The sequence below is a fragment of the Panthera tigris genome, chromosome B1 (genome assembly GCF_018350195.1).
Source record: "Panthera tigris isolate Pti1 chromosome B1, P.tigris_Pti1_mat1.1, whole genome shotgun sequence".
NCBI classification, from domain to species: Eukaryota; Metazoa; Chordata; class Mammalia; order Carnivora; family Felidae; genus Panthera; species Panthera tigris.
The window spans coordinates 98,856,001-98,928,089 of record NC_056663.1 but is presented as its reverse complement, the minus strand read 5'-3'; the positions used below and the strand labels follow the sequence as shown (position 1 = coordinate 98,928,089).

At 35.9% G+C, this 72,089-nt stretch overlaps 3 long non-coding RNA genes across 5 annotated transcripts; all 3 read left to right on the top strand.

The window, feature by feature from the left end:
- Positions 1-22,053: 22,053 nt before the first annotated feature.
- Positions 22,054-60,349, top strand: LOC122237682. 2 transcript variants are annotated; one of them, XR_006216281.1, is made up of 4 exons: positions 22,054-22,095; positions 46,410-46,479; positions 56,717-56,865; positions 59,617-60,349. It is a non-coding gene; the product is annotated as an uncharacterized LOC122237682 (long non-coding RNA). The 2 variants fall into 2 exon arrangements; XR_006216282.1 differs by lacking the exon at positions 22,054-22,095 and adding an exon at positions 32,560-32,612.
- On the top strand, positions 22,096-26,803 carry LOC122237683. 2 transcript variants are annotated; one of them, XR_006216284.1, is made up of 3 exons: positions 22,096-22,179; positions 24,726-24,761; positions 26,398-26,803. It is a non-coding gene; the product is annotated as an uncharacterized LOC122237683 (long non-coding RNA). The 2 variants fall into 2 exon arrangements; XR_006216283.1 differs by lacking the exon at positions 22,096-22,179 and adding an exon at positions 23,876-23,987.
- Positions 60,350-64,761: 4,412 nt separating the features above from the next.
- Positions 64,762-67,142, top strand: LOC122237684. The gene is made up of 2 exons (XR_006216286.1): positions 64,762-64,846; positions 66,331-67,142. It is a non-coding gene; the product is annotated as an uncharacterized LOC122237684 (long non-coding RNA).
- Positions 67,143-72,089: the final 4,947 nt, after the last annotated feature.

Genomic DNA, 72,089 nt, shown 5'->3' with positions numbered 1-72,089 from the left:
GAAATTTATCAAAGGATGTTTGGAATCTATTAAGATGTTGGTGTGCATTTTTCTTCTTTATTCCATCGATGTGGTGATTGATAGGGATTTTGAATCACAACAAATTTTCTTCTGTTTAGAAAAACTCACTTTCCCCTGAAATCATATTCTGTTAATGCATTGTTAGACATTTGCTAATATTTTGCTTAAAATTATTTCATCTATGTTTATGATAAAACATCATTCTGTAATTCTTTTCTTCAGTGCCCATATTAGCATGGTATCAAAAATGTGCTGATCTCAAAATAAAGAGTGAAATATTCCTCTTTTCCATTTCTCTCTAGTTGGTGTAAAATTACTCAATGTAGGAATAACTCATCAGGTAAGACATCTGGGTCTAAGCTTTCTTTTAGGGACAATTAGTATGGACGCAATTTTTTTTTTTTCATACATATTTTAGGTTTTTATTTGTCGGCAGGCAGTTATTCTTGGGTGTCTCATGTTTCTGCACATCTTGCAAGTAGGGACTCCAGTGCTTTTGTTCTCTACTAGCTTCACAAATGTTTACATAGCGAACAGCCTTATGAGAAAGAGATACTAAAGGGCAGATGTTTTACTGTCTAGTATAATAAAAAATAACGTCTCCTTTCAGTCAAAGTTTCAACAGGCTTGCTTTCAGCTCATTATAAAATATTTGATTCCCTAAACTTGTGGTTCTTTGCAACGCTGCTTTCTGGGGATCTGGTCACACTTCTTAAACTTTTTACTCTGTGACCCACATGTCTCTTTCATTATTCTCTTACTTTCTAAATTCGTATTTGTTTCAGTCTGAATATTTCTGATCCCGCTTTAAACTCACGATTATTCTTATTTCCTGGGTTTAATCTGCTTTAATCCAGCTACTGGATTTTTTTTATTTTTTCACATTTTAAACTTTTTATTTGCATATTTAAAAATTGCCCATTGCAATAATTAAAATCGTTTCAATTTTTAAAAAATGGCATTCTGGTTCAACTGCATTTTACAGCCTGTAGAACACCTTGGACCAACTTACTTTTTACTGGTTGTCCCTACTCAGCTTCTTCCTTCACCGAGTCGCAAATTCTTCTCCTTCCCTGCCAGCCAGCCAGGCAGATGGGAGAGAAGTCCCCGCATTCATGGACGGTAGTTCATATATTCTTTGATGAGAAAAGGGGCAGCAGTCATTTAAATTTGATCTAGCCTCTTTGCATCTTACACAGTTAACTAAAAGAAGTAAAATAAGGGACACCTGTGTGACTCAGTCAGTGAAGCATCCGACTCTTGATTTCAGCTCAGGTCATGATCTCACGGTCCATGAGTTTGAGCCCCACATTGGGCTCTGCACTGAAACTGCAGAGCCTGCATGGGATTCTTTCTCCCCCTCTCTCTCTTCCCCTTCCCTGCTTGTTCTCTCTCTCTCTCCTCTCTCTCTGTCTCTCTCTCTATATCAAAATAAATAAACTTAAAAAATAGTAAAATAAGAAGGCAATGTTCGTGGAATGTACAGTGCATATTGGCAGCACAGCCCTCATTACACTCCGCCTATTTGCTCCTCCTGGTCTATTTCTTCTTTTAAAGGCAGTGGAGTTTTCTCTTGTGTTCTGTCTTCTACAATTTCATTTTATTGATATTCTGAATCTCAGTCATATCGGGTTTGTCGGACCTGGTTGCAGAGGAAGTGGATGGAGCAAAGTGCAGTCTGGACAGTGGCCATGTGGAGTCCATCTGCTGAATTCCTTTTTTTTTTTTTTTTTTTTTTTTTGAGAGAGAGAGAGCAAGCGCGAGTGGGGGAGGTGCAGAGAAGGAGGGGAGAGAGAAAATCTGAGGCAGACTCCATGCCCAATGCAGAGGCCAATAAGGGGCTTGGTCTTACAACTGTGAGATCATGACCTGAGAGGAAATCCAGAGTCAGATGCTTAGCTGGCTGAGCCATCCAGATGCCCCCTGAATTCTTAATTAGTTGTTAATCTTGTTCTATTTATGTGTATTTCTTTTCCAGATTATGTTTTGTCATACATTTTCCTAAAAATATTATTCATAGCTATTTCAGTGTCTGATAATGGTACTATCCAGGTGAACTATGGGTCTCTTTTAATGTTCTGGTTTTTCTCTTGGTTATTTTTTTGAATAGGCTTTTACTGAATGCTGAATATTATATATGAAATAACTTGTCCACATCCTTTTAATCTATAATCTTTCATTCTGATTAAATTTTAAGCTCTATTTCAATTATTAATTTATAGCTGTCTAACATTATACTACTATGATTCCAGCTTTCTTTAAGGATTCTTCAAACCAAATAATATATTTTCAAAGGATAAAATGAAATTAGAATTTTATGTCCAGAAAACATATCCTTTAAGAATGAAGATGAAATTAGGAATTTTCACAAAGAAAAATTGAGAGAATTTTTTGGCAATTAGATTTTTTTTACACTTATTTATTTTTGAGAAACAGAGTGAGACAAACTGTGAGCAGGGGAGGGGAAGAGAGAGAAGGAGACACAGAATCTGAAGCAGGCTCCAGGCTCTGAGCAAGCAGTCAGCACAGAGCCTGATGCGTGGCTCGAACCCACGAACTGTGAGATCATGACCTGAGCTGAAGTTGGACTCTCAACCGACTGAGCCACCCAGGCGCCCCACGGCAATTAGATTTTCTAGAAAAACTACTAAAGTAAAATTTTCAGACTGAGGGAAATGATAGCAGAAGCAAACTTGGAATATCAGGAATGGAGTTGGCTAAGATTTACAGCTAAGATACAGCCAGAGATGGCTAAGATTTACAGCAGCTGGAACTCTCATACATTGCTGATGGGAGTGCAAAATGGTGTAACCATTCTGGAAGAAGGTTTGGCAATTCTTACAAAGTTAAACATATACTTACCATATGACCCAGCAATCCCACTTCTGGGTTATGTTCCAAAAAAGACCTGTTCATTAATATTTATTGCAGCTATATTTGTAAGTACCAAAAACTGAAATCACCTCCAAATATTCTTTTATGGGTGAATGGATAAACAAATTCTGGGATATAGGCACAATAAAATACTAGTTAGAAAGGAACAAAGTTTTCCTTTTAACTTTAATTGTGGTAGAAGTGAAACAAATCTATAAATATATTAAAATTTATCTGTACACCATTTCTTTTGTACTACACCCAGAAACAGTCACTTTTTAGTTATTTTTTATTTTTTAAATATTTATTTATTTATTTATTTATTTATTTATTTATTTATTTATTTTGAGAGAGAGAGAGGGTGAGCATGAGTGGGAGAGGGGCAGGCAGAGAGGCAGAGAGAGAATTCCAAGCAGGCACTGCCCTGTCAGAGCAGAGACCACTGCAGGGCTCGATCCCATGAACCCTGAGATCATGACTGGAGCCAAAACTAAGAGTTGGATGCCCAACCAACTGAGACACCCAGGCAACCCAAAGTCAATTTTAAATGATAATTTTAAAATAGAATTTTTAAAAGTGAAGTAAATTTTACTTAATTATCTTAATTTTAGCCAGAGACATTGTCCTTAACTTCTTTATTGATTACAATTTAAAATTATTAGAAATTATCATTTTACTCTGGATACTGAAAGCAATTTAGTTTTTGTTTTCAATGTTTATTCACTTTTCAGAGAGACAGAAAGACAGAGACAGAGCATGAGCAAGGGAGGGGCAGAGAGAGAGGGAGAAATCAAAGCAAACAGGCTCTAGGGTCTGAGCTATCAGCACAGAACCCAATGTGAGGTTCCAACTCACAAACTGTGAAATCATGACCCGAAGTCAGAGGGTTAAGTGACTGAGCCACGCAGATGCCTCAAAAGCAATTTAGTTCCTAATTAAACTTATACCTATGCCTAGAAATAGTAAAAAAAAAAATTGTAATATTTATTTATTCTTGAGAAAGACAGAGAGACCGAACATAAGTGGGGGAGAGGCAGAGCGAGCGAGTGAATCAGAATGTGAAGCAGGCTCCAGGCTCTGAGCTGTCAGCACAGAGCCCAATGCAGAGCTCGAACTCACAAGCCATGAGATCATGACCCCAGCCAAAGGTGGACGCTAAACCAACTGGGCCACCCAGGCGCCCCAAGAAATATTTTAATAGTCTTGGCACTTAGTGAAAACAGTGACTTAGGAAGCAAAAATTAAGAATTATTTTAATAGAGTAAATGACTGTTTAACTTGTCTAGAGTTTGTATTTCACTACATTTTGAAATTTGTAATTATAAAGGATCCCATTTATCTACTAGACTGCAGAGGCAGAGATAAGGAACAGAGGGAAGTTAAGACATTCAAAGATCTTTGGAGGCATGTAACAAGAGTTGTTCTTATTTGGGGAATTCAGAAAGCAGGAGAGTGAGATTTCAGAACTAATGAATCGGATGAGAGGTGGTGCCACTTCTTGAGATAGAAGATGTCGGAGAAGACACAGTCTTAGATACGCCAGCAGAGACAGTTCACTTTGGTACAGACTCATGGGGAGAGATCCCATTATAATGTAAAGTTGAATAAATAGGCTTAAAACTAACCATACAGATAAAAAATAAGTTATTTTTCTCTCTGTGTTAGATTGTTCTAGGATAAGTGATATGAGATGCTTAGTCACACAACCCTTTATTTTTGTAATTTTTTGAAAGTTTATTATTTGTGAGAGAAAGAAAGAGAGCATGAGCAGGGGAGGGGCAGGGAGAGAGGGGAACAGAGGATCCAAAGTGGGCCTTGTGCTGACATTATAGACCCCAACACGGGGCTCAGACCCACAGAACCATGGGATCGTGATCTGAGCCAAACTTGGAAACTTACCAGACTAAGCCACCCAGGTGTCCCATCTTAGTCATATAGCCCTGTAAATCTCAGCTCTGTTACTTAGTAGCTGTGTAAACTAAAGCAATTTACTTACTCTCATGGAATACTATTTATTCAGTCATAAAATATGGTAATATCACTGATGTTGCATAGTTACTGAGAAATTGTAATGAAATAAAAAAATATAAGCACATGATACAGTAGATGCTACATCAATTGTATGTAGATATACATATACTATTTTCCTTTCTTTGTGGAATATGAATTCAGTGGGTTACAAACAAACAAATCTCTTTTGCTTTGAGTTAAACTCATTATCAGTGTCCAGGCATGATAAATTTTGTATAAAATACTTTTCATTGTATCTGTCACCACAGATAGCATGCAATATTCAGACTATAATTTTACTTTTTGTCATTGAAATTATTGGATACTTGATGAACACTTTTTCTTTTTTTTGCCCTTTGACTAATAAGAGAAAAAACAAGATAAATTATTCTTAAAATATTCAGTTGAGGGAATGAAAACATATAGTTTTCAAAAGTTTTAAATTCGCATTCTTTGCGTGAAATTATAGAGGAAACTCAACAAAAGCTGAGATGCTGGAGCTTTAGAATAAAAACCTATCAAGACCAAACAGCATGACTTCTGCTACTGGACCTCATTTGTTGATGTCTAATTAAAAGAATAATTTGCATTTGCTAATGAATGTGTTTAGCTTCTACTCAAATAACTATTGAACAAGCATGTGATTTATTTTAATCTCAATTCCCCAGCGGCTCACTTTTCATGCTTACTTAAATATTACCTTTCAAAATAAGTGTTATTAATGTGCACGGCACTGTGCATTATCTTTTCATCATAATTTATTTTATTGATTTTTTTCTCCCCACTTTCTCTCTTTCCCTGTTTGCAGCATTTATTTAGCACACTAACTCTGGATGAGCTTATATTCTGGAGATGAATGCATCGAATTCCAGAGAATCAAGCTTATTTTTCCAAAATTGGGTGAGCTCCCAGAAGATATTTAATGCTTCATAGTTTTATAGTTTAAGCAATAAAGGAGAGGAAACTAATTCCCTTCCCATTCTCGTGCCCTCCCTCTAAATATAATTGAAACAGAGCCTTCTGTATTCTTGGTGATTTGTTTTGACATCCATGAACAATCTTGCTGGGATGCATTTTTTTCTTCTTTCCTCTGCTGTATCCATTATCGATTTTATTAATCTTCCATTCCATATTATACAGCATAAATAGGAAGTTATGTAACTATTAGGCCAAATTAATAACTATTCAAATGAGAATCAAGGTAATTGATAATAAAGGGTATAAAGAATTCCTGTGAATAATGAAGATTTTATAAGGATAATGTTTCTTATTTATAAATTATTTCATCTCCATGAGTATGTTGAAAGTTTTTCTGAACAACCTGTAATTTTTCATAGAAGAGAAATCCCTTTTACACATCAAAAATTACCAGTAATATGGCAATATATTTTATTAGGTTATTTCTAAAATTTACATTTCTCAAATTGCTATTAAGCATGGAAAATGACTCACTTTGAGATATTTATTATCTTTGAGGGCTCAATTCATATTTCTATGAAACTAATGATTCATTATATAGAACAATGTTAATAAAATTATACGTTTGGCCAAGTAATGTGGCATGTGTCAATAATTAGAACACCAATAATGATTTTCACAGACTGTATCTTGGATTTTGCTACTATAATTTTTTCCTATTAATTTTATTTCACTTCATAAATGTTGGAAAATATGCAGTTTAAAGCAAGATGCTCAATTCCCAGATCCAAGAAAAGAAGGAAGGGGAAAATGTTTAAATTTCATTTTCATAATACTTTTTGTGCTGTTATCAGTATTCTATTTTCCCTACAGAAACAATTTGTGATCCCTTGAAGCAAAAATGGAAATCCTCAAATGATTATTTAAATGTTTTCCCTTAATTTATGTGAACAAGAGAGAAATCACAGTAACTATATTTTTGGTAATTTATAAAAGTTAAATCCAGATTATATGATCTGTACAGATTAATTTTATCTCTTTCGCCTACTAGACTAATCACCTACTATGGAATCCGATCACAATATCTGGAAAATGTTTTAAAAGTCATTAAGCACATCAAATTACTATTCTCTTTTTTTGAGACACTCATAGTGCTAAATAAATAAAAGAGATTAAATTAAATTCGTTACATGGGATTTTAAAATAAGAGAATAAATCATGGCATTTTAAAGGTTTTAAATTGCATAATTTTTATAATGTGTTTCATACAGGGGAGCGTGGGTGGCTCTGTTGGTTAAGCTTTTGACTTTGGCTCAGGTTATGATCTCACTGTCTGTGAGTTCAAACCCTGCGTTAAGCTCTGTGCCGGCAGCTCAGAGCCTAAAGCCTGCTTCAGATTCTGTGTCCCCCTCTCTCTCTTTGCCAATCTACTGCTTGTGCTCTCTCTCTCAAAAATAAAATTAAAAAATATAAAAAATTATAATGTATTTTATACAAATATGTTGTGCATTGATTGGGGGAAATCCTGAGGATTCAGGACTGGATAAAGAAGGAAATATTATTCTTTTACTACCTATACATAAATTACTCTACTTACACATAAATATAACATATAGATGTTCAATACTTCTGCTTCTTACATATTTATTCAACAACAAGTATTAACTGAACATCTATTATGTGCAAACACTATTCTAGAAGTCAACCTTCTGCTTCTGGAGTCTACATTTTGGTAGGAAGGAAAATGAAAATAAAATAATGTAAGAACAGCAAAATGTCTGATAGTTATAATAGGAAGAAAAAACCAGGATACCATAAAGCATCACAGGAGAAGGGCCAAGGGCATGTAATTCACATGCATGGTCAAGAAAGGAGGAGGATGTGATGTTTGAACGACAACCAGAATAATAAGATGTAGCCATTCATGAGAGAAAGTTTCCTGGCAGCATAAAAAAAAAAAAAAAAAAAAAAAAAAAAAAAAAAAAAAAAAAAAGCAAATCCCTGAAGTGGGAATAGTCTTCAATCTAATGAAACAGCAAAAAACACATCAGAAATTATGGAAAATATTGAGCAAGGGAGAGACTGATGATGAGGTGAAAATGCAAAAGTAATTTTACCAGACTGTGTAGGCGATGGTGAGAAGTCTGGATTTTATTTTGTTAAAAAAAAATTTATTGTGGTAAGAGTGCTTACCAAAAGATCTTTCTTTTTAACAAAATTTAATGTGCAAAATACAATATTGTTGGGGACAATGTTGTACAGTAGGTCTCTAGAACTTACTCATCTTGCATAATAAACTTTATACCCATTGAACAGAACTCTCCATTTCCCGTCTTCCCCAACACTTGGCAACCACTATTCTACTCTCAGCTTCTATAAGTTTGAATATTCTATATTACTTACACAAATGGAATTATGCAGTATTTTTTTTCTATGAGTGACCTATTTTACTTAGCATAGTATCAGCCAGATTAACCATGTTTTCAAATATGGCAGGATTTCCTTTTTTATGGTTGAATAATATCCCAGTGTATGTATATACCACATTTTCTTTATTCGTTTGCCAATGGACATTTAGGTGTTTTCATGTCTTGGATTTGTGATAGTGCTACAATAAACACGACAGCACAGATATCTCTTTTAATTCTTTTAGATTGCTGATTTACTTACTTTATATGGTTTACTTTTCATTTAAGGAAAAGTAAAAGAATTAATTAAGGAAAAGTAAAGAATTATTAGCAGAAGACTGCTATGTTAGATTTTCTTTACAAAAAAAATGTAACTTCTGGGTGGAGACAGGAACATGGTGGGCTGGGAGAGAAGCAGCGGCAGAGAGATGAATTATGGGGTATTCTTTAGTCCAGAGGAAAGAAGAAAAGTATCTTGAATTGGAGGAATATCAATGAAAGTAAAGAAAAGGAGGTAAGAATATCTTTTTAGAGGTAGAATCACAGGATTTAAGGATGGAATGGATGACAGGAGGACATTAAAAAAGAAGATGGATCTAGAACGCCACCTGGGTTGAGTGGATGGTGGTGTCACCTACAGAGAAGAGGTAAGATTGAAAAAAAAAAATTAGGAGGGGTAAAATTCCATCCAAAGATATTGTTGTTGTTGTTTAAAATACTACATTCAAAAGATGTTTGTTAGATGTTCAAATTGAAGTATCAAATAGTTCTCTCTATATAGACACACACACACACACACACACACACACTATATATGTGTATATATGTATACATGCATATATTTATATATATGGATATATGTATACACATACCATGGTCTTATGTTGGTGCATGAGCATAATTATATAATTTAATTCCAAAATATAATATTAATGACTACATAGATATACATTACATAAATGCAGTAAACTTTATATGCAATCATTCATGTATTGCTGCGCATGTCATTGTTCCTATGTTCCTGGATTTTGTTTTTATTACTTATAACTCTATGTTGGTCATCCTTGAAGATAAATAATTATGCATATCTATTTTATTTCCTTGAGTAAAATTTTCAAAGATGAAGTTGCCAGATCACAGAGTTTTTATGCTTTTGAAAATTATGCCACTTTGTACCAATACTGCTCCCCAAAGTGTGCACCATCACAACTTTTATCAGTAGTTTACAAGAGTGTCATTTCTCAGGATGATGACTTGACCTAATTTTTTTTTTGTATATCTGTGCCATTTTCCAGAAGAAAAATATTATATCTAATTTTTAGTCTTTTAAAAAAACATTTCTTTGATGCAATAGAGGGTGTCCTGTGTGTGTGTGTGTGTGTGTGTGTGTGTGTGTGTATGTGTGTGTTTAGCCATTTGCCTTTCTTCTTTTGTGAATTAGCTATATATGGTTTTTGGCTATTTTTCCTTAGTAATCTTCATCTGTTCCATATCCATTTGCGGTGAATCTTTGTTATGAACATTTTAATAAACATTGAAAATATACTACAGTTTTTAATACCATTCATTTTAATTATGGAGAGTTTTCATGTTTGTTGAATGTTACAAAACTATATATCGGTGATTTCTTTTTTATGATATCTATGTTTGAATGAGTCCTTAATACAATAAGGGTTCTGATTCTGCCTTGTGGTGTTTGACTTATGACAAGTTTCAAGCTTCAGATCTCACTCCTTTCCCTCTGCGCTACATCTGGGTGCTTCTACCATTGGTTCTTCCTTTAGCACCAAGCCTTTGCACTTCTCCTTTGGTGTGTGGCACAGGGTGTTTGCACATGGGAATCCTCATCCAAGTCCCACTCCCTAACCATAATAAAAACCCCAAGCCAATCTCCTTTTCTTGCTCTTTCAAGCTGTTTTCAGATCAGCTTGGGAAGACTGTCCTACCCTTCCCCAAAAGCCTCATTAAAGACTAACTCATATCCTAGAGACTCATATCCTTTTGGAATGTGTGTGGCACCATCTGGCTTGACATCTGAACTAAATTATGGTTGAGGGTCTATTTTGTTTCTTCAGATTAACCATAACACTTAGAAAGTACATTTACAACTGTTAAGTCTCATAACTAATTGCCAATATTTCCTTTTATTCCTTAAAGTTTTTGTTTACAAATTTAATTCCTTTGAAAATTAAATTATTTTGAATTATGGCATGAAGTAGGGTTGTTTATTTTTCCAAACATTAACTCAGTGGTTTCAACACTTCTTGGAAGCTATTAGGAGGGAGACAAAAGATGCAGAAGGAAAAATAATATTTCCTTTAATGCCTTTTCAGATATTCATAGTCATGAACATTATTTTATTGTTAGAACTTTATGACATTTTAGAAAAGTCCTATATACAATTTTGATAGTCACCTCAATGTTTAGAACTTACAGTAATAATAACAATGTAATTAGATTATATTTTGCTATCATATATGCTTAAAATAAAAACTGTGTGGATTAAAAGAATCTTCTGTTAATGAGAGATGATTGGCAACATTAAAAGTGGTGCGAATACCCTTCTAGTTTCTGGCATTGCCAATAGACTGAATAAATAGTAAAGAATTTCTGAGAATAAAAATGTGAAAGACAAATAACAATTTTCAAAGGCAACTGAGAAGGCAAACATCTATTTTTCCACTCCTGAGACAATATAAATGGGTAGAAGTTTTTGATTACTATGGGTCTGAAACCACACTACATACTTCATTTATCTCATTAATACATAACTCTTGATAGGAACCAGTATATATATCGTATGTATGTATTAACTGCATGTATGTAAAGTGTGTATTCTCCCTCTTTACATGCAAGGAAACCAAAGCTTAGAAAAATTGTATAAATTGACTAAAGTCAAGTTTGTAAGCCATAGGATAAAGATCAAAACTCAGGTTCTATTAAGTATAGACATTCCAGAAATATGTTTCCTTGGAATTATGTCATGCATTCTCTTTGTAAAATCTGTTGTTAACTTCAGAAATGACAGCTATAGGAAATGACAATGTTATCCTCATTGCAAGTCCTGAGCAATCTCCAAGTTCAAAGTAATTTTAATCAATAGATTTTTATGGAAATAAAGATTATACAGCATTATCTCTCTCTCTCTCTCTCTCTCTCTCTCTCTCTCTCTTTTGGTAGAAACTCATTAAAGGTATTTGCTGCAGGCACATATTGACTTCTCTTATGGCATCAAAAGAAGGAACCAATACAAAGAAAACTGAAAGACATTATGAAATATCAACTTTACACCTATTAATTGAAGGACTTGAGTAAACCTTGGCAGACCTGAAATGGCAAGTCTCTATGAAGTTCACATAAACCATCAAACAGGTCAGTCAAAAATAAATAAATGAGATACTAAAGATAAACCCATATTTCAAGTACCATATTTGTCGTTACACATCATGACACTATTACCACATATCATAGTGACTACTTTAGACATGTTTCTAAGCTTTGGTTTTCTAGTTCATAATTTAACTTTATGAATGATTAAACTCTCTAGACTTCAGTGTTACCTAATGATAAGTATGTCATTTGCAAATGTATTATTTGGCATTTGATTGCTTGAAAAATGTCTCATGTATACATCTAATAAACTTTCAGGAGGGATTATAATGAGTCCTTCGTTTTATCATAGAAATGCAGTTACATAAAGGAAATCATGTGTGTGACCAAAACCTTATTTCAAGTATCACTTATAAGGACACTATAGATAAGAATTATTTTTCAGATAAGTGTTCATAGTAATTAAGTTTTCTAAAGAAACTTAGAGTCATTAAGTTTTCTACAGAAACAAAGAAATCTATGTGACCTCATTCAGAGGTTCTATTTAGTTTTGTTCTTAAATGTATAGGACTGTATTCTTTCCTGATATCTTTCTTTTTATATCACTATACTCCATGTGCTTAATATAGTATAGATAACTGAATAGTTATGGTTTTATTACTTTTTCCTGGAAATTAAAAAAAAATTAACTTTTTAAACATATATTCATTTTTGAGAGAGAGACAGAGCGTGAGTGGGGGAGGGGTAGAGAGAAAGGGAGACACAGAATCTGAAGCAGGCTCCAGGCTCTGAGCTGTCAGCACAGAGCCCACCTGGACCGCGAGATAATGGCCTGAGTTGAAGCTGGGACTTAACCAACTGAGGCACCCAGGCACCTCTTTCTAAGAAATTTAAAAAAAAAAAATTAAATATTTATTTTTGAGACAGAGACAGACAGAGCACAAGGAGGAGAGGACAGACAAAGAGGGAGACACAGAATTTGAAACAGGCTCCAGGCTCTGAGCTGTCAGCACAGAGCTGACTTGAGTCTCGAACTCGCAGACTGTGAGATCATGACTTGAGCCTAAGTCAGACGCTTAACCCACTGAGCCACCCAAATGCCCCTTCCACATTTCTTAATATTGCTAAAGATTTATTTTAAATTTTATGTTTCTTCTCTTGTTCAATGAGATTTTGAAAGAGAAGAGAGATTTTTAAAAACTTGTATTTATTCAGCCATTGTGAAGCAAAATTGGATATTTAACTTACATTGTGTATTTGCTCTTTTAACATATTTATATATTAGTGTGTATGTTAATAAATTATTTTGAAAAGCAATAGTCATGCCATAATACAGTTTTATAAAAGGATTTATGCAGTTATTAAATATCCATCAAATGGCTAGAATTATTAAGTACACATCTAATAGTCAAAATGATTTTACAAAGTCTTCATTAGCCTTGTGGAAAGCAGTTTGTACATGTGTTCCTGTTGTAGTTATTGTCGTTGCTATTTGTCCAACAGCCATCTCCAAATACTTACTTCTCTATAAATAGAATTGTAATTTTCTTTGCTCTTGTTAAGTGAAATGATTTAAAACTCTTACCGGATTCAGCGAGTAAATCTTTATGTTTTTGAGCTTTTTATTCCCTCTGTCTCATGAATTGTGCAGGTCTGAGTGTTTCCCTGACTTCCTAGCTAACAAGTTAGCTCACCACAGTTCCATACTTTCTGGCAGAAGACATGTTATTTCTATGTCAGATGAAGCACAGTTTAATACTCACTGCATTATCAGTAGCCAGAATACTAGTAGCTTTCACATCACCCTGATCACCACAGGGTGATACAAAGAAGGCCAGCTGGTGCCTGTGATCACAGTAGGATAGACTACAGAAGAAGAAACCCAAACTTAAGGAATCTCAGCCATTTATGATATTCAATAAGCAGACTGCCTTTAATCCCAAAGAGGACACAATCCTTATTTGCCAAAAATGTAAGTAAACTTATTCTCTGCTCTAGAAAGACACATTGTTTTTATCTTTCAAGGATTTTCATTATGCAAACATCCTTCAAAAGAATAGTCCAGAGCAGAGGACAGTCAGTACCTCTGCTCTTAATATGTGCAGAAACATGAGACCACCATGGAGAATTGTCTCCCAGCTGCCATGTGGTTAGTTAGACATGGTGTATATACAATCCTGGCAATGGAAAGTGAGGAAACGTTTGCTACAGGACATTTGAGATTTTCTTTAGAGGAAAAAAATGTAGATACAAAACAGATATATTCTTTGTTTGGATATTATCCTTCACATGTGAGCCCCTTGAACTGTGAGAGGAGCCAAACATACGTGCTATGATACAAAGATACATCCAGGCTGAGAATGGCTGAGCAAAAGACAGAAGAAATGTGGTCCATTAACTCTAAGTTGTTGCCTTTATCAACTCTTGAGGCTCTCCTGCCTCCAGACTTCATGTTATGGGAGACAGTAAATTTGCTGTTTATTGTTTGACTCTGTCAATTGTAGCCAAAACATGAGCTGCAATAAACTCTTGTTTTGAAATAAGTTTCCTGATATTCAAAGAGTTTTATTAATTTGTCAAGCCTGATACAGATAAAATTAGTATTAGAGATAATAAATCATGCAAATTCTCATATGTACAATGACTTTGACTCCATGTGTCAAAACCCATGCTATCATTCTGGAAGCTACATTTTTGTATTATATTTTGCCTGTATTCAACAGTAAACTTTTTGTACTTTCATAAAGCTCACATTTATTTATTTATTTATTTATTTAAATTTTTAATGTTTATTTATTATTGAGAGACAGAGAGACACAGAGCGTGAGAAGGGGAGGGGCCGAGAGAGAGGGGGAGATGTAGAATCCGAAGCAGGCTCCAGGCTCTGAGCTGTCAGCACAGAGCCCGACTCGGGGCTCGAACTCACAGACCGTGAGATCATGACCTGAGCCGAAGTCAGACGCTCAACCAACTGAACCACCCAGACGCCCCTAAAGCTCACATTTAAATACAGTGTCTTTTGAAAGTGTAATGGCCCAAAACACCATGGCAAGGATATTGAGTAGTGATTTCCCTCTCTATTCCCTGAAAGAACTCTTAGTCACTTACTAGGGTATCTATACAATGGGAAAATGGGTATACTAAAATGTTTCGGATATTTGAATAAAGAATCTAAAATGACAACAGTACTTGAAGACTCAAATGCCATCATGGGCCTACCGTTAGAGATAAAGGGGATCCTAAGCAAAGCCTGTCTCACAATGTGTCCAATTGTTTTCCATGCCTACTAGGTATTTCTCCTGGAGATCCTTTGCAGTTGTACATGAGTCATAGTGGTAAGAAAGACTTTTTCCCTGACTGATGTAGTAAATCAGAACTAATGCTCTACTCTGGGTAAAATGACAAAGATTAGGGCCATTCTCAATAACTTAAAGGATCCAAGGGTTATGGTACCACTTATATCCTTATTTGCCAGCCTGGTCCCTAAAAAAACCCACATGGATTATAGCAATGACAGACTACCATTAATTATTTAAGTGGTAGTCCTGATCATACTATTGTGTTGTAGGTGGTATCTTTGTTACAAAATTACACATGAAGGGACGCCTGTGTGGTTCAGTCAGTGAAGCAATCACTTCTTGACTTCAGCTCAGATCATGATCTCACAGTTCTTGAGTTTGAGCCCCATATCAGACTCTGCGCTGACAGTGCAAAGCCTGTTTGCGATTCTGTCTCCCTCTCTCTCTGCCCCTCCTCTGCTTGCTCTCTGTCTCTCTCTCTCAAAATAAAAAATATATATACATAAAAATCCTTAAAAAGAGGGTCTATACATAAATTCTGGGACTTGGCATATGGCTATTGATCTAGCAAATATATTCCTTTAATCCCTGCTATGGAGAATCAGAATCATTTACATTCATCTGGAATAAATAGCAATATAGATTCAGTTTTGTCCTCAGATAAGGCTGACTTTGTCACAAGAAAGTTAAAAGGGACCTTGATCATCAGGACATTTTACATTACACCATACGGATCTACTATATTGAAAACAACATGTTAACCTAACCTAGTGAAAAGTAAGTGGCAAGTGTACCGAATGCCCTCGTAACACCCATGTGTATCACAGAGTAGAAGACCGATCGTTAAAAGCTTCTAGAATATGCACACAAATATAGTTTTTAAGCGTCCTGAGTTTGGAGGTATGTCAAGATACCTCCTCCAAGGTAAAAGACGAGCTATTGCATGTTGCACCTGCTACCACCAAGAAAAATGCACAGAGCTTAGTAGGCTTCTTCACATTTTGAAGACAGCATATAACACATCTGAAAATACAGCCCCGCTCCACTTAACAGATGACTTGGAAAGCTGTCAATTGAAAGTTATCTGCCATATTAAAATGCTTTCCTAAAATCTCTGGCAGGCCCCTGTAGAAGCGTCACAGCACAGACCTGGGGCCTTTAGGGCAAGGACCCGCCAACCGCAGCAAAAAGGCAGTCACCATTTCAAAGTAGTTCCTGACATGTCATTTAGCTGTAGCACGTGCTGGACAACTGAGCGTGAGAAATTAAGTGGCTGTGAAACCCGAGCCCATCACGAGCTGAATATTATAGAAACCACCACGTAATAGAAGTGATTATATGCAGAATAATCCATCACCCAATTGAAATTAAACATTTTGAAGCAGGCCCAGTCAGATTTTACTGATGTGTGTATTTATGTATGTGTTTATTTATTTATTTAAAGAATCCCAAGCAGGCTCCGCACTGTCAGTGCAGAGCCGGACGCTGGGCTCAAACTCATGAACCGGGACATTACTTCCTGAGCCAAGGTTGGACCCTTAACTGACTGAGCCACCCAGGCGTCCCAGGCCCAGTCAGGTTTAGAGGATAGAAATAACTTACTGTGCCGATGACCATGACATGTATTCCTGTCTCTCACAGGATGCCTCTCCCACAGTTTATACCTATGGTCTCATAGGAAGCTCCTATGACCAGCTATTGGAAAAAGAAAAACTAAGACCCTGTTCCTAATGGCTGAGTAGATATATTGGCAGAAGCTTACAATGCACTGCTGCTTCGTGAGAGTCCCACTAAAGCATATCTCTGAATGACTGGGAGGAGAGAACTATATCTCAGTGAGTAGAGTTTCAAATAATCAAATTTGTGTAGACGGAGACCTGACCTGAGATAAAGATGCTCACAAAATTCTGAGCAGCCGCAAATGGCTTGGCTGGCTGGTCATGGACCTGAGATGGCATTGGAACATGAGATACACTGTTCTTTGGGGGTAAAACTGGATGTACCTATAGGATTAAACGCAGAGATAACGGATTCCTGTGTCTCAAGCTGGTAGTCACCACAGAGCATCCGCAGCAGGGGTGGGGTTTGCAGAACAAAAGGGAGAAGATGAATTGTCTAGGAAGGATTGGCAGCACCACTAAATTCAGCCGGAATGAAAGTCATGGCTATACCCGATTGGCCAGTTGACTAGCAGAAGGCAAACGAGTTCTTAGACCAGAATAGAAAATTGATCCTGGTTATTATGAGGTGCTAAGATTGCTGCTGTATAATTTGGGAAAGAAGATTCACTTGAACAGCTCTTTGTGCTTCTATGTCCAGTAGTAATTGTGACCGGGCACCTGTAGCAACTTGAGCCTGGCAAGGACATGATAACAACGGGTCCCAACTCATCAGGAATGAGGTCTGCATCATGCCACCAGCCAAACATTCCAAAACAGAAGTGCCGGTTTAGAGTGAGGGGCATCTGAGATGGGTAGAAGAGGAGAAAGATGACGGGTGTCGGTTGCAGTTGTGGAAACTGTAATTTGTTCCACGAACCCTCCTTTATTATATCTCTCCCCTCCCTAGAAATTGTAACTGGCAATCATACTAAAGAAACAGGAATGGGAGAGAGGAAATTTAACACAGGGCATGAGTAAATCAGAGCGGTACAAAATGCAGACTTTAACATCCACTACATATTTCACATCCCTTGCTACTCTGTGTGTTCAGGTAGACTTCCAAGTATCAGTGTCTGTAGACATGTGCCTGAGGGGCTTTTCCTTTAAACTCCAAAAAGCTGTGAGGCTCATGATTGCGAGGCAGCAGTCTGGAATTGCCAAGGAATTAGTAGTCCTCAGTCAATTACTCTCAGTTGTTGATGTTCAGTTACCCAACTCCCTCCCTCCCCAGGAAGGATAATTCTGAGGACTAAGTTTTGGGCCATTTTCTCAAGTTTCCCCTAACATTTAACATAGGTAAGAGTTCACCACTTAATAATTTTCTCTGTCCTGTACCACTTGCCCCGTTTTCATGCCAGCATCTCTGCCCTTCCCAAAGAAATTACTTGCATTGGAATCCTTGACTCAGAGTTCACTTTTGGGAAAACCCCAAATAATATACTATACTAGATACGGGGGGTAAATGAATAGAAGATTGTATCCATGCCTGGAAAATTTATATTTTGGAATTCAATACTGAGACAGAAGAAAATAAACATAGGATTATGTTAAGAACTATATTAGAATTAAGAACAAGATGCTGAGAGAGATCAAAGAGGAAAATATCTAACATGAGATGAGAAGCTGAATGCATCAGGACCAACGCGGTGGAGACATTGACATCCCTCTAAAGGTCTGAAGAAGTGAAGATTAGATAAGACAAGGTGTAGAGCTCAATGGGAAACTCACTTTAGGATAGAATCAAATAAATCCAGGTACTTATTATTCATAATAACTATTCAAAAACCTTTTAGGCAACCCAGACCAAACGCTCAGAGTTTCTAATGTGAGCCATTTCCTGTAGAAAGTCTGCCCTTGTGGAAAATTTTCTAAGAAACATACCTGCTCCTTTAGGTAGCTGATCAGGCAAAGGACCCTTTGCAGATGTACTTCTTGAGATTATGCAACTGCTACTCAGACAGAAGTCAGTTTCCTTCTGTTACTTCTGCAGAGAGGTTAATGGATTCCTTTTGCATGTTTTTTATGAGCAGGTTTCTGGAAAATGAAATTTTCCCAATTCTATAGTTCATCACCCTCATACCTGATTGCAGAAATTAGTGATTAGAAATGGAAATGTAAGGTGAACAAAATGTAGAGACTTTGAAAGTCAGAGACTTTGAAACTGCTTTGAGATCGGAAACTTTTGCTGTTCCATGTTCTAATGTCTTCTCATATAATATGCTGTCAGTAGTAAGGAGTTGAGTGAAGGGAATTTCTTTTCTCTCCTATAAAGAACTGATGTGCAATATTCACAGGATAAAACTGATCCTCAAAACAAAATATATATTTCAACACTTTCTTGATTGATTAATGTACCAGACACCTACAATTCTGTTTTTCTCTCCTTTCTAGACGTATACAACATAGTGTAGTTTTCTCTACAGACTTGTTACTCATCATTCGTCATTTTTTCCTAACGTGTACTAGACTACATGACACTGCTTATAGAAGGATTTGTTCTTTCGCAAATGACTTGCTTGGTCTGGTACAAAATGATTGTGTATAATGTTTCAATAGCTATTTTTAGGTGAATAAAAGGATGATCCAATTAAGATCGTTAAGTGTTGTGCTAGCCAAATGCAAATCAAGACTCTGTAAAGAAAGATAATGAAGGGAAATTATTTATGTCTTACTTTCTATTATAAAAGAAGCAATTCTTGAAGACAAAATAATCATGCTTTCTTTCATAATTGAGTAGTTTCAGGAAGCTTATAAAGTTACTAGGAAGAGTTATTTGTATACTAAGGCTCAGAGACTGCCTAGCCCCTGACATGAGTAATTTTCACTCCTACTTTGGAACTTTGAGACTATTGTTACTGAATTAGCAGGGTCTAGCAATGTGACATATGGAAAAGGTATGGGGAAAAAATGAAGTCTCAGAGTCTGGATATGTGTATAATGGAGCTTATGAAGCATTTGTCATTTATATATTTTTTGTAATCTTTCCATAAAATGCTTTTTCTGTGCCCTAAGTTGAAAGAATGGGCATGAAGAATATATAAGTGAAAAGTATCTTTCCCATGTTATAAGAAGGGATAGTCAATTAAGAAAAACTTTAAAAGTGAGGTAAATACATGGAGTAGGGTATGAAAATGTCATAAATGTCATAATTTTTGATGCATACAAAAATTCTCAATAAGTCATATACATTCAATGTCCCTAAACTCATGCTAGTTAAGCAAAAAGAATTATAATTAAGCAATTAATCATCAAATAAAAGTTGAATGCACAGCAAATAAGACAAAGAAGACAAAACAATTTTAAGTCGTTTAAAATTCCGGTATCATGACCATTAACACAGGAAACCTTTACCTTTTATTGCTAAAAATTAGAATGTTTTAGTAGGTAGTATTAAACAATGGTAATAACAATCCATTATTTGAAGCTGCATATAATCTGTGATTTTCAATTTATTTTTTTTTAGTTTATTTATTTATTTATTTTGAGAGAGAGTGTGTGTGCAGGAGGGGCAGGGAGAGAGGGAGAGAAATAATCCCAAGCAGACTTCACGCTGTCAGTGAGAGGAGCACAAAGCAGGGCTCGAACTCATAAACCCATGAGATCATGACCTGAGCAGAAATCAGAGTCGACACTTAACTTACTGAGACACCCAGGTGCCCCAGTCTGTGATTTTCATACTTCACAGAATCCACTGCATGAGAATCATGTCATTCAGCGTGAGGTAGAGATGATCAAAAGATGGCCGAGTCCCAGCAGGTTCTGGAAAGTCACTGAAAGACTCATATGTAGAATTTAAGAAACAAAACAAACAAATAAACAGTAAAAGAGACCAAACAGCAGACTCCAATACAGAAAACAAGCTGGTGGTTACCAGAGGGGAGGTGGGTGGGGAATGGCAAAATAGATACAGGGGATTAAGGGTACATTTATGGTGATGGACAATAAGAAATGTATAGAATTGTTGAATCATTACATTGTAACCCTGAAACTAATATAACACTGCATGTTATTTATATTTGAGTTAAAAAATAAGTGGTTGAGAGTCCACATTTTATAACCTTGAACACCTCTTGCCTATAGTATAGTATGTTAACATGTTAAATATAATTTTAAAAGGATACCAGTTTGAAAATACAGACAGATACAGCAACAATTGCTCTACAAAGAATATGACAAGTCCACCAACAGTACTGGGACACACAGAGAATTTAAAACCTAAAAATGCTCATGCTTCATGAGAGCAAGAACTATATATCTCTCTCAGGGAGGGGCACAATGGTGGACACAGGGTAAGTGCTCAACACATATCACTGAAATAGTGAGGAGAAATAAAAGAGTGATAATAATCACGCACAATCCTGAACGTTGTTCATTTTGAAAATGTTTCGCTTCTAAGCAATGAACCTAGATACATTGTTTCAGAGCAAAAGTAAAAATAAATAAAATATAACATACATACATGCATCCATAGAATGGAATGATATGATAAATAGCTATCAAAAGAGACCATTTGTGTCTACAAAATTGTATATTCTTTATCACCTATCAGTAGTGTATAGAGTTATGACTTCTAAAGTCAGACTACTGTTAATCAAGGTGGTAGCCTTACCAATTATTAGTTGTGTGACATTGGGTAAATCTACTCACTTCTGTATCATTTCCTTAACTGTAAAAAGATCATAGCTGCTCATAAACTAGTGGTGAGGATTAAATGAATTATCTCATAGAAGTGCTTAGAGAAGTTACATTGTTGGTGCTATATTCATGTTAGCTACTATTGCCTCTTACATTATTAGAAATGGAAATAACGTCACACCCTTATTTTATCTCATCTGAACTACTATAGTAGTCTCTCCATCTCTAATCCTTTCTACAAGTCATGCTACATACATTCCATTCAGAAAAATTTTTCTAAAACATGTTCTTGTTATGTCAGATCTATACATGAAAATGTCCACTGTCCACTGTCCACACACACACACACACGCATGCACAATTAATTTTAGGTATATATAATTTTTAGCCTGGTATTCAAGGCTTCTCTCAACCAAATTTTACAATCTTATTTTCTACTGTCCCTTCCACTTATCTTCCCCATAAATTAAATTGAATTACCTATTTTCTGAAATGACCCTGCACTTTTCCTTCTATGATTGGCTCTCCTGATCTTTCTCTTTGCTTACAGTGTTGATTCCTCATCTCTCCCATTAATCTTTGAGTCCAGTAGTTTGAATTACTATACTATAAAGATAAAGATGTTATAAATATAAGGATGTATACACAAATATGGGTAGTCCTTTCATTGTTACTGAAACTACTCATCTGTTAATTTTGTGCATCATAGCAGGACTAGTGTTTATAGTATGCATTTTTTTAAAACTATCTAATATTCTTGGCTTGTTCATTAAGACTTTCCATTGCTTCCTAGATTTATGGACGGCAAATTCTATTTTGTAACCTAGGAGATGTGCCACTATGATACATTGTTTACATCACCTGCAAGGTGACATCTTACATTATTGAGTAGTCTTGCTGAGAGATATCTCATCTTTGACAATGACCCAAGACAAGCATGTAAGATTCATTTTATGTGATGGTTGATCCAGTTTTAACTCAATTTTTGTTAAATCGTAAAATTTAGTTTATGTTTTGATTCTGGTAAGTAATTAGCTGGGTGATCACGAGAGGCCCATTCTTTTGATAAAAAGCTTTCTATGTTCTGTAAATTGGAGAATAAACAAGAACATGTAAGTGAATTATACCCAGCTCAGTGAGATAAAGGAAGCAGATTTTTAATGAGATTGTGAGAAGAGGAGAGTTTTAATTGAAAACCTTGGATTTGGGTTCTTGTTTGACTGGTTTGTAGTTTAAGGCAGTTGACTTACCTTTTCTTTGTGAAGTAGTTTTTATCTTTGAAGTAGGGCTACTGGTGCCTGGACAGCCTCCCTAATAAAGCACCTGAGACCTTGTACCTCTGAACATTTTGAAATTTTATGCTCCACAAATGAAAGAGATTATTATTGGAAAAGAATAAGATAATGTTTAAGCTTTTTTTTTCTATGTTTAAGTGTAATTATATTGTGACTTCAGTTGAAACATTAAGAGGAATAGTTTTAATATTTTTAGTTATTAATTATATTCTGATATAGATGATCTGATAATAGATTTGCTATTTTCTGCCCACCACTAAGCTGGGTTTTTCATAAATATAGAAGAAAAGTCTATGACTTCTCAGAGCCTTGGAGGAGGGAGGACCACTTGTGAGGGAGGAAGCATGAACGCCTGGGCACTGGACGCTAACTGCTAGGGTTTAGAAGAAGGAGGAACCAAAGAAATATGTATCGGTTTTCTATTGTTTCTGTTAACAAATTACCACAAACGATGTGGCTTAAAACAACTCTAGTTTATTCTCTCCAGTCTGAAGGTTAGAATTCTGAAGAGTGCAAATGTCTCAAGTTGTCAGCAGGCCTAGTTCCTTCTGAAGGTTGTAGAGAAGAATCCATTTCCTCCAGCTTCTAAAGGTGCTAACTTCCTTGTGGCCTATATGCTAACATTACATGCTCATGGCCTAGCATCACATCATTTCTCATCCAGCCTCTGACATCATGTCACCTTCTTCCTCTGACCTTCTTGCTGCCCTCTTATAAGGATGCCTGTGATTACACTGCCCCCCCCCCCCCCCCCCCCCCGCTGCCGCCCGGATAATCTAAGCTACTTCCTTAAAAGTCTTCACTTAAGCACGCCTGCAAAGCCTCTTTCCTATGTTGGGTAACAACTACAGGTTCTGGGGATTAGGACGTGGATAGCTTTGGCGGTGGGGCATTACTCAACCTATCACAGAAGAGGAACCTTCAAATTGTCGGTATATTATGGATTAAAACAGCACCCTAAATTACTGAATTTTATAGCTTCAAGACAGTCACCACTAACTAAAACAGAGGCCAAAAACATGAATTGACTATAGCAACTACTTTTCTAATCTCAATGCTTTTTTTTTTTCTGTTTTGTGACTAGAAATTTCTTCTTTTTAAAGTTCTCTTTAAATGTATTTATTTGTTTTGAGAGGGAGCTAGAGACAGCCAGCACATGCAGGGGAGGGGCGGAGAGAGAGGGAGAGAGAAAGATTCCCAAGCAGACTCCAGGCTATCAGCACAGAGCCTGATGGAGAGCTCAAACTCATGAGCTGGATACTTAACCGACTGAACCATCCAGACATCTCAGTGACTAGAAATTTCTAATGAAAGCAGTACTTAATGGGATGACCAGCCTTTTCTTTCTTAGCATATTCTGATGGACTTTTTAAATAGGCTTACCTATTTTACTTTGTCTTCACTTTGAGCGAAACCACTTTTGATGATCTTACCATCTTCTGTCCAATACCTACTGGATGAAATTAATTTTGAACCAGAATATAAATGATCGAAAGCTTTCAACTGATAAAACTGAAATAGGATCAAGTGATGACTGTAAGTCTCTATTACAATGTTGCCTAGCAACGTAGTTGCAGCTTTCCATTATAAGGAATGATACTATTATACAAAGGCATCTTAGAAAAGAAATGAAGGGTAAGAAGTTCTAAGCTTACAAAGAAGCTATCATTTCAGGGCATAGGAAAATAAAGTCATTGAGCTATCCAGTGAAGGTCACAGAACTAAAAGGATAAATTATGATTTAAGTATATTAAAATTTTAAAGTTAGTGTTTCCTTATTTCCTATTATTTATGTTCCAGTGCTTTTCAGTCCTTTGTAGCCTAATATCTTGAAAAAGCAAAAAACAAAACTCATTAAAGAATAAACACACAAGTATCATGACATTCTATGACCAAGATCTATAGTAACACTGAAGTCTTTTGTAAACATTTGACATTTATTTTTGTGAACTTCAGAGTGTTACAGCCTTCTTTTTTTTTGGCATAAATAAATAGAGCTTTAATGCTACTTAATGTTTATTTTGAATCAAATGAAATGGAGACATAAGGTAATAATAAGGGTCTGTTCGTCTAAGAAAATCTGTAAAACATAAAGTCATACCAAATAATGTCTTAAGTGTCAAATGTCTTTAGATGTTTTATCTATGGCAATATATTAATATGAAGTGTCATACATAATAGAGAGAAAAAGAAGTTCAGGTACATCGGTATGTTGGTTTAATTTTAAATAGGCCATTGATTTAAGTATTGATAACATTGGTTTTTATTTTTTAGAGTGGACATCATTTTAAAGTTACCTACTAAATTCAGGTAATGGTCTCTCTCTATTTGCCATTTTGTGAATCCATTATTAACATCCTTATAACAGGCTTGTTAGTTCAGCAGAGGCCTTCAAGGCTTCCAAAAGAAATCTAGGCTGGTCAGGAAGCTGACCTGGACAGTGGCATTCCATGAGTGGGTGTTTCCTATGCCAGCAAAGCTGGGGCCCCCTTGCAAATACGAAGTCTTTTAAAGCAATTAGGGGGTTCCTGCCAACTCCCACTCTTTTTTTAAAATGAGAGGCATCAGAAGCTCTGGGTCCATTTCCTGAAGCACAACTCCTATTCCTTCCTGCATGTGCAGCTCAAAGGCCCTTCTCCAAGTGCTGGATGGAGTCCAGGGGGCCATGAGCATCCTGCTAGTCCTACACCTGAAAGTTTTTCTAATAAATAAGCTCTAAGCATACACTATTTGTCATTTCTGGTTTTATTTGCACCCATTATTCAACCCTTCATTATTCAGATGAACTTATGGTGCCTTTAAAACTTTAATTGGTTTTCTTGTGGATATGAGAACTCCAGAGATATTACACAAGCCAGGGCCCATTTGCCGGAAAGATGTTTCAACTATAACATGACAAAAATGGTAAGAACCACTAATATGTATAAGTAACTTACCTTTTAAATGTTTGTAGTGGTAAAAAAATATTTAAAACTAAAATATTATCATCAAAGTCCTTTCTGGATCATTTCACACCTAAAATAATTTGTCTAAGTGGTCTTTAGATGGCTATATTAACTTCCTAGGCCTGACATATCAAGTTTCCACGAAATAGTGGCTTGAAACAGGAACTTACTCTCCCACAGTTCTGGAGGCTAGAAGTCCAAAATCCAATGTCAGCAGGCCCAGCTTCCCTATAAAGTTTCTAGGGGAGAATTCTTCTTTTCTTCTGGCTCCTGACGGCTCCTGGCTTCCTTTGGCTTGTGCTACTGTAAATCCAGTCTGCTTTAGTCTTTCCATGGGTTTCCTCCCTTATCTCTCTGTGTCCTTTTCTATGTCTTATAAGAACATTTTCTTTGGATGTAGCCTACCCCATTCTAGTATAATCTCTCCTCACTCATTACCTTAATTACATCTGAAAAGACCCTGTTTCCAAATAAAGTCACATTCTGACATTCTAGTAGACACGAATTTTTGACGGACACTATTCAATCCACTCTGATGGTATATGACGAATATTTATATAAGTAATTCCCAAGGAATATAGATGCTGTGTTTTCCCTTTTAGGAGAGAGCCTAATCTACTTACAAATCATGGTTGGCCAAACATTCAATAAATGTGTATAACACGATTCGGGTATTTTTGTGCAATCTGAGTTTCATCCAATGTTCCAAAAGTCCCAGAGGTAGTGAAAGACTAAGGTGGGGGAAGGCAGATAATTTACCCAACCCCCCTAGCCACACAGGTAAATTTTATTAAACATTTCTATAACCTACATCAGTAGGGAGAGGGGAGAAAGTAACCAAAGAATACCAAGTCATCAACTATCTCCTCCTCCTAATCGCTTGCTCTAATTTATGAGGCAAGGTTCTCTCAAGATCCCACAGTTACCTTACGGCGAAATGGTAGGAACTCTCCTGGGACTGATCAGTTTTTCCTGGTCTTCCTTTTTGTTGTTATTCACAGGGACCTATGGCTAGCTTCCTTTTTCCTAGAGACAGAAGAAACCGACTGATGACTGATCCATCGTCACCAAAGCTGCTACGTAAAAGTGAAAATCAAACATTCCTTTCTAATCAGTATATGGATCTAAGTGTCAAGAACCTTATCAGTTCTTCCTCCTTTGTTGCCTCTAGATTACATGGCAATATCAAACACTAATGGAATTGTATGATCAATAGTTACTGACAAAAGCAAAGCTTTTGCTTTCATTTATTGAAGTATATAAATATGCTGACTCTTTCTCTTCTTCCCTTGTCTATCAACATAAAATAATCACAAAACACAAATTTAAGAAAGCACTTTAAGAGCCGGCAAGTGACTTGAATGAATCTTTGTACATGAATTTGCTTAAAATATTTGGAACAATGCCATAGCCCATGTGATTGTTTCAATTTTTAAAAATAGGAACAAGTAGAAATTTTGATGAAAAAATGTATGTAATTTGTTTATTAAAAAAGGGCACAATCCTCCCTGTTACTTATTTTACTACATTTCTCTTTAAAAAGAAACATAAGGTGAATTATACAGACAAGTATAATGCAGCAAGATAAAAATATTAAATGAATTTATAAATATGGGTGAATGGAAATAAATGTCAGTAGTGTATAGAAGTCCTCCAGGAATGCACTAATTGGACACACTCAATAAAACCAGGCCCTGTCCCATTGCTAGAGGAGGGTTATAGATTGGCTGTACAGTTCCTACCAGCAAGGGCATTCAAAAAATCCTGGGACATGAAACTTCTCCATTATGTTCTAAATTAAAACACACCAGTGTAATTACAAGCAACTTTTCTTTGATATTAAATAAAGATGCATCTTACATGGGTTCTTATAAAAGGGGTTTGGGGTTATGTGGTGGAAAAGGTCCTTATTTATAGCCCCAGAATTAATACAGTAATGAATTGTAGGTTGATGTTTGTATTAAAATGTCTCAATAGAGGCCATAAAGCGAAAGAACAGTCCAGTGGACTAGGATGTTTATAAACAACCCAGGAACACTTACATGCAACAGCTACAGAAGAACCACCAAATTAGGACTATTCTGGCTCCTAAGATCAATTTAAAAGCACATCTCAACTGTTACGAAAATTATCTAAACATGCTTCACACCACCTGCAAGTCCTGTTTAAGGTAACAGTTTATATTCTTAAGTGATTTTCATGACTTAATGATTTTTCAGTAAAATATGTCAGAAATATTATATATAAATACATAGTTTCATAAGAAACCTTTAAAAAACTCTCAAATATGTTTCATAACATTCAATTTGTTTTCATTTGAAAATTTTTTGTTAACATTTACTCATTTTTGAGAGACAGAGAGAGACAGAGCATAAGCGGGGAAGGGGCAGAGAGAGAGGGAGACACAGAACCTGAAGCAGGCTCCAGGCTCTGAGCTGTCAGCACAGAGCCCGACGTGGGGCTTGAACTCACGAACTGCAAGATCATGACCTGAGCCAAAGTCAGACGCTCAACCAGCTGAGCCACCCACAGCACAGCACTTGAAAAAATTTATTTTCATATATAATCTCAATGGCACCTGTGACATTTAAATGTTGCCTACAGAGTACTGACCAAGCAGGGCTGCACAAAAGGTCTTACAGCTTTTGGGTTGAGACACGCTTTAACCAAGAAAACAGAGAAGCTTCTCATGCAAACTGCCCATGGTTCCAACAACCCAATCTTGTTTGATATAATATATTGATCATATAGAGAATTTCACCTTAAGAAATTCTCCTTAAAGAACATCTTGGCACTTTTTAAAAATGGTATTCATTTATTTTGAGAGAGAGAGACAGAGAGACGGAGAGAGACAGAGGAAGGGGCAAAGAGAGAGGGAGAGAGAGATAGACAATCCTAAGCAGGCTCCACACTCAGCTGGGAGCCTGATGTGGGGCTCAATCCCACGAAACTGGGGTCATGATCTGAGCTGAAATCTAGAGTCTGACACTTAACTTGCTGAGCCACCCAGGCACCCCATGGCACTCTTACCTAGCTTTGTACTACTGGTTTGCAGCCAGTGGTTCTTATAATTTTTGTCCCTCCAAGGTCATTGGAGGATGTATGTTCACAGAACACTTTCAAGAATGGTAGGATTTCCCTCTCACTAAACTGAAGGACTAGTAGTGGTGAAAAAGGAAACTAAGAGACCTTAAAAGAACACTATCACCACCCACTCAGCTGTAGAGACCAGTAGAACTGTCTGGTCAAAGTCCTCTATGGTCTAAGTACACCTGGCAGTAGGGGCTGCACCTGTACTCAATATGGTCTGGGGCTAGAGCACAAGTGTTACAGGTTCTGGGCAGCTGGCATTCCCCAACATTCTCAACTATTGGCCCCCAAATTTATTCTTCTTGGTTCTTGACCCCTAAGCATTTATCACCCCTCTTACAAATATATTCTTGTGCCCGTGCACAAAGTGGAAAGCCACAGAAGATTGGAATCTCTCTTCTAGAGAGACCCCAAGGACACCTCTCTGGGTCCTGCCCAAGCATGCCTCTTTGCAAGGTGGTGAGAAACCAGTAGCCTTTCCCTTCTGTCTCCACTGTCTGTGACTTCCAAACTAGAAAAACTGATGCTCCAAGCCTCTACTTATAGAGGCCATACTTCTATAAGCCTCCACTTATACAAATATAGGCCTTGCATATAGTCGAGACCCCACGAAATATTTAAAGGAATTATAGTTAGGAAAAGGATAAGTAAGAGTAGCAAAATAGAAGAAATTGATACCAAACACACTATATTCAACTGTCATGTTTTTCAGCATTAAATAAATAGATATATGAAAATCTTCAAATATTCATTCCTCTTGTTTGGAAAACATGTAAAAAATATTGCCATTTAACGGATGCCAACTAAGCAACAGGTGCTATGTATGTTAAGAAACAGTAAATTGTCTGTAATCATCATGATAACTCTATTTGATAGGCATTATCATAGATATTCTCATTTTACGGAAAACTGAGGCTGGACAGTTTAACACAATAGTTTAAGTGGCTGAATGGGGATTGAAACTCAGGTCTGTGGCTACCAAGTCCCAGAAAGTTCTAATGCATCACTTTGACTTGAACTGATGTCTATGTTTTTTAGGGGGAAAAGTTAATATGGTGGCTGCTCATAGAAAACGAAGAATTTTCTACTCAATGGTATTTTTGCATAGGAAATCTACGCAAGGTTGGAAGAATGACTAGAAGCCATAGTGTATCTGATTCAAAGAAGCACATTTAATTTGAAATGCCACGTTAGCTGGTTGAAGAGAGACATATGTAAAAACAGTCATAACAATAGCAGATTACTCCATTATACACATACCTCTTATAAAACACAAATTGGCATTTAAAAATATAGCCCATCTTAAAAAATCACTAGGAAATTACTAGTAACTCAATGTGAATTACTCTTTGGTGTCATAGTAAACATGGGCAACAGGTTTATTTTCACTACCATGTCAAAGCCCAGCAATTAACAAAATTCAAAGAAAAAGAAAAGTTACTCAGTGGAAAACAGACCTTTTGTTTTTGGTTTTTGGTTTTTTTCAGTTAATTTCATATTTGATAGTGGGGGAACAAAACTGCAGAGATAAAATTTAGGGATTTTACTGGAACTTTATTAATTTTTCAATTTAATTTTCCTGAGTGAAATGTGGTCAAGCAGTGGTCAAATTTCCTTATCTTCTCTGATGAGAAAAGTTGAAAAGAATTTAGTTGAGTTAAGAGAATTAGGTCTGGAGGTAGCCATGAATTCTCAAATGAGACATCTGGTTTAGAAATAATTTCTCTTCTTTGGCAGTATCATTACTCTAAGTTAGCTATTCTACTCCCATTGTTGGAATTTATTACATTGATGTATAATATATGTGAAAATTATATTGATATTACTTGTTAAAGATGTGAAAATGCATACAATTTTGCTTCATTCTATGTTGATCGTCAAATATGTTTTAAAAAAACAGTTTAAAATTATAATGGTTATGATTTGTCATTTACTTTTCCTTTTTTTAATTCCTTTGGCTCTCTAATTTTTTTTTAAGTTTTTGTTGTTTCCTTTATGTGCTACCAATGAGGAAAAGTTGTTTAAGAGATGCAAAATAGCTTCCTAGCTGAAACTTCCTCACCACCAATCATACCAAGTGATCAGTGTCCCTAGAAATAGAGACTATTATAATGCTCCACAGCATTTACTACATTAGTGTCCATTATGGACTTTGAGAGGAATTAAAATAAAGAGGCACGTTTGACACAAATCACTGTGATGCCCAAAATACATACACTGGCCATCAAGAAAAAGAGGCACCAAGATTTATATGTGAAGGATGTTATGTCTCCCCAAAGGTTCAGGATGTGTTTTCTGGTTTTGATGCTACGTGGCAGTTCACATACAGAAATAAACGCAATAAGACCATCAAAAGAAACAAATCCTCTGAGTTTGGCCGTAAATACACTCATAGTTCATACTTGCATAGTGAGTAGGTTACGAATCAGAATTTGCTTTTCTCTGATTCTTCAAATATTCTGGATTGTTTAAACAATTTGATTCTCTCTAATTCTTAACACACTTGGTGCATTGTTTTTATTTCTTTTTTCCACTGCTTAGACCAGACAAATCAAATAGTGTGAATAAACTTGTATGAAGTCTGCTAAAGGCTTTCTGCAAATACTTACTTGGAAGAGTTTGGAAACATCCTTTGTCATGACTGTTTTAAACCCAGTCTCAGTACACTGCCTTTAACATTTAATGCTGACAACTGGAAAAATATAACAAGGCAAAGCTGGAGAATCTGGTAGTAACAAATTTGGTTAATGTCCAGGAAAATAACAATAAAGAAGTCATTATTGTCCCATCTCATGTGAAATCTATTGTCAATAGTTCTTTTTTCTTTAAAGGTTTATTTATTTTTAAGAGAGAGAGAGCACACACACAAGCAGGGGAGAGGCAGAGAGAAAGGGGGAGAGAGGATCCGAAGTGGGCTGGACGCTGACTGGCTGACAGCAGCCAGCACGATGCAGGGCTCGAATTCACCAACCACAAGATCATGACCTGAGCCAAAGTCAGCCGCCCAACCGACTGAGCCACCCAGGTGCCCCTTGTTACCAATATTTCTAATGTACTGCTACCACCTATGTTATGGTATAGATGGGCACCATACTCGGTTATAATTTAATTGCTCTGTTCCTGATTATGTCTAGTTTTAACTTCACTGAAATGTAGCTGTGTTTCTAATTATGCAAGTGTTTTATTGGAGACATATGGTTTAAAACTAAGATATTTTTTCATAACTTTCTATTTTTTTTCTATTTTATTAAGGAACCATTGACACTTAGGCATAAAGCATAATATCAAAGTTTTAGAGTCACAAACAGGTTTTGTGACATTAGCTTGCTGGTCCTTCTTTATTGTCATTCTGTTCTAGACCAAACATTTTCTAAGTAAATAGAAAAATGGATGTAAGATTTAAGATAAGGTGGGAGGGAGAGGTGACATAGAAAATTTGTATAAGTAAATCAAATATTGATTTTAAATTTATGCAGTCTTTTTACATAAATACTCTTTTATTTGATATACTTAATATGTTCTGAACAAAAATAATACTGATTTTAGCAGAACAAGAAATAAAACAGCTTTTGATTTCATGCCAAAATTTAAGCATCTGACATTTAATTCATGGTATTTAAAATTTCTGAGATTATAGAAATCAGATCATTATTTTATAATCTTATGTTTTCAGTTTGAAATAACACATCTGGAATTTTAATAAAAAATAATGCATTAAAAGGTAGATCGTGATATTACCTTATCTGTAAATTTTATTTGTTTGGCTACCAGATCAATAGATTTCACAGTACGATTAATTATAAAGTAAGTTTTAATTTGACATTTCAGATTGCTAAGCCTATTGATTTTTCAGAACTCCTTCCCCAAGTTCTATTTAAAAAATGCATAAGGCTCTTTCTCTAAATAGACTGAGTGCAGACATTTTACTTTATTAGCTTACCAATGATATTATGTTCAGAATGTCACTGGAATCTTTTGTTGCTATCATTAGCTGGAATTCTCAGTCTCCTTCACTCTTGCAAGCTTTTTGCTCTACATTTCTGATGCTTTATTCATCTCTATAATCTTCACAGACCTGGGAGACTGTTGAGAATATATAGTTGAACATCTTCAAAATTTTTCCTGGGTAAGTGTGGGATTTGCCTAAAATTCACCAGGTCATCATAATTCTAGTATACTTGTTTTTGTTTGTTTTATATCTGACTTTGATTTTAAAATCTCCCCCTTCGAAAAATTGGTATATGTAATTCAAAGTCCTTATTTTAAAAATATTTAAAAAATGATCTGTAAATCCTGTTGTGTCTCTAATGTTCTGTAGGTCTGTGGTTTATAAAATACTGGTCCATAGTTGTCTCATTTAATCTTATCTGTCATAAAGCCTAGCATGTTGTAGGGGGGAATGTTTCCATATTTTAATATAATAAATATATTTAATCACATATATAATATATGTATACACCATTTTCCCAATAATAAAAGAAAATTAAAACCAAGAGTAGTCAAAGTGGAAAGAGTTGGCTTAGGCTTGCGTTTGAACCCCAGGTCTAGCATTGACTAGACTGGGGACAAATTGTCATCTCTCAGAGCCTCAGTTACATCATTTGACAAATGGGATTAACATCAGAGAAGATTTTGGAGGAGTAAATATGCATAAATCTAATACATAGCAGAGTTCAAAAGTTATTTTCCTTTACTTTTGACTCTAAATATTATTTTCTGTAGGGTATATTATTCAGTTAGAAGGTATTGGGTTGATAACATGGGAATCTGCACTAATTCTCCCGTGACAAATAATTTAAAGTTTTTTTTTTTTTAGTACCTCACACTGAGCCAACGGGAGAATTTATATATTATCATTGTCAACAGATTTACTCACTAAGGTGCCTTGCCTCCCTATATCGTGATTTGCCCACTTTTCTCTACCAGGACAGTCCAAGACCCTATCATTCACCAACTGGATTATTGAAAGTCTTATTTAATTTCTAAGGCATTTGGTCACAGTGATAATGGATTTACAGGATTTGTTACTTTGTTAGTTGCATAGTTCGTTTTTATGACAAGAGAAAGATATCCACATATTATATGATCTTAACATATGTGTCTTGTATAGTGATTAGTGATCACTTTTTAAATCCAGGTTAACTTTACAAAAGGTCTTCATTCTCCCACCATTCTACCAAAAGTGCTCTTGCCTACGTAAAAGAACCTCTAGTTTTCTAAAACCCATGGTAATTTCAGAGTCCTCAACTTATGCAACCTCTTAGCTGCATTTTTTAACATGATTAATGGCCTCTTACTTCTTGAAACATGTTACTTGCTTGAATTTGGGATCCATGCTTTCTTAGTTTTCCTCTCTCATCAAACCCTGATTGGTCTCTGTTTCCTGGGTGGAATAAACGAATCCATGCTCTTTCTCTCCTGTATAATATTGGAATGGCCTAAGGCACAGTCAGGGAACCTTCTCTATTCTCTATCTATACGCACTTCAAAGGGTTCTCATTCCAGAGCAACAGTGACTTTAAAATGTATCTACACTCTGTACTTGAAATTGTGGATTATTATCCTGGTCCTTTCTTCTGATTTCCAGAGTGTATGTCCAGCTTTCTAGTTTATCACCTCATCCATGCTTACTAGGTATTCCAAACTTCGTTTTCTTTGTTTTTTTTTTTTAATCAGTATTCATTTTCACTAATTTCTTTTCTCCCCCTTCTAAATACAGAAATCAAAACCTAGAGAAATTGGAAGTTTATTTCTGAAAATCCTTTACCAGAGTTTCAATATAGATTCTGCTAATGAGAAACAGTTGTCTGGAATTTAAGTGATGGTATAGAAGGAGAAGCAATTACTTTTATGGTAGTTATAAGGAAATGTGGTTTTGCTCAGCACCTTCCTTGCGTTCTCTTGTGAATTATTCACTTTGTTGCCAGAAGCTGCTAAGATAAATGCAAGCACTTTTCACGATGTCTGTGCTTAGTGATTCCCTAAAGCGAGCGGTGACTTCCCCTGATCTTTTTGTCTCCAGCCATTCAATAATTTCTCAGTCCATATATTTGAATGTCTTCTTGTTCATAATATGAGAGTAATTCTTATATTTTGGTCCAACCTTGAATTCTCAATCAGTGAGGAAATAGACCATCAAAGATAGAATTAATTGATTCCTTGTTCTGGTTAGACATGAAAGCAGTAATGTTCTCATCACTGGTGGGAATAGAGACACTGTTTTTCCATGGTATGAAGTAGCAAATTAATTAGGTAAATTACCTCTTATGGAATGAAGTTTCTATCAGAAGCAGGCTTGCTTGGGATGATAAAGTAGTTATTGCTATAAAATATTATCATGAAAATATGAGTACAAAAATCTGGGAAGGACTGACTGCTTCTGAATACACTGAAGGGCAACAGAAAGAAAATGACAAGCTTGGTCTACATTCTTAGACAAAGACATGGTTCAGAGAACTAATGGGACTCCATGATTAATATCCCCTCCTTCTTCCCACATACTTCTGTGGAGAACAATCAGTCAACTATGAACTGTTGAATTATAGCACAAATTCATTCACAGTGTTATTGGTAATTTTATATGAAACTTTAGGTCTCATTTTGGGAACTGTGAATTGGAGTGAGGCAGATTTGAGTGAATGCCAATGAACCTAAGTATCTACTTCAAATTCATTTGCAGTTAGAGTCGCCACCTTCTTCCCCTTCTAAGGTTATGCTCTCATTGCTCAAATACTTCCAATGTCCTTACTTAATACAGTTATCTTATAAGAGGATAGCCATTCTTTATAAATCCCACATATATTAGCATTTTTATTTAAAAACTTAGAAACTAATAAAGTGAATGAGATCCTATGTAGGTCAAGATAACTTACACATCAAAAGAATTGCAAAATTTTACAAATGTGTATCAGCAGAAATCTAGAAAATATAAATTAGAATGGGTTTGAAAGGTGTGAGAATAAGGAGGAAGAATATAACATTAAAAGTAGCCATGTTTATCAACATGGGAACATTTGCCACACATTCAGAATTCCATGTTAGTTCAACCATCTAGGAATGGCAATAATAGTTTGCTTAGTTGGTTAACCAAAACCTGGACACCATAGTGATCTTCATTAGAAAAAAGTGAGATACCAGAAATCTTGTGGTGTCTTTTAGAGCAAGGAATCCAAAGAATTAGAGTGATAGGAATGTTTACACAGATCAATGATGGTGAACTGCTCACCCAACTATTTCCCTTTGGAGGGACCAAAGGACAATTCACTTGACCACAGCAGTAAGAATATTGGTGGAGGGACATTCTTCTTTTTTCTTTATGTTTTGACATATTATTTTTTAAGTTTACTTATTTTGAGAGAAAGAGCACAGGGGAGGGGCAGGGAGTGAGTAAGAGAGAGGATCCCAAGAAGGCTCTTGGCTCTTGACTGTCAGCACAGAGCTCAGCCTGGGGTTTGATCCTGTAACTGGAAGATCAAGATCTGAGCGGTAATCAACAGTCTGACACTTAACCAACTGAGCCACGCAGGCACCCCATGGTGAAGGGGCATTCTTAAAAAACCTCTGGGACTATACTCAGCAAGCAGGAAGAGAAGTGAGAAATGTTGCCATGAAGATAGTTTGCTGATATTCATATGAAAGGCAAGATGCTGGAGGGACAGAAACCATGTGCTTGTGCTCAAATCCTGATGACACAGTAAGCGTGACAGGTGTAATGGGAAGCAGGGCTGGAGGCAGCGTGAGGAAGCTGGGCGAGCAGCAATATCCGGCCATCCTGAATTGATCATGGGGTTTGTGGAACTGAAATAGATGAGCATACTACTAAATTCTTAATTTATGTAGTCGGAAAATAGTTTCTTGTTTGGTGAATCACTGATTCACTTGATTGGATCACCGTAATGGACAGTCATGAATTCTCTCTCAATTTCAGGCATGAGAAACTTTTCTGTCCCATATCCCATGAAAGAAGTGGATGATGGATCTGCTAGAACAAGTACTAGAGACATTGCCAAGCACTTACTCTCCAAATCTTCCATTTCTCCCACAATGTTCTTGTGGCCATTTAAAAGGGTGACTGCGGTCTAGAGAAAAAAAAATACTCAAGATTTTGAAGAATTAATGAATGCTGTGTTTGAAATAAAAATATTTAGGGATCTAAAACATCACTGTGACCCGTGAATCAGAGGAGATTGTGGCAGTTTGGCGATAATTGGAGTTTTGGACAGAGTCTATGTTAGAGTGCATGCAGCATGTTTGTGGATTCATCCATGAGTTTTTCTCCTTATTTGGAAATTCGCAGAATTCCTTCTTTAACTAAATTGCCCCTTGAATTAACATCTATTATATTAGGAAGGACCAAATGGAAGTTCCTGGAACTAATTTCCCTCCACCATTAATTTACGTTTTAATAAAGTGGAAAACTGAAACCAGTACTACATCCCTGGAAGAATGACAGAATTGAAGGCCACCATGAAACACCTGAAAGATGTCTTTCATGGTAGGTTTTCATTTAACTCACCTGTTATGCTTAAATATGCCTTGAGAAATGACAGGGATTATCGTAAATACAATCAGTTGATGACTCTGTTATGGCCATGGTACCAGATGTGGTTTCTTGACTGGAGTAACCAACACATATCCTGATATGGGACAATTGATCCAAAGTCAATGTTGTTCAGGCAGAAAAATAAAGATCCATATAGGCTTTGGCAGACAATAGAAGTGGCGTTTTCATAGAGGGAGTGTTGGGATATCTCCTTCTGCATCACTCATTTTGGTGCTCCAGGAAATAGAAATCATTAATGGCAATTTGCTGTCATTTCTGCACTCCCTGATGTCTTGGAGCTCTTTGCTGCTAGATCTTTGCTCCCTGGGCCCCTCCTGTTGTTTTGTTATCTTCTAATTCCCTGTGTAAAATCTGCTGCTCTCTTATAAGTCATAGAATGGTATCTGTTTCCCTGACCGAACTTTAACTAATTTAACCCAGAGCTTTGCCCTCTGCAACTTTGCTCCGTCTCTGTAGTTAAGACCTTCATTTATGCAATAGTTCAAGTCAAATCTGGCAGCCGTTCTTGATGGCACCTGTCTTTCCCACAATTTCTCCCACATAACCTTCTTGTCCCCTGAATTCAGTGTTTTCCACCACAGGGCATTATTGCTGCCTATAGTGCTCTTCTCTTCAATATTCTCACACCTCACTCCCTTACCTAATTAGGTCTTGGCCCAACTCTCGTCTGCTCAGAGAAGACCTGCCTAATTACTATTATCTTTCCTCACTACTGTTGGCTTTACAACATATATTGATTTTTATTTCGACTCATGTATTATTTTACTCTCCACTCAACTGGAATAAAAACTCCAAGAAAGCAGACACTACACCTGTTCTAATTATTGATATATACACATCACCAAAAATCGGGTATGCAATTAGTAGGAATTCAATACAACATTAATACAAAAAAGGAATGAGTAAATACATCTCGCATATAAATTGTGTACTTATAAATCATTATTTTAAATTTAGTGTAAAATATATTCATAAAGCATTTAAACTTACATAAGTTATAATACAATAATAGCATTGAGGGGAGGGTATCATTTCATTCAATGAATATCCTTACAGATGTTGTCAAGCACACAGAAATGAACTTTTAGATAAAAATCAACTTATTAACACAGAAGACTATAGATTTTCCTGCTTGCTTAGGCTGGCTTTGTCTGCTCTGAGTATGTGAAACTTCACTGCATTTTTCAGGAAATATCTTACCTAGCCCACATCTCATTCCCTGCAGTGGTCATTTAACTTAATTTTTACAAAAACAATAAAAGTTTCTCTTCTAATGTTTGACCCAGATTGTGAATTGAGAAATATGTACTGTATAGAAATTTAGTCATAACAATATGAAAAATATATAACTTATATGCGTGATTTTCATATTCTATTTTTTTAAGTTTATTTATTTATTTTGAGTGAGACAGTTCAAATGAGTGGGGGGCGGTGGGCGAGGAGGAGGTGGGGAGCAGAGAGAAAGAGAGGGAGAGAGGAAAGCAGAATCCCAAGCAGACTCTGCATTGCCAGCATGGAACTCCATGTGGGTCTCAAACTCATGAACCGTGAGGTTGTGACCTGAACTGAACTCAGGAGTTTGATGCTTAACCAACTGAGCCACTCAGACATCCCTATTTTTTTTATGTTTATTTACTTTTGAGAGACAGAGAGACAGAGTATGAGTGACAGAGAGAGAGGGAGACACAGAATCTGAAGCGGGCTCCAGGCTCCGAGCTGTTAACACAGATCCCCACGCAGGGCTCGAACTCACAGACCGTGAGATCATGACCTGAGCCAAAGTTGTATGCTTAACCGACTGAGCCCAGATGTCCCTATTTTTTTTTTCTTTACTAAGGTTTAGTAAAGCGCATCACCAGTGGCTGACATAATATCTCTGTTTTAGTCAAAATTCTTCGCCTTCTATCTCTGTGCAAGTTCTGCTGCTCATCTTCTGGTGACGCACAATGTCCCCATTCTGGTGTGGTTTGCCCTGGATGTCACTTTCTTCTATCAGAACAGTGATTGCTCAGGCTACCTTACCGCATTTATTCTGCTGTCAGATTTTGAATAAAAAGGTACCAATTATATTTGTTAAAGAAACTTTATCTACCCAAAATGCTGTGGAAAATGCCTATTCCTAATTTCAGTTATCATGAAATGCTGTTTCTCTCAGACTTTTGATGTGCTAATATAATTGGTTCCTTTTACATTCTGGGTCACACTACAGGGACAGAGAAGTCTATTATATTCCATTTCGTGGAGAGGAAGTAACTTCCTGAGGGGCTCTGAGCGAAAATCAGATCTTCTGCTGAGCAGAAATAATAGAATTTAACCCTTTATGTTGAATACCATTAAACAATGTTCTTCTGGGTGCAGTAGACAAATCATTTTATCCTCGCTATCATTTTTCTTACATTCACAAGTCCTGACCATCGAAGTTACATGCTTCTTTACAGTAAGGCATTAAAGTAGGAGAGTTCTTTACAAAGAGATTAGATTATCAATTACCAGACAATTCTTTTTTCACATTTCTCAATCTTCTGACTTTCTGCTGCTCAAGGTATTCATAGCATTGCTTCAATCGTCACACATATCACCTTTAAATTCTCTGTCTCTGCTGAGCACAGAGCCCTGTACTTATCCCAGTTCCCTAGAACTAACCATGCATAAGCTTTCAAGCAGGTGCATGTGCACAATGCCCAGAATATACGATGGAGTTCAGGCAAAGGTATGGACTCAAGATATCAATTTGGGAACATCAGTGTGTTGGTGGTAACTGAAACTGGGAGACTGGTCAAGGAGTCTGTGCTTTGTGTTCAGTCATGAGGATACCAAACATATAAGCATGAGGGGAGCCTGAGCGGCTCAGTCAGTTACGAGTCCGACTCGGTTTAGGCTCAGATCATGATCTTGCAGTTAGTGGGTTCAGGCCCCACATTGCGCTCTATGCTGACAGCGGGGAGCCTGTTTGGTATTCTCTCTCTCCCTCTCCCTCTGCCCCTCCCCTGTTCTCACTCTCTCTCTCTCTCAAAATAAATAAATAATCTTAAAAATATTTTTTAAAAATGCAAGCATGAACAATGGAAGAAGTGTTCACAAGAGGCACAGAGATATGAAAATAACCAGGAAAGCATGTGATTATGAAAATCAAAGGGTTAAGGAGTTATAAGGATGATGTGTGTAATGCTGTTACATGATGTAGCAAGTTACAGTGTGATAAGGCCTGAAATTATCCTTGGAGCCTGGCAACTGGGAGAGTTCTGGGGACTTTAATGAGAATGATCTCAGTACAATGAAGTCGCAAGACATACTAGAGAGGGTTAATTAAGGAAGTGGAGACAAAGCATGAAAGTCACACATTCAAGCAATTTGAGTGGCTGATATCAGTTGGTCTAAATTATCTCAAAATAAAAGAATGGACATGTAGATGATGCTCTGAAATAGTCATTTCAGGGAACAGAAGAGGCTTTGAGCAGTCACCAGTGAAAGCTGGTCATCAGGACCCACACGGGTGCTTGTGTGACACAGCAACAAGTCAGCCTGGTCTTCATAAGTGTCCCTTAAAGTCAAATGGGAGCTGATTTTGCGATGCAGATTTACACTTGGGTTTTCTGGGTGACATTATTAGAAATATGCCTCAAATAAGTGCTACAATAAATACTAAGACAGGCAAGTAAGTAAGTAACTGCATTAAAATAAAGGCACGATAAAAAAGTTGCTGGTGGGAAAGAAGTTTATATGATCGACCAAATGCGATTACTAATTGGAACGATAGCAAATACTCACATAATATTTATAGTGTGCCAAGCACTCCTCACAGAATCCTCCAGAGGTAGCTACAGCTTTTATCCTCACATGACAGATGAAGAAACCAAAGCACAAAGAGGGGAAACAACTTGTCCGAGGTCCAATGGCTACTAAGTCGTAGAGCCAGCATTTGAGCCGAAGAGTACAAATCTTGTATTCTTAAATTCCAGCAGATGAATGCCTCTATAGGGAGTGTACTTAGTTGAAATCAGTTTGGGCTAGTTTAATCAGAAAAGGAAATTCTTAAGGGTGGACCAGAACATAAGGCTTAAAAGCTGGTTAAAAGAGAAAAGCAACTAGGGTCACCCTTCAAAGTTCTACAGGGGAGGTATGCAGCTATCTTTTCAGGGCCCACACTTCAGCATAAATATTCCACAGATAACATCTGTGACAACACAGATCTACACAAATAACTGCACAGCGAGAACCAGCACTGGGTAGTGGTTGTTATGCGTAGAAAACTCAGTCACTGGCTCCATTGAAATTGGACGCAGTTCACGCTGCCTTTACCAGAATGGACTCTTTGTGGTGCCAACTTTTCTCACCGCGTTTTACATCACTAATTTTTAATTTTACATGATGTGTTTGAATGGAACAGGCTAGGAAACTCTTTACACCAGAACCTGGGAAAGCAAGTATCTGGCTTTTATAACAATGGCCATAGGAACATGTCCAAGGGGCTTAGCAGCCAAAGGAAAGAAAAAATGAAACCAAAAGACAAGTGTCCGCTGCATGGGTTGTCCACGCTGGCTAGGATGAGGAATGGTGGTGCTGACAGAATGGAAATAAATGGGGAGCTCAAAGGACTGTTGGTGAGGCTACCGAGAAGTTGGAGTGGCACCAGGATTACGAGAGAACAGGGGTAAGGCTCTGTCAGCAGAATGAAGTGTTTTAGATTAGATGTGGAAGGTACAGCCAGGCCAGGTGATGGCCAGATCCCAGATTTTATTTGCCAAAGTAGATGAAGGTAAATTTTATCATATTAAATAGCATTGCACATTTTAATACTAGCTCAGTGACTGAGGGATGCTGATTTTAGGTGGGTAGGTAGGTACAACCCTAAGAGTGCTAAAGTTCCAAGGCAGAAGTCTCAGACAAGAATGAAGGCTTTACACAGCAATGGAATCACCTCTGTCTACAGCAGAGAAATTATAATCATCGGAGTTGTACGTGCACTTGACTGCCTTTATTTATCTTGTCATTCTGCCTCCCAGGTCATCTCAGCTCTTCAGGCAGTACATGACCCAGTCTCAAAGAAAAGTTGAAAGCTATTATATGGCTGTATTTTAGGAATTCCCACCACTCTTCATTCTTTATATTTTTCTCTCTTATTAATTAATTGATTCATGTACTCATCCTTCCAATAGATGGAAGGAAGAGGATAGAGAAAGAAAGAAAGAATGAAGAAAGAAAGAAAGAAAGAAAGAAAGAAAGAAAGAAAGAAAGAAGGAAAGAAGGAAGGGAGGAAGGAAGGAAGGAAGGAAGGAAGGAAGGAAGGAAGGAAGAAGGAAGGAAGAAAATATAATAGCATCTTTGATGAGTTAGCACTGTGCTAGCCAATAGGTATACCACCATGGACAAACAAATTGATATGCACTACATAAAGACAGATTATAGTACTATGAGAGGAGGCAAAAGAGAGAAGCAAAATTTAGGTTGAAAGTTCAGGAAGGACCTCCCTGAGAAGCTAACGTTTAGCCTAAAGCAGAAGAAGAGTAAATATTAAAACACTTCCAGGTAGAGAAAGCATCACATGCAAAGGCCCTTAATGGGAAAAAGAATGACTTGTTTGAGAAATTGAGAGAAGTTCAGTGTCTGAAGTATTTATGTATGTGTTTTTCCCAACTTGTTAATTATTTGTAAGTATCTTATGAACTGAGATCACATGTTACATGTAAGGAAGGACTTTAGAATACAGAATGCTGAATATATTACTCATATATAATTAATATGTAACAATGTTATATAACATTTAATAATGTGTATTAGAAAGTGTCAGTCCTACCATATATACATGTGTCTATGCATAAGTATTATGTTTGCGTGTAAATGAATGTATATATAAATTCCATGATCTGATTTGACGGGTCAGGCTTTTCCCCTCAACTGAAAAGATAGTAATAATTTTGATACTACTTTCATAAACCTTTTGGGAAACCTATAAGGTAGTATGGAGAAAGGAGATTTCTCAGTATATAAATTGATGATTAAATCCCCCAGAGAAGCATCCTTGTACCATCGTGTGTGTGTGTGTGTGTGTGTGTGTGTGTGTGTGTGTGTGTGTAAGGCAGGCAGATGTGAAAACATGATGTAAAAGCCCTAGGATAAGACAGGCAAAAAAATCAATAAAGAGAATGCCAGTATGAAGAAACGACAATTCAGTGTAGGTGGGGTGGCTTTCAAAACATTAAGAGAGGCACAGCCTGCATAATTGAGAGCTTGTGTGGAAAATCTCTTAATGCATTAAAGCTCAGTACTAATGTCTCTGAGCAGTAGAATTCTGGAGCCCCACTTCGGGCCTTAAAGACAACGCATCTTGGTTGTTTTGAAGAAACACCATTTACAACTTTTATTTGTTATTTTAAATATATATTTCAAGTTATTTTCTTCCAATTCTCTTTTCTATGAGATTTTAATCTTGCTTCCATACTTTCAGAAACTTCAATGCTTTTTTAAAGCAACAAAGATTCATGTCTTTTTTCCTTATCTCAAACAAAATAATCTTTTGGGCATTAATATTCCAAAGCATTTCATTTTTTAAATATTTTTAATGTTTATTGGAGAGAGAGAGAGAGAACATAAGCAGGGGTGGGACAGAGAGACAGGGAGACACAGAATCTGAAGCAGGCTCCAGGCTCTGAGTTGTCACCACAGAACCCAAAGCAGGACTCAAACCCACGAACTGTGAGATCATGACCTGATTCAAAGTCGGACACTTAACCAACCGAACTACCCAGGCCCCTCAAAGCATAGCATTGTAAAGTAAATGGATAAATAGATTTTTGGTGCATTGATCTTGATAAAGAAAATGATAAATTAGACATGTGGTGAAAGCTACCCACAGCTTTCTAGATAAAGAAACCATGGTAAAGAAAATGGAAGTACAGGCCCCAAATCACAGACCTACAAACTTATTTGAAACAAATTAAGTTGCAATCATTATGTTTCTATTTTGCAAAACTGTGTTCTAAGGTTTGAGGATTCAAAGGTCATAGATAAGATCCATGGCCTTGGAGAGCTCACAGACAATTGGAAAAGAAAAGATAAAGATAATTATAATGTAGTGGTGAGGCTTTATATTTTAAGGAACTGTGTGATTTCTAGAAGTTCGTGTATGGGGCATCCGACCTATTGTGACCCAGGCTATCAGAAGAAAATATTTTGGAAAGTAACATTTAAATTTAAAAGATGAATTGAGATCAACCCAATGAAGAAGAAAAAGCGAATTCAAGCAAGAAGAACAGGCATGTAAATATTTTGTCATTTAAAACAATTTAGCATGTTGGGGAAACATAAATAATTTGGAATAGAGGGAATATAGGAAAAAAGAGGTAGAGAATGGTAAGCAATAAAAATCAAAAGAGAGATCGAGGTTAGATCATTATTAGCATTGAATGTAATATTTAGGATTTAGTTGTTATGAGGAAGCAGCAAGAAGTTGTTGAGAAATTTCTAAAAGGAGATTGCCTTTTTACCTATTTGCTCTATAATTAATTCTCTGAATTGAAATTAAAAGAAATTGACAAACAAATAATTAATGTACTGGAAGTTGGGAAGACCACAAAGTTAGAAACGAAATAAGATTCAGTGGCAGACAACTATGCAAAAGATAATGAAGTTCTGTCTGAAAGAAGTTAGGACAATTGGTGAAGCTAAGATTCTAGTCACTGTGTGGGTTCTTTAATTACACCACATCACCCCCTCCATTATTGAAAGGGGGAGGGAAAGGTGAGGGATTGAATTCAATTTGGAAAGTTAAGAAACCCCAACCCCCACCACCAAAGCAGAAAAAAAAATCATTGCAATGCCTCTAATTTATTTTAAACTATTTCAGCACAGACAGTAATTGAAATGTGTATACTCATTAGTTAAGCTACATTCTAGGAACAATAATCTGATCTAATGAGGAATTCACACCGAGGAGGTGGTTAGCTAGAATTATTCTGAAACGCCATACTTCAGGGTCACGACTGCAAGAATTATTTCTGTCCTTAACATGACAGACTTTTTTAACCTGGTATAATGAATCTTGGAAACGGGAGATCTAATTAGTGGTATTTGTAGTTTTGTAATTAGCTTAATAGCTGTTAAAAAATGAGCTCTCAGAGGTCATATTGGAGATAGCCAACATGCGCACCAATTAAAACAGGTTCAGTTAAAACAGAATACATTTCACTTTTGCATGCATATGGATAACATTCTAGAAAATGCCTTGTAAGTATCATTAGGGATAGTGCTGTAATTTGAATTCTAAATGATCCTGTGTCCAGAAGGCTGCATGGTGTCGACTACCAGTATCATAGAATTTGTCTGTAAAATGGTGTCTTGTCATCTGTAAGTGACCTTCCATCAACATGGGTTTAGAGTACATAAAAAAACAAACAAACAGAAAACCCTTGAAACATAATCGAGCCTGTGGAAGAAATGTATGAATGATTTTATATCGCTTAATAAGATGAAGTAGAGCAATGTTGGAATTCGTGACAAATTTGGCTCTGCGATCTGATTTTGTTATTATCTGGTTTTGAGATGGTGGAGGAAGTGGCTAATCCTCACCCCCTTCTGACTAGTTTTGGCTACCTTTATCTGCTAAAACAAACAAGATTTATGCATGATTATGGTGTTCTTTTACCTATTTGCTCTATGATTAATTCTCTGAACTTCCTCAGCATTGGTTTTATCTTAGGAAACTGTGTTCTGCAAATACATTTACCAGACTCTCTTGCCAACTGTTTGTTGATAATTTGGCCCAGTAAAAAGCACTTGTGGGGAGGGCCGGGAGGATAACTGCTACACTAAAGCCCTGGGAACACGGCTATGAGGAGCCCCAGCAGCCTTAAAAGGCTCTGCAGTGGCTGTCTTCTAAAGGCAGAGCACGGTAGTGGGAGAGAACACCACTGAAATGGGCTTTCTGGAATCCTGGGTCATGACAAAGGCCTCTTAAAGTAGCTGATAACAGTAACAGACAAAATGGGTAAATTTACTATAATGGCTAGGAGAGGCAAATTGGCAATCAGAGTATTTTATCTGCGTGGATCTCCGACGGAGACTAAGTGATCTTGGTGCCGCTAGGAATGAAATAGATGGGCCGCCTACAAGTGTATTATTGGATCTATGTAACTGGGAAAACGCCGGATTTGATGAGCAAAAGTGTGCTTTAAATGGCTACAACGGAAAGACAAGGCCTATCAGTCTCTTTAATTTTGTACATTTTGAGGCAGTTTAAACCATTGATTTTGATATAATACAATGCTCATTTTACATAATTAAATTGGGGGCACCATTCTGTATTTTATGGAAGGATTTTACTGTTATTTATTTGTTCATTTCTCTTCTATCGCTCCCATCTAGAATGGATATTCTGTGAACGTGGAGAAAATTATGCTACCAGATTGACCGTTGAAACCAAGAACCTCCAATGGTGTGTAGCAAACTGATCCAATTAATTATTTAGTTTCTGGAGCTGTTTCAAACATTTATTATTTTGTGCTTTTATGAAAATTTGAATGAAAACAGTGAAAGCAGATCAGACATTTTATTAGCTACCAGTCGGCTTAACTCAGAAGTCACCCCAGAAACTGGATTTCAGTAAATGAATATAAGTTACATTCGTATTCAGTTATGACAAATCACCCTTTCCTTGGCAAACTTTGATAGTTCTCAGGCTGCTACAAATCTCTCCTTGTCACAATTTTGGAAATGATGTCCAGTCCATGATTCTGTCAACAAGCCATTTGTGTCATTTGTTTAAACGTAATAAAAACACACTTCCTATCTCTTAGACAAAAATAAGATATTTTATTGGATGTATATGCACATGTATACTTATGAAAATATGTAACATATAATTTGCATATTTTTGTCATATATGGCAGTTTGGTGGGAGTGTTATTATATGTGATGTGGTTTTTTAAGTACTGGGCACTTAAGATTATCACAGAAATCAATGCTACTTCTTAATGTTTTTTGGTTTGAAAGTCATGTTAATTTCATGATGCTAAAATATTCCTTTTCTTTATTAATTCATTAAAAATCAATGGTAAATCTTTCAAAACTCTATATGTTTTGAAACAAAATATTATAAAGTGCGTAGTAAATATCAGATTTAAATCCTACTAAAATTGCAACTATGAGGAAAGTGAGAGGACCTTTCTTTGTTATCTATTCCTCATCATGAGTATTTCTCATAAAAGATAAAATCTAGCAACAAGCTTGATAATGTAAGTAAAACTAATATTAGGTGCATCCAGATTAGTTTTAACAGAGAACAACACAAATATTTTAAATTATTTTATAAAAATAGCTTAAATCCTATCCAAATAAGTTAAACAAAAATCAAATGAATCTTTTGATTAGCTGTATGAGCGGAACTGTAAAGTGGTTTTATTTGATTCTGCCCTCATTTTTTCAGAGTAGGACAACCTTGTTAGATTCTTTTTACTGACCTTAGACTCTTTCCCTCTGAGACTCCTGTCTTGCATTTCAGCACTAAGTCGTTTGTTAGAATTTTTATGATTCCTCAAAAAGGACTCTGAGAACATTTCCCAGTAATGAATATTGGGTCAGCTTTGGCAACCTTGAAATAAATGTGGCAGAATTTTAAAGTACATTTGCCATTTTCCTGAGCCTTCCAAATGCTTAAAAATCTTTGGAACACAAAACATTGATTCAGTATAAAAAGTTCTTAATTTTGTTATTGACACATTTCATATGTATATTCCTTGTTAACTTCCTTTTTAACTTATATTTTAGTGTATCTGGTGATGCAGAGTAATTTTTGTTTTTGTAAAGATCACAGAGTTACTTAAAATAGTAATTTTCAGTGATTATAAGATACCATAAATCTGGTTTATATGCTTCTGTGAATATTATTTCTATAATATTTTTTAACATAGAAATCTGTTATGAGGTTTAACACACCTCTTAAATAGTTTTTACACAGGTTGTTTGATATTCGTCAGTCACATCTGTGACCCTTGTGAGTATGTTTCTTTCTAGTGGTTTTTGAAAAAAAAATATTATGTATCATTAATAGGTAAGTTCTTCTGCTAGTTTCTTATTCTCAAAGTAATACATATAAGTTTTGAAGAATTTGGAAAACATTCTGGAAAGTCTCCCACTGAGTTCTGCCTAGCTAGTTGCCAAGAGTAACTCTTGTGTTGTGAGACCAGTTTCCAAAGTGCACAGAAGCAGGAGTTTCCCTCACCACCAACAAGCAATTTTCAGACACCAGCAAGGTATCACCTCAATTCTGTCACTGTCTATCCACAGATAGCATCAGAGCCCACAGGTTAAAGATTCAGTCCTACAAGACTGCCTCTGGCCCTGCCCCTTCGGATGCCAATCATAAGTGCAGATTGTTGCCCGTGTTTCTGACAGATCAGCTTCAGTTTTCAGGTTCCAAAAACATTCTCCTTGGACTTCAGATGCAAGTCAAAGTCCAGGTTGCTCCCTGTACTTCCAACTTACTGGCTATAGATCATGGGTTTCCATTAACCTCACCTTGGGCTCACAGAATCCAGAAAAACATTTACTTACTAGATTACCAGTTTATCATGAAAGGGTATAACTCAGGAACAGCCAGATGAAAAAGATGCACAGAACAAAGTATGGGGAAAGGTCACAGAGTTTTTGTGTTGTCTCTAGGCACACCTCTCTCCCCAAATCTCCATGTGCTCACCACCAACCTGGAAGCTCTCCAAACCCAAGTCCTTTTGGAGAATTTTATGGAGGCTTCATTATAATAGGCATGGTTGATCAAATCATTGACTATTTGCCATGGATTCAACTTCCATCCCCTCTATTTTCACCAGAGGTTAGGGGGTGAGACCGAAAGTTCCAGCCTTCTAATCATGTGATTGTTTCTTCTGGCAACCAGCCCCCAGCCTTAGGTGCATTCCAAACGTTGCCTCATTAACATAACAGAAGACACCTTGGCTGCTCCTCTAAATCACCAAATAAATATTTCTTTTTCTTTCTTTCTGTTTTTAATGTTTATTTATTCATTTTGAGCGAGGAGGGAGGGAAGAGGCAGAGAGAGAGAACCCCAAGCAGGCTCTGTGCTGACCCTGATGCAGGGCTTGAACTCACGAACCATAAGACCATGAACCGAGCCAAAATCAAGAGTCACTTAACTGACTGAGCCACCTGGTGCCCCCAAATAAATATTTCTTTTAAATCACAATATTGCAGAACCAAGTCTCCATTACACCTATAAAATACTGAACATTAACGGTTAGTAGGCTCTGAAACACCGGAAGTATTCGCTTACTGGAATTTTCTGAATATGGATTAATTGTTCAAAGTTGTGAGTACCAGTTACTTAATACTGCAGTTACACAATGTGCTTCAGTATTACACAAAACAATGATACATGGTTGTCGGAAGAGAATTTCTTTCATAAAAATTAAATTGAATATTATGAAAATAACAAATGATGGAAATGTTTTTGAAAATAAATTGCTGATAAAATGGGTATGAGTGAGAGAGCCATAAAATATATCAGCAGGAAAATTATAAAAATTTCTAAGGATTCTCAACTCAAATTGTTATACACATGTCTATAAGTTCTTGCTACACATAAGAGAAGGAAAAACTTGAAATCATAAATATAAATTTGGCAACATCGAATCAGTTTTTAGTGGTTACTTTTGCAATATTTTGTTTGATTTTCTTTTTTCTTTACCCTGATAAACCTATCTGAATAAAAGCAGCCTTAGTCATAATGAGAACAGAAATGTTTCTTTAACGTCGTCCAAAAATTGTGTTGAAATACTAATCTTACTAAATGCTTATCAAAACAATTATACAGAATTCTTGACATATGAAATGAATTAATGTTGTAATAGCAATAATTATTTGGAGGGTGAAAACCAGTGTTACTGAATGGTTGCAAAATTATCTTATTTACATTGCATTTATTTTTCTATCTTGAGAAATTATAGTCCTATTAAGATGGCCAACTTCCATAACTTATATGCTGCTTGTGCTAATTATAGTTCATAAACGTATAGGGCTACAATTATGGCATTTTCCAAAAATACAGTTCCAAACGTGTAGAATCCGGCTGCTTCTGCCAAAGTATACTGGCCTTTCCATGTCATTTTGAAGTAAATTTTTAAAAAAATTCTATGGCCAGAGTTGCCTAGGTGTGTCAGTTGGTCGAGTGTCTGATTTTGGTTCAGGTCACGATCTTATAGTTTGTGAGTTCGAAACCCCTGTAAGGCTCTGTGCTGACAGCTCAGAGCCTGGGGCCTGCTTCGGATTCCGTGTCTCCCTCTCTCTCTGCCCCTCTTCCACTCATGCTTGGCCTCTCTGTCTCTCAAAAATAAATAAACTTTAAAAAAAAATTCTATGGTCAGCAATGTATGAGTGAGTCCTGAAATACAAACCATGCTATAAGACATAAACTCTACTAAGCTACCTTTGCACTGAGCCATTTATTTAACAAACATTTATTGCACTGAGCCATTTATTTGACAAACATTCATTGAGTCTAGTATGTCCATCAGGCTCTGCTCAAGGAACTGGTAACAAAAGAAATCAATAAGAGATGGTAAGTTGCTGCTCTCAAGAAGTCAGGGGTATATCAAGTAAAGGAACAGCGCTCTGTGACTGCATGTATAAAGAAGAGCGCTTCAATAACAGCGCAAAAGAGAAAGCAGAACAGGGCGAACAACGTGACAAAAATAGAGTTCAGCTCTCAATCTGTAGATTTATCATCTCTGATTTCCACATTGAAAAAAACATCCACAAGATATATTCCTGTATTATCACTAGTGGCTATACCATTCTCAATTACTCCTCTTCTCTTCTAGCTGCTTTTGTGTGCGTGTGTGATCTTTGTGATCATATCACCCTTGAAATCTTGCCCAAAGCCTAGTTTTGTTTTATTTTGTTTTTAACATATAGGAAATAACCAAATATCCGAGGCTTATTTTTTTTTCATTACATTCAATTGAAAATTTAAAAGCCATGGATTACACTTGAAAGTGAACCATATGCTTTATTTAGTCAGTGTCAAAGCAGGGTGTTCTCTACTAAAACTTATACTCTTTATTTAGGTTACTTTATACTCTTAAATATTTATTTCTTTATTTCAAAATATTTAAAATAGTTAAAATAGTTAAGTCCAGCCAGGCAAATACATTTTAACAGAGTGAGGGGCCACAAGTTCCTAAGTTATTGTGTTAAAATCACCTTTCCAAACTTTATCTATAGCATGGAATCATGGAAAAAATTACGAAAATTAGAATGTGTTAAGAGAATGGAAATCTCATAGTTCATAGTATTAACCACCAGAGTACAAGTTAGAATTACCTCTATATTTTGGAACTATAATTAAGTACTAAAATATTTCATTATTTTTAAAGTGATAATGTTCAATGTAAAACCCAATTATTGCACATGGAAGGTTTATGAGACGTAGGGATACATTGACCTGAATTTATTATTTAAATGGCTAAAAATGAAGACCAGAAGGAGACATTATGACACTTTGTAAGCATGGATTTTACCATTATTATTTTTTTGGCTTTTATCATTATTTTCTTAACAACATAAATTCACTTACTTAATGTTACTTAATTAGTAACATCATTATTAAAAATTATGCCATCATATAATGCCCTGTAAAATATTTTTTTATATCAGACATACTAATTGCTAAACCCAAGATGATGATTCCTAGCCCATTATGGAAACTCAAATTACTAAATATACTATCTTCTAATAATATCAGAAATAGCTTCAAAAAAAGCATATCAAACAAGGAGAGTTGGCATGGAAAATAAAACCTTATGTTAACCTGGCAGAAAGTGCATCCTTCGTAATTAGGGTCGTTTAGGGTCTACGTTTCTGACCCCTGTGGACTGAGGAGGAATGCTGAGAGAAAGTTACGAGACAAAGGCACTTCTTTCCTTTCCTGTATCAACATCCTCCCCATTCTTTCTCTGAAATACAAGGAAAGCTCAATCATGTCCAGAAATTACCTGGAAGGGAACGTAAGTCCTTAAATTCACTGTACAAAAAGGGTTGGTGTGAAGTTGGATGCACTGATGCACAAATGAGGAGATGATTAATACCACATCAACCGAGTCATCACAGAGAAAATGATGGAGGCCACATCGCACATCTTCAGTGCAGAATCCTTGCCTGGCTCTTCTGCTGCTGACTGAATTGGCTGTGTGGCCGAGCTGGGTTGTTTTTTTGTTTTTAATTTATGTGCTGTACTCCAAAAGCAGAGATTAAAAGATTCAGGTGGACATATCATGTTTATCTGATAAAATATCAGAATAGTGTTCTATATTTAGATAACTAGCCTAGTGCTTTCCTGTGAGAACTCTGGAGAACAATGGAAGTCTTATGGGAAAGAGCACAGAAAAATAATCATCCTCACATTGGAGAAAAGGGGCTTCCAGGCAGATATTTTGGAATGCAAAAATACTACAATATATGTAGCTTTTCTATCCTTTTAGCTATAATAAAATTGTAATGGTTAGAGAATGTTTTAATATGCCTGGGTTCGTTTTCTCATACCAGTATAATTTAATGTGATAATTTTGAGAAAATTATTTAGATTTCCTTTCTATTCTATTTTACAAACAATTTAATTGCTAATGAAATGCAACACATTACTTATGATATTACTTGAGGCTTTTACCTTATGAAGAAATATCTCTTTATTAGGAAATGCATTTTAATATTATGATATTGATATAATGAATCTGACTAATTCAAACTCTATTTTCATTTATAAAAGAGGAGTACAACTTATTATTGAGAAATTTTTGAACTTTGATTAAAGATATCTCTCAATTTCAGGAGATAATCAAATAATTTTAAATATAATGATTGAATTATTTTATTAATAAGATCTTTAATCTTATATCTCTCAGAAAAATAAGTGACAAAACTTATCATTTGGAGTAAAGTTATTTATTATATAAACAGCTATAGAAAGCAAGTATGGATCAAAATGTAGACTACCACAGTTACTATATTGAAGTTAAATATAGGTAAAAGTAGAAAATATGATGTTAAATAAAAGCTGTCTCAAAAGTCTATCTTCTATTCTCTTTGGTGGATATTTAAAAAGCTTTGTTTGGTGCATGATATTTTATGATATGGCAATCTGAGTGTCTGGGTGTGGTGTGGCTATATATTGTGAATGTGTACTTGGAAGGTTTAAAATTTTCATTATGTTGAGAGGGCTGTTGTTTTTTCCTTTGAATTTCTTGCATTCAATATTTTATTATTTATTCTTATGTTCTCTCCATTTCCCCAATGGAGAGTGGGGACTATATTCTGCTACCATGGAAAAATATGACAGACTTGATTTTCTGTTTCTTTCTCAGAGCTCCGGTTCCTTTTTCATTCTTTATTTTATTTTATTTTTTATGATCCTACCCTAATGATCGCTATTGCAACTGTGCTCATTTCCTTTCCTGAATTCATGTTCTCAACTCTTTCCAACCTCCCTTTACACCTGCCTAGACTTGTTTTTGTGACAGATTTGCCATTGCTTACTATACTTCAGAGGTTCTTAATATAAAAGACTGAGAAATATAGAAAATACTACTATGTGCATATTTAGATTATGCTACATTACTAACTAGAGATTTAATTCCTTTATGTGTATATATATATATATATATATATATATATATATATACACACACACACAGACACACACACACATACATACATACATGTTTTTGGAGAAACAATCATCACAGAAGCTCAGTGATATAAAAATCATTAAAAAATAATATAAACAAGAATCTAAAAAGATGAAGGATGATCTGAGGCATCAATAGGAAAATCTGCAAAAAAGTCTATGGTAAGAACAAAACCAAAAAAGCCAAGAAGTACTAGGGAATAGGGTAAACAGGTAAAGTTAAATGTATGAATTTGGCCATTGATGGTGCGTGGAAAATAAAATAGTTTATAGTATTTTCTTAAATAGATAAGGGCACCTAAGTGACTCAGTCAGTTGAATGCCAGACTCTTGATTTCGGCTCAAGTCATGATCTGAGGGTGGTGGGATTGAGCCCTGCCTAGGGCTCTGCACTGACAGTGCAGATCCTATTTGGAATTTTCTCTCTCTCCCCCTCTATCTCTCTCCCCCACTTGCTCTCTTTCTCTCTCTAAAATAATTTTTTTTAAAAATTAAAAAAATTATTAAACACCTTATACTAGTTTAATTCTTTATGTAATTTCTAAGCCTTTTATTTGACAATTAGTTTATGAATTAATAGCAATATTTGGCTTCACTATTGTCATTGTATTATATATTTTTTGTGCTTAATGCTTTATTTGTCTTTATCTTCTGCGATATGGATTGCTTCTTTTTAGGTGAAAGGGCAATGAATGTTTGTGTGTGTGTGTGTAAGTGTTCATGTGTGTACCTGCATGCACATATATATCCATACGGTTTCTTTTCTTTTATAACTATTTTTCCCTAGAGATAACCATATGTCACCTATATACCATATTCATTCCAATGAGCCAAAAAAGAGAAACAGGAAGGAGAAAAGCATGATCCCTTTCTTTAACATACCTCCCCTAAGTTTCACTCGCCTCTTTAACTATAACTCATTGTCCAAACCTTACTTATATTCTCACACAGATGCGAAGGGGACAGTGGGATGTAGCCTTTACCTTGGCATTCATGTACTAGCTGTGATTTTGAGGTGCAGTTGCTGAGGACAAAGGGAGAAGGGACTAGAAAATAATGAACAAGCAGTCTGCCTCAAATGGCTACCTGTGTGTTATAATGTGGAGGTTAGCTAATGTGCTTTTAATTTAATCATAAAGCTATCACAAGCATTCCTAAATTTACAATCATTCAATCACTGCAGTATAAAACAAAGCAACAATTTTTAACCCTCTGACAAAAGACACTATTTCTGCTTTCCTTTTTTTCATTATTAACCCTTGCAACTTTCCAATTTGTCTTTATGTAAGGTCACAAATCTATTTTTTTTTTAATTTCTACTTTCTCATGTTATTTTTACAACAGGATATACTTCCTTCAATTTGCAGACACCCACTGCCCTAGGTAGAAATAAATCTAAGCCAAAGGGGTCCATTGAAAATCAAACCTTGTGGATAACAATAGGAATAACTAAGCTCAACTAAGTAGTTGTGTTTCTCAAAAGTGTGTAGGTCGCTCTTGTCCTCGGTGGGTCCTATCCGAACAAGAGTGGTGTCTCTGAGTTTGATTGAGGGCCCCCTATTACAAGGTGTGAATAAAGTCGAAATTTAACATTATCCATCAGAACAAGTTGTCAACCAATACATTATTAAAAATTTTTTTTACATTTATTCATTTTTGAGAGACAGAAAGAGACAACACACAAGAGGGGGAAAGGCAGAGAGAGAGGGAGACACATAATCTGAAGCAGGCTCCAGGTTCTGAGCTGTCAGCACAGAGCCCGACGCGGGGCTCGAACTCATGGACCACGAGATCATGACCTGGGCTGAAGTCAGACGCTCAACCAACTGAGCCACCCAGGTGTCCCTCAACTAATACATTATTAAATAAAACCTTCACTTTCAAGCTCACATCCATGGTCTCTCCAGTTTCAGACATCTTTTCCTTGCCTGCCTTACACTTTAAATTATTTTTTTCCTATGGTATAAGAAAATGAAGGTTTATCAACATTGACTTTTAATTCTTATAACTATTAGTGACATAAAAAGTTATTTCTATATTTCTATATCTTTTCATCCCCACTGTGATGCCAATTATCTCATAGCATTATTTCTTTTCTGATTTCTCTCACAATGGTCTAAAGTGTTTCACTGAGCATTTTCCCAGAGGCTTTCATACCTGAACGTTTATATTTTGAGATGCTTGATAATATTTGAAATGATCATGACTCAACTCTTTTTTAGTGAAACTTTTATAAATATTATATGAGTTTCTTTAGGAATTGATTTTACCAAAGGAAAGAAGCTCTGACTCCAACTTGGTTTTAGTGTTCTATTGGCAATTATACTTAAAATATATTTAAAATATTCGTTATTATCTCTCCTACTCATTTTTGATCACTGAATTGTTTTCTTGAATGTTCCCACACCTTTCACAAGTCCACATCATGGTCGTCTACGTTAAACTCCATGTGAATGACCTACCCCGGAGTTGCATGGTGTACAATCTTCAGGCCCTCAGAGTGGGCCAAGTGCTAATCTGATCATAAAGGCTTCTTGACTTTTATCTTAGATTATTACTTATATTTAAGTTTTCTTGTTCTTTTTCAATCATAACTTTAATTTTTATGGTTAATTTTCTGTGTATATTCATTCTCTCATATTTTTCTTTTCTTTTCTTTTCTTTTCTTTTCTTTTTTAGATTCTGGAAATTATTTGTATGTCTATTTTATGTACTTTAATTTGATGTCTTCGGTGTAAATCTGCTTTTTACCCTTCCCAGTGAACATTTTATTTGGCAATGATTTCTCACTGAATTCCACACTTTTCATATCCACCGTGACCTTATTTAATGCGGTTAAAGTTTTCTTTGATATTACTCAGAATCAGAAACAAATGTGTTCTACATTTTCTTTTGTGAACTAAATTCTTCTCATGGAGGATTTTCCTCTGAGTCATTACAATTTTACTTCTCTTCCTTCTGTCTCATAATGCCTTCTCAGATACCAGCTGACATTTTCTATGAACTCCTGTTAGAACTTGATTTGTTGATGTTTGTTCATGCCATGAAGATGGCTGATGCATCTTATTTTAAAGTCCTTCCCTGGATCTTATTGCAAAAGAAGGAAATGATTCATGCCCAGTGTTGGAGGTGAGTAAGGGTGTGGATTTTCAAGTTCCTTTCCACAGCGGGTTCCTGGATGCTGATGGAAGCTCCTGGTTGACTTGAAACCAGAGGACAGAGCAACATGTAAAGCAGGTAGCACATTGGTGCCCACATGGTGGCATTTAGCAAATGCCAGTTTCCTTAGTAACGCTGCTCGCCTTTTCAAATGTATTCAATAGATTCAAAGACCTACTCAAAACTAGGTAAAAATAAATTTCCATAGGCCTAGGATCATGGTTCAGAGAACAATGAGACATAGGCCAGAGGTTATTCATGCTGTTCCCAGGAATATACCTTATAGGATTTATAGCTGTGACTAAAAAGCTGAAAGGCAAAAAAGCACAAAGTAAGTACTGGAGATTTTTCACTATGTGGCTTCCGATGTCAGTGTTAGTCAGGGGCAGTTAAGGTCACCAGCTTGGAGAATTACTTGTGCAGACTTCCAAGGCCAGGGTCCAAAGTACAAATCGTCAGTGCAAGCTGCTAAGGACTATTCTGGTATATTTTGGTCAAGCAAAATGACAGAGGGGGGGATGATTTTTAATTCTAACTTATCTGCATAAACGCCTGCACAAATCTGAAATACTTTATTTTTCACTGCAAAGATGCTAACCTGTTTCTCGTTTCCAAAGTGATTAATGGCTGGGGTTTTTTTTTGTTTTTTGTTTTTTTGTTTTTTTGTTTTTTTAATGAATAAAACATGATGGAAAACCAGGAACAAGTGTTCCTGCCAGATCCACTCCCTCTTCCATCTTTCTTTCCAGAGGTAAAGTATGCAGAAAATTTGTATCTTTCCCTTAACATCTGTATCCGTCATCCCAGGAACTGTATCTAGATAACAAAAACCATGGACTCCAGGAAAGCAGAGATTGCATTTGAAGATCTAGTGAGGAGGCAGCAAAAGCTTCCCCTGGGAGAAGAAGATGAGTAAACACATACTGAAGAGTTCAAAATCCATGGTACCTGCAGGAGAGAAAAGGATGTTGTCAAAACCTGAGTTAGTTCCTAACATCGTATTACATGGTACACCTTTCCTGGGAGCCTGAGATGACCAACACAGGGGAGGCTGACAGCCTCTGGGTTAGTTAGCCTCAGTTAAACACAGAGTTCTTCTACACAAGGACAGAAAAAAGGTGTTCTAAAGAGAGATGCAGAGGGGCGCCTGGGTGGCTCAGTCGGTTAAGTGTCCGACTTCGGCTCAGGTCATGATCTCGTGGTTCATGAGTTCGAGCCCCGTGTTGGGCTCTGTGCTGACAGCTCGGAGCCTGGAGCCTGCTTCCGATTCTGTGTCTCCCTCTCTCTCTGACCCTCCCCCCATTCATGCTCTGTCTCTCTCTGTCTCAAAAATAAATAAACGTTAATTTTTTTTTTTTTTAAAGAGAGATGCAGAGAATTCCTCTAACATACTTGTAGAGGAAGGTGCCTGGGTGGCTCAGTCAGTTGAATGTGCGACTTTGGCTCAGGTCATGATCTCACAGTTGGTGAGTCTTGGGTACAGTCTCAGCTCTGTGTCCAGCTCGGAGCCTGGAGCCTGCTTGGGATTCTGTGTCTCCCTCTCTTTCTGCTCCTCCTTTTCATGGAGGATTTGTGCACGGTCTCTCTCTCTCTCTCTCTCTCTCTCTCAAAAATAAATAAACATTTGAAAGAAAGTACTTGTGGAAGTAAAATTGTGCAGAATACTTACATACCTAGAAATCTATCAGTGTCAGCAAGGAGCATGTCAGTTTAATGATCAGTAAGCTGGTGTCATGTTAAACTTCAAACCAAAGGCAAATCATGGGGCAGAGTCAGGGAGGAATTTCAGAGATCTAGGGGGAGAGCCTGAAAACTGAATGAGGAAAAGTGTCAAATATATATTTGAGAATTCAGCTAAGAACCCAGTGAAATGGCTAAGGTAACCAGAGATAGGAAACCATTATAGGAGAAAACTTACATAATTCTGTTAATTAGCTCTCTCACTCAGAGCAAATTTTTATATTCTACTCATGCACGCGATAGTTTTGCCCTGGTGGCATCTTAGTAATGACACACAACTACTGACATTTATTACTTTGTCTTGACTTTTTTTTTTATGTGTGAGGGGATGACCAAAAGGGTAAGAAGAGTGACCGATTAAAATATTATGAAAATATTAAGAGAAATGAAGAAAATTCCTCTGAGCATCAAAATTACCTTTCTGGCAAAGTGTGTATGTGTGTAGAGCATGCAACTGGCTTTAAAGGACTCAACTTGCTTGAGTCACCTGATAGGCATAGATGTTTTGTAGTAGAACAAAAACCTAACTTGTACATTGGAGGCATGAGAATGATTCCTGAGTAAAAATAATAATATTCTTCCGATATGGTTAATGATAATACATACCATATTGCATGCATTCAGTATACTATGCTTTGTAACAGGCATTTAATAGGTATTCTCGTATCAGGTTTCTAATGATTCTTTTGATATAGTTATTGCTCCTATTTTAGCTATGTGGAAAATGAGGTTCATAGAGGAGATAACTACACTTATAGGTAATAGAGCTGGGGAGGCTGTTAAATAGGTGTTTCTGAATCTGAAGCCCAAGATTTCTCTACCACATTAAAGCAGCATATCTGGGAAGTCACCTAAGTGCTCCAAATCTAAGTTAAGCCATAAAGATTGTTTTGTTTTATTTTATTTTATTTGTTTTATTTTATTTTGTTTTATTTCATTTCATTTTACTTCATTTTATTTCATTTTATTTTTTATTTCAAGTATCCAGGATGTCTAAGAACACAATGGAATCTCTGAGAGATGAATCAGCATCTCAGTGAAGCTGGGAGAATCATAAACATTCCTCACATCACATGTCAAAAAACACCAATCCAACCATCTGGAGAATGGTTTAGCAGTTCCATCAGGGCCGTACTTGGTAAACGTCCCTTTAGGACCTCTTTTCCATGCCTTCTACACTTAGGAGGAATCAGAAAATGGATGGATAATAGTGGTAACTCTTAATTTAAGTTGGATCTGAGCGGCCATACAAGTAATACAGAAATTATGGGAAAAGATTTGTGTAATTCATGTGTACCAAGGCCACGTGGCATTTTGCTCCCAACAATGTTGTAAAAGAAGAGAAAGGCTTTCTGTTTTTCCAGGAAAGAATCTCCTAACACATGGAACTGAACTGAAATCAAGCACATGAAAACAAGAAGGACAAATAAAAAAAAAAAAAAAAAAAGAGGAGAAGAGGCACAAATCTCCCCCATGTGTGCAGAAGGGAATGTTCTCATAGGACATTGCAGTAACCGCGTGCAGGACATGGAAAGGCAGTGCTGCCCCAGAGGAGGGGTGTGGAATCAGAGGTGAGCTAAACAGTAGCCTTGAAGCCCAGTGTTACTGCCAACGTCGCCTTCCGCCACACCTGGGCTTTCACTGTAACTCTTTCACTCCAGCTGTGAAGGCCGTCGAGATAGCTGTGCCAAGAGCTCCATTTTCTGATTGGGCATTTTTTCCCCTCCAATTTAATTCTTTTAAATATTTCTTACTTTGATTATTTTTTATTTAACTACTGTTAATTCAGTGATTTCAGCTTAATGAGCTCTTCCTGAGTAAATACATTAGTGAATTAAACCTCATCAGATTCTTTTTTTCTCCCTTAATGAGTGAACAAATGCAATTTATTGATTTCTGGTGTGAATTAATAAATGTTCATATTACATTAAACCAGAGTAAACTTGAAGGATGTAACAATAAACCACCTTTATTTTTTTGCCTCCAAATGCTTACTTGATTTTTTTTTTTTTCAGTTGGGTTAATTTTGTTCTTGTCTGTAGATAAAAACTCAAGAATGACCCAAGGCATTTCTAATCATTTATAGGCAATACAATCCCATTTTTTCATAAAATATATTTGTAGAATATATATAAATTCAGTATTTAAAATGTTCAGACTTGAGAATTCCAGTTTCAGGGCAGTGATATAGAGCTTGAAAGAACATTGCTTCTATCCTTAAATAAAGAAAAAAGCTGAAAAAAGCCTGCAGATGTTAACAACTTTTCTTGTATGTATTAGAGAAATAAGGTTTTAAGGGAGCCAATTAATCTGAAGTCTGGAGAAAGACATGCTAGCTATTGAGAAATAGAACCTGATCTTAAACATAACAAAGCTTGTGATACACACACACACACACATATATATATATGTAAATAAATATATGTATATATATACACATATGTATATATATGTAAATATATATACATGTATATATATGTATATATATACATGTGTATATACGTAAATAAATATATGTATATATATATATATATAAATATTATATTACATACAATATAATATTTGGCACTAAAATGTTCACAAACTCCTTTTTAAAAGTCTCTTATTGATAAATTGATAAACCTATTAAAACTGAACAAATTTTATTAACATGTAAGAAATTTCTTTGCTTCTTTTCAGACTTATTATTTATAAATATAATAAATCCAGACGAGTAAAAGTTCCTTTCTGCTACTTACAACTTTGTATATCTATTAAGATTTTGATTTTTCACTATCTTCTTTTTCATGTGGTTAGACAATTTACTAATTTACCATATTCACTACCTATTAATTTACTAGACTCAATATCTTTGATGAATAAAACATATTACATTGTCTTGCATACACATGTAAACATTTTTGCTACTATTACATCTAGTGTAGTCTTTTTTTTTAATGTTTATTTATTTTTGAGAGAGACACAGCAGGAGCAGGGGAGGGTCAGAGAGAGAGGGCAACACAGAATCTGAAGCAGGCTCCAGGCTCTGAGTTGTCAGCACAGAGCCCGATGCAGGACTTGAACTCATGAGCCATGAGACCATGACCTGAGCCAAACTTGGACACTTAACCAGCTGAGCCACCAGGTACCCCTCTTCCAGTGTAGTCTTAATCACCCATATTAACTATAAATTGTATTCAAAATAATTACTACTTCACAGAAAAAAAACTGGGAAGTAGGTGTTTGATAATTGTTTGTTATGTAAACAATTAGCAGACCAAAAATACCATAGATGTACATGATACGTTGTCTTACATCCTCCCACATTTCTTCTACATCTTTTTGAAGTAGCAAAATCCATAAATATGATCCATTAGAATATGCACTCTGTAACATCATAAAGAAGGCAATACACATACACGCACACACACAGAGACATAATTAATTACTTACTGACCAAGGTGTCAGTATTCTACCTCACTTAGAAAGTATTTGGTTATCAAAATAATATCTATAAATTACCTTCATGTATTATTAGTTTGAGTTCTCAAAGTAACTTAACTGGCTTGGAAATTACATTAATATGCTGCTGAACCACTCTTCATATAAAGTGTGTTTATAATTACATATAAATTTAGTTCAAAAAATTTAACAATTTCAACATCATAAATATTATGTAGATATTATCTTACCTTAACTAATTGGTAAACCAATATACTAAGTTTAAAGACTCAGCAGGTTAACTAGGTTTTTAGTGAAAATATGAACCTTATTTTTTTAATTCTAGATAATACTCTATACAGAGAAAAATATAGCTCTTTTCTTGAAGGAAAAAAAATTGTTAGATCAGTCTAATTTGTCCAAAGTTTCAGCTTCTCTCATATTTATTTGAAATCTTACATAAAACTTTTTTACATAAAACCTCTGAGCTAGCAGTTTCTGTAAGAAACAATCTTTTAAAAGTCTGTCACATTTAAAGAATTAGACATTTATTTTCTTTATTTTTTAGGTATTTGGTAGGGAATATTAGGTTTACGTAAGTACATAAAAATCTTTTTATACTAGTCAGAACATAGCTTTGGTTGGAATAATAATGTTTCATATCTATGGAAGTGGGAAGATATTTCACATCCACACACACAACAAAAGGTAAAGGCTTTCTGCGTTATAGACATAGAGTGCACATAGTTTCATTTGTCCAACCTCACGCATGTATCACAAGTGAACACTAAGTACCAAACTAACTCCATCAGATTGCAGAGAGCTGCTCTTATTGCCAGAAGGCACAAAATATTTTCTTAACTGATTGCAGTTCACAAATAAAATGGGCAAAGTAACCAAAACTAGAAATTATATTTTCTTTTTTTCCTCCTCAAACAGAAAATAGACATCTATTATCCCAATAGAAGTCACCAAATTGTCATAAAACCAGTTTCCCAACCCCTGCATCCACTAATGATGAACAACTTATTAACCTTTAATGGATCAGATTTGTACAGAGATTTCTCTCTCCGTGCAGTGGAGACTAACTCCATGTTTTGAGTCAAGACAGACTCATAGAAAGAGGCACTGCAATGACCATGACTTAGACAATAGAGAGAAGGAATAGATTTCACCAGAAACAAAAACAAAAACAAAAGTGACACAGGAAATTAATGTATCAGTAACGGCAACGACAAAAATTAAAGAAATACAATGTTAACAAAGGTAAAGTTCAGTCCTACTTGGGAATCACTCTGAAAGCCAAGAAAATGTGCCCAAGTTTAAATTGTCCATGAAGCATCTCAACCAGTGAACTTTAATGGCTCCATCAGGTAAATCTGCGTAGACCAGAGGACTTCAGTATCTTGGTGAGTTCTGCAAAAGTATCTAATTAGAATTTCACAAATTAAAGTTAAAACCATAATTCTCATACAAATATAGAATGTCCATGACAAAGTTTTAGAACTCATTAATGAGGAAGTAAGTTAAATGTTAAGTAAGGTTTTAAGAACACTTGGGGAACCATGCATTTATAAGCATTATTTTTAAATATGTTAAGTTAAAAATAAAACAGATCAGTGGTCTACAGAACAATAAAACTATAACCTTTGGAATTATCCTTTCAACTGGACAGAAATGAGCAAGTTGACATGTAATCTGTCAGTGAGTGGGTCCTGAGCAATTGGAACACAGGTGTATTTAGAAAATTGAATAATCCTCTAGTGTGCCTGTGAAATAGGGCCTTATTATGATAGGTACTCTCTTTTGTTTTATTTCCAAGTTTTTAATAGATTTTATAAACACTATAATTCAGTCTTTTTAGTTAGTGGTCATTGGCATATTTTATTTAAAAAAAAAACAGGGATATAAAAGGGATTCTCATTATATCTGACTAAAACTGGAATATGTTTCTCAATATGTTCATTTTCATGGCCTGAAATTACTATCTTTCATTGTCTCATTATTCAAGATTTCATCCTTATATGCTAATCATTAAAAAAAAACCCACAAAAATGTGGAACAAAAATTGATTTTAATGTAATCCAATTTGAATCAGCAGACTGTTTTAATACAGGGGACATCAATGTCTCCTATTTAGGGAATAGAAGATAATTCCTGCAAAACCTTTAAAAACAAAATTTAGTGATCCTAGATAATAAAGAGGTGACACAATTTGATACCCACACACAATCCACCCGAATTTTTGATATATGTTATGTATGCATGTCATATATAATATATATATATATATATATATATATATGTATAGATATGTAGATACATATCTATCTGTGCAACATATGTATACATCATATTTCTGCCAGAATTTTCAATATGATAGATTATATCATATATGTATATATTTCATAATTTTATATAGATATATCTACATTATATCAAAAATTATATATCAAAAACTGTATATATAAAAATAGTTGTATGACACATACATACATAAAAATTTATATATAGTATATTATATACATAAATTTAGATGTTTAGTATAGTTCACACTTGTATTATAAATTTACTATGCAAATTTTGTGTATATATATACGAATTTAGGTGTTTCATACTATTATTTATTACTTTTATTGGATATTTAACACTGACCTTCATTTTCATTATTTTATTTTATTCAAAATATTATAAACTGAAAGTAGCCAAGAATGTCCAACTCTTCAGATACAACATGTTCACAAAATTACTTTGCAGTATCCTTTCCTTCCCTCATTGATAACATAAGGAGGTAGGTGTCTCTTTCTGTCATTTATGTCTAGTGTGTTTAAGAAACAAAGAAAGAGATAATCCCTAGAGGTACCATCAGTAGTGAGCATTTGACATGTTTCACGTATCTGTTTCATTATTTTGTCAAGAGCATTATTCTAAAACAATGGAATCCTGAAGAAAATCTCTTGCCTTTTTGAAGAGAATAGATTCTGAAACTGAAAGAGCATACAAATAAGGAATCCTAATCTTTGTTTTTATTTTTAGAAGCAATTGTGTTTTCTTATCTTAAACTTACATACACAGAGGAATGTGTTTAAATGAAGAGTTGACCGTTTTCCTAGAGGGTGATTTCCATACTTGCATTACTATCTTTTTACTCTTCCACTTCTTTTATAAAAATTGAATAAACTGTAACTCAAGCTAAGTAAAAAGTAAGGGAATTTTGTCTGTTAGTTTCCTAATTCTAATATTTATTATCACTGCTTGCACTTCAAATAAGACAGTTTCATATTTACTTCTTAAGAATAACAGGGAATTTGCTTTGGACTGTATATTGGTCAGTAAACACCGGTTTAGATGAGGAAGGAGATAGGACTGAAAGTAGTTGTCAGTCTTTTCTGCCCTGGGAGAATTCCAGGAAAGATGGAGATGGAGTGGGCTGGAAAGAACATTCTATATTTAATTAATAACTAGTTATTCTTTGAAGGTTTTGTGAAGTTCAAAAAGAAGAGATAAAATGAACTAGGTTAGATAAACTAGACGTAGAGATTTACACGTTCTCTGAAGGTTGGTGGAAAATTGGTTTTTCTAAGCAACGTTGAAACTTCTAAGATTGCAGAAAGCTCATTAGGCAAGACATTCTTAGAATTTCTTCTTGGTTTATATCAATTAGCTGTTTGCATGCAGCCTTGCTTTTTGTAACAATTAACGTTGTGGAAAAATCCCCTGTTAAATTATCTTTAGATAATATTCACAAAACTATCAACAATTGTTTTCCTTTAACTAAGTCTTTGTTACTGCTTTGGCCCTTATGTTGCTACAAAATAATTTTTCCATGTAAGAGGGCCAATTTCCATTGTTGCTGAAGTAAATCAGAGACTAGAAGGATGGGATTATAAATGCATTATTTATGCATTTCTCTCCCTCTGGTGGGTTAGCTCGGAAAGACAATGAGGTAGTCTGCCACAAATTATCTTGTGACTTGTCATTTAAATACCATTTCCCTATGAATGCTGTGTTATTTACAATAAGGAAATCAAATAATGTTCTTTTGAACACTGACAATTTAATTCATATTCATGATTTCTCAAAACAATTTCCAGGTTATTAAGATAGAGCCTGATTCTTCCAAAGAGAATGGGCACACCTCTTAATTATTGAGACATTCAGGTGCAAAAGAATGTTGTATATCTATCTGTATCCATATTTCAATAGTTTGTATCTGTCTACATGTATCCATCTACTTTTATCTATTAGAGCTGACTCTGGAATTTTTCTCCATAGGATGCTGGGGTTTTTTTGCCTCTCATTTCTTTTGCTACTATGACTCTCAGAAAGGGGAATAGTTAATATCATCTTGGAAGGGAGAAAGACATGCTGGAAGGTAATTTCCTTACAGGTGGGGAAGCAATGGAAAGCCTACCAGCTCACTTCAGTGGACTGTGAAAAGAAGATGGAAGCAGGGCTAACTTGTAAGATGCCATAACCTTTCCCATCTTGCAAATCAACCTTGGGTAGCAAGTGCGAAGCTGGGTAACATCTAGATAAATAATTACAAGGCAACTGTGGATATCAAATCTCTAGGCCTGTTTCTCAAACATGTCTTGCATGGCCAGTCTCTTGAAGAAGTCCAACGTTGGATCAGAATCATGCACAGATGGAGGCAGACAAATCAGTCGGGGACTGCGTTCTTGGTTTCTACAGCCTGCAGTTGTGTGACAATTATTGGTGGTTGTAGTTTCTACTTCTTTGGTGAGGAAATAAGGAAATGCTGAAATGATCAGTAGACCAGTGGAGGATCAACACGACCATGAATGCCTTGGGATTGAGCAAAGACAAAGAAGGGCAAAGACTTTCCAGAGTCAATAAACATCTAGGATTTATGCAGTTGATCAAGGGATGTCTGAAGCAGGCTCAGAAAACATAATATTGAAAACCAGACAGTATGTGGGGGTTCTCCTTTGCTAACCTTATAAAAGCCCCATCTACCCAAATATCATCTCAGAAGAACAAGGGGAAAGCTGAGACCATCTGTCTTTACTTCTGTGTTTCATGCAATGCTCTAAATGTTCAAATGAAATAAAATATGACAAATACTTTAGTATATTTTTCATGCATAAATTTGGATGAGTTTTTATCTTAACAGTTTTATTCAAACAAGTCCAAGACATTCCGACAAGAAGATTGAAACTGGGAGAGATTTAACCGGAGAGAAACTAAAATACTGCCACATTCTTAAGTCTCTTCCCTCCTCAGTTACTGTTCAACAGATGTAGGGTTCATGTAGAATAGTAAATAAATCATAGAAATGAATGGAGCTGCCTTTTTCTTTCCCACCAGGATGATAGTAGGTGTAAATATGTGATCTCACTATATAAATACTGAGAAGTTTGGAAATATGTGTATATTGTGAAGACAAAGGAAGAGATACATTTTAATAGAAAGTTATTTGAAAAAAGTTATTAAAAAAAATCTCTGAAAGCCAAATTAGTGTATTTCCTTTGTAGGAAATTTATAAATGCAGAAATTCACAAAGAAGAAAATAATCCATGAATATATTGTATTTTAATCTTATTTGGAATAGTGTTGATAAGGAATGGTACTATAGTACAGACAATTTAATAATTAGACACAAACTTACTGTCATTTTAGTACCCCTGATTCATTCACATTTTCAGGTAAATTCAAGCTCCTTTTACACAAGCCAATAATTCTGCTTTGAGCTATTTCTAAGATTTCCTTTGTGCCTTTGAAAGTACTTTCGCTGAATAGGAAAATCTACTTTTATACTAGTTCAGCTCTCTGTGATTAATTAGTGCTGCATTGTAGGCTTTCTACAAGCATAGAAATTGTAGGCTTTCTTTAAAAGTGAAGGCAAAAGAGTCATCATCTGCAGATGAGACTGGTTTTATGGGTTACTCAACTACTTACCAGAACAGCTAGAGCTACATCTGGTGCCTCCGGACTACCAATCAGTGTTTTTTTCCAACATACTGTCTAGTGAATACGTTCTTTAAATATAGTATCCAAGTTCAACCCAGGTTAGAACTTTAGAAGCTTGCATCTTACTCACCTCTGGAGATGCCTGGGAAGCTCTATTATTCACTGTTGGTCATTGGCTTCTGATGCCAGAAGAAATCTGCCCAGAAACAGCCCAAATACATTGGCATGCGTGATTCTTTTATTGAGGTTCAAGCTGACCTTTGCGAAGCTACCAGTAGAGATGAACCAGAGGATGGCACTTTGCCACTTGTTCCCTTAGACTTCATAGGCAGACAGTACAACAGGCTTTGTTTGTAGGTAGGACAGTCTCTTTTACAAGGTTTTGTCTCTCAAACACTTTCTTTTCTTTTGCACTGTCATTCCCACTTCTTCTACTGTCTTACTAGCCCCTCCACACTATTTCAATTTAGTGTTTTCTCTTTGGTAGGAATTATTACCTCTCCCCATACTAACAGAGAAAACTCTTAAATTCCGAAATGGCTCCCCTAATAGAATGATGGGAAGTGTAGATGTCTTAGTTCAACCTTCCCCACAGAAATTCGTAGAGTTTTCAATCATTAGACTTAAGTCTGAGCAAAATAAAACAGACTTTTTTACCATTATATATTAAACTGTTTACTTTCCTGCATATGCTTATGATATAGGTGTGAACATTCACACATAATTTCTTAGGTATTTAATGTTACAGGTACCATAACGTATTGTTCAAACTGGAAGTTAAAAATAGTTCATTGTGTGTGTGTCCTTATTAGAAAGACCATGCTATCCATGTAAAAGTGAGTAAAGAGAGGCTAACAACAGATAACTGTCTCGGTGTTTTGGTTGTCTGTATGAATAATGACACTAAATGACAACATTGATGTTCAATGTCACTATCTTCATATTCCCAAGACCAGGTAGCAGCAATACTATCAGTTATAATTTCAATTCTGAATACCATTACAGATGTTGTTCAACAAGCATAAAAAGGATAATTTTATTTTATCAAATATAATATTTTTCCCTAAAATCCCATCTTTATTCTTTAACATGATACTTTAAAAGTTCAAATAGAATAAAATGTAACGGTACTTGAGTGTATTTTTCACATATAAATTTGCTTCAGTTTTTACCTTGGGAAATGTTAATATGGATTTAACTTTAGTAATTAGACAAATAGCATTACAGTTGGTATGAAAGATTCCCTGGTCATATCATATGTACATAAAACAACCAAAGTCATAGCAAGAAATAGCAACAAACTCAAAATGGCTTAAGGAAAACCAAATCAGAGAAAAAAAAAAAGTAAAGAACAACAACAACAAAGACTATTTATTGGCATAACTGGACAGATAGTTTTTAGCTTGGTTGCATAGGCAAGCTTAAACAATGTCATCAGTACTTTGTTAGCTTCACTGGTACTTAGATCTGACCAAATGTTGGCTGATTCAAGTACAGTAGATATGGTTTCTTCCCAACAGAAACTCCAGATTCCTCATTCGCTTTTACTTGGCTGTCTTGACTCATTGTGTCCCAACACTTATCACTGTAACTAGAGATAGCTAGGGCAGTGAGGTTCCTAGAAAGAGTAAGGCATGAATTCAGAACAAAGAAACAGTGGTTCCCAAATAAAATTGGAATACTATGACAGGAGGAAAGGAGAAGAGATTGTAGAAAGGAGTAAATGCTATTTCGTTCATTCATTCATTCATTCATTCATTTATTCAATAAATATTTATTATGTATCCATTATGGAAAGACATGATTCCTGGCAATGGAGCTAAGCAGTGACTAAAACAAGAAAACCCGTGCCCTCCAGAAACTTTCATTTGTGTAAGAGGATGAACAGCAAGCAAGTACTCAATAACAATATAATAGATAAGGCTATAAAGGTCATGAAGTAAAATGAGGGAATAGAGAGTGATAGACATTCATTATCTTAGGTGATGTATCCATTAAACAGTATGCAAAGAATTCATAACAATATTAAGTTTAGGGTCTATTACAATTTTACTAGTTGTGAATTAAAATGACGTAAGTGTAGAGTATAAATCTATTTTTACTAGGCCTGAAAGAAATGTTTGAATACATGTGGTTCATAATAATTTACATAAACTTTTCTTTATTTTTTAAAAATGTTTATTTTTATTATTTATTTTGAGAAAAAGAGAGCAAGCAGGGAAAAGGCAGAGAGAGAGAGAGACAGAGAGAATTCCAAGCAGGTGCGAGCTGTCAGCACAGAGCCGGGTGCGGAGCTCCATCTCACAAACCCGAGCTGAAATCCAGAGTTGGACACTTAACTGACTGAGTCACCCAGGCGCCCCCATAGATTTTGCTGTATGCGTGTGCACACACATATATTCCCATATATATGTATGTATATGTGCGTGTGAGAGAGGACTTAATATTAGAGCCCATGGAATAAAAATTGTACCATGAATTATCTTCAGTGTGAGTTATTTGTAACATCATCTATGGTAGCTAAGTTGTCTTTGATGGAGAAGAGTATAACCGGACTTTGTATGTATCATCCCTGTAACTTAGGCCAATGTGGTCTCCAATAAGTTTTGAAAATATTATTGAAGAGTTTAGAACTAGATGAATCTATAGTTAAAAACTGCAGTGAGTAGCATAAACAACAATACAAAGTTTATCATAAAGATTAAAGGGAAAGACTGTTAATCCACTTTAAATTACTTGGTCTCGAATGGTCTACCTAAAAAGGTAAAGTTTGGGGGCACCTGCGTGGCGCAGCCCATTTAGTGTCTGACTTAGGCTCAGGTCATGATCTCATAGTTTGTGAGTTCAAGCCCCACATCAGGCTCTGTGCTGACAGCTCAGAGCTTGAAGCCTGCTTCAGATTCTGTGTCTCCCTCTCTCTCTCTCTCTGCCCCTCTCCCCCTCATTCTCTGTTTCTCTCTTTCTCTCAAAAATGAATAAACATTAAAAAACTTAAATAAATAAAATGATGAAGTTTTAGCTAACACCTGAATCATGAATAGGAACAAGTCCTACAATGAATCAGGGAAACAGCCTTCCATGCTTAGGGAATACATTCAGCAAAGGTCTAAGACAAGTTTGGTAATCATAGAGATTGTCTTTCAACAGCTGTTTACATGCTTGTCTCTGCCAACTGTCAACCCCTTCAGAGTCCACCTCAGCCTCAGTGAGCCATGGTCCACGTCCTTTGCAGGGGGTCCATATCTTGCACATCAAACTCCATCTTAGCTCTACTTCCGGAGTACCTGATCTGTGCCAGTTGGTACCAGGAATGGTCCAAGAATTCAGGCTAGGGATACTACTTCAGCCCATATACTGGTAGCTCTGCGCAGGAAATATCTCTCTCTCAGGTCCAAGCCACAGTGCAAGCAGTCTTGTGATTTAGGCCATAAGAGACTAAGACTCTATGTTGTTGGAGACGGCAAAAGGTACCCATGTGGAATTTATGGCACACCAAATGAGGAGAGTCATTGTGATTATAGAGCAAGGACATGACATCTGGAGGAAAGAATTATATGCATCTTTTCAAAAACAGCTGCTTGCATACTGCTGGGCCCTGTTAGTGATGGAAAGTCTGAACACAGAACAAGTAACCATGAATCCAGAGCTACTCTCCATGTATTAAGCCCTATCAAACCCACCAGAACATAATAAAAAAGACTCTGCAACCATCCGATGTAAGACGAAAATGTAACATTTAGTATTAAGTACAAACAGGATCAGAACGCAAAAGCAAGCTGCCAGAGAAACAAGTCTGGACCCCATGGCATGCTCCACCTTTGGAGGAGAAAAAAAAGCCCAAGCTCGTTTTGGTGGATGAGTCACCAGCCAAGCCAAAAATGTGAGTACAAGCCAAAAATGGACAGCAGCTACCCTTCACTTGGTCTTGAAAGACAATGACCGAGGAAAATCCTCCCAATAGGTGTAGGTGTGGGTAGCCTACTTGGTCATCTATTTTGTGTGGATACAGTAACTCCAAGGTTAAAATATATAAGGCCGGGCTGGATGATTATTGCTTTATTTCATGTAATTTAATCAAACACAAAAATGACTTTTGAAAG